The sequence below is a fragment of the Neovison vison genome, chromosome 8 (assembly GCF_020171115.1).
Source record: "Neovison vison isolate M4711 chromosome 8, ASM_NN_V1, whole genome shotgun sequence".
NCBI lineage: Eukaryota > Metazoa > Chordata > Mammalia > Carnivora > Mustelidae > Neogale > Neogale vison.
The window spans coordinates 104,333,046-104,401,268 of record NC_058098.1 but is presented as its reverse complement, the minus strand read 5'-3'; the positions used below and the strand labels follow the sequence as shown (position 1 = coordinate 104,401,268).

At 49.1% G+C, this 68,223-nt stretch overlaps 6 protein-coding genes across 8 annotated transcripts in view; 3 read left to right on the top strand and 3 right to left on the bottom strand.

Moving 5' to 3' along the window:
- Positions 1-2,451: 2,451 nt before the first annotated feature.
- SFTPB (surfactant protein B) lies at positions 2,452-10,374 on the top strand. Of its 2 annotated transcripts, none has more exons than XM_044261553.1 (11): positions 2,452-2,523; positions 2,874-3,001; positions 3,297-3,368; positions 3,737-3,862; positions 4,444-4,572; positions 4,845-4,934; positions 6,350-6,458; positions 6,675-6,835; positions 7,640-7,720; positions 8,219-8,297; positions 9,295-10,374. In XM_044261553.1, the coding sequence occupies exons 1-10, from the start codon at positions 2,454-2,456 to the stop codon at positions 8,279-8,281; spliced, it is 1,029 nt and encodes a 342-aa protein (XP_044117488.1). In that variant the 5' UTR covers positions 2,452-2,453; the 3' UTR covers positions 8,282-8,297; positions 9,295-10,374. The 2 variants fall into 2 exon arrangements, with proteins under 2 accessions (XP_044117488.1, XP_044117487.1); XM_044261552.1 differs by having other exon boundaries at positions 6,281-6,458.
- An 8,154-nt stretch (positions 10,375-18,528) lies between these two features.
- USP39 (ubiquitin specific peptidase 39) lies at positions 18,529-45,425 on the bottom strand. The gene is made up of 13 exons (XM_044261550.1): positions 45,128-45,425; positions 42,926-42,995; positions 40,935-41,029; positions 39,434-39,570; positions 38,086-38,238; positions 34,250-34,475; positions 33,185-33,262; positions 31,951-32,018; positions 31,258-31,446; positions 25,633-25,775; positions 21,596-21,731; positions 20,356-20,442; positions 18,529-19,043 (listed from the first exon to the last, which is right to left on the bottom strand). Exons 1-13 carry the CDS (start codon positions 45,393-45,395, stop codon positions 18,996-18,998), a joined length of 1,698 nt encoding a protein of 565 aa, XP_044117485.1. The 5' UTR covers positions 45,396-45,425; the 3' UTR covers positions 18,529-18,995.
- Positions 45,426-47,316: 1,891 nt separating this feature from the next.
- Positions 47,317-52,749, top strand: C8H2orf68 (chromosome 8 C2orf68 homolog). The gene is made up of 4 exons (XM_044261549.1): positions 47,317-47,484; positions 47,560-47,678; positions 48,583-48,734; positions 49,101-52,749. Exons 1-4 carry the CDS (start codon positions 47,378-47,380, stop codon positions 49,221-49,223), a joined length of 501 nt encoding a protein of 166 aa, XP_044117484.1. The 5' UTR covers positions 47,317-47,377; the 3' UTR covers positions 49,224-52,749.
- Positions 52,750-54,900: 2,151 nt separating this feature from the next.
- Positions 54,901-59,070, top strand: TMEM150A (transmembrane protein 150A). Its single transcript, XM_044261547.1, has 8 exons — positions 54,901-54,939; positions 55,436-55,616; positions 56,072-56,119; positions 56,444-56,530; positions 57,115-57,182; positions 57,504-57,631; positions 57,839-58,016; positions 58,297-59,070. The coding sequence occupies exons 2-8, from the start codon at positions 55,552-55,554 to the stop codon at positions 58,536-58,538; spliced, it is 816 nt and encodes a 271-aa protein (XP_044117482.1). The 5' UTR covers positions 54,901-54,939; positions 55,436-55,551; the 3' UTR covers positions 58,539-59,070.
- A 665-nt stretch (positions 59,071-59,735) lies between these two features.
- Positions 59,736-61,598, bottom strand: RNF181 (ring finger protein 181). Its single transcript, XM_044261548.1, has 5 exons — positions 61,460-61,598; positions 60,695-60,825; positions 60,406-60,515; positions 60,149-60,223; positions 59,736-59,871 (listed from the first exon to the last, which is right to left on the bottom strand). The coding sequence occupies exons 1-5, from the start codon at positions 61,543-61,545 to the stop codon at positions 59,812-59,814; spliced, it is 462 nt and encodes a 153-aa protein (XP_044117483.1). The 5' UTR covers positions 61,546-61,598; the 3' UTR covers positions 59,736-59,811.
- A 2,519-nt stretch (positions 61,599-64,117) lies between these two features.
- VAMP5 (vesicle associated membrane protein 5) overlaps positions 64,118-68,223 on the bottom strand; it is a 7,400-nt gene continuing 3,294 nt past the window's right edge. Inside the window, exons 2-3 of one of the 2 annotated variants that reach the window (XM_044262488.1) lie at positions 65,025-65,249; positions 64,118-64,563 (exon numbers count right to left, since the gene is read on the bottom strand). In XM_044262488.1, coding sequence (XP_044118423.1) covers positions 64,354-64,563; positions 65,025-65,108 — 294 coding nt within the window. In that variant the 5' untranslated portion in view covers positions 65,109-65,249 and the 3' untranslated portion in view covers positions 64,118-64,353. The remainder of the gene's footprint in view (positions 64,564-65,024; positions 65,250-68,223) is intronic. The other variant, XM_044262487.1, reaches the window with a different exon arrangement.

Genomic DNA, 68,223 nt, shown 5'->3' with positions numbered 1-68,223 from the left:
GACAGTGAGAAATAGATGGGCTAAGAAGACAGAGGACGGGTCTGTGCAGGAAAACAGACAGACAGATCTGTCTCCTTATGTCCATGCCCATAAAAAACCAAACTTGATCAGAGATTGTGCTGACAGTGGTGTTGGGACAAGGGGAACCAGAGACCCATTCCAGGGACCTTGAGGTGGGGCACCTCCTTCCCCTCCAGCCATGGTAGTGGCTGGCTTTCTATGTTTCTTTTATTTTATGCTCTTGGACGACAATTCTCAGCAGTGGGGTGAAGCCATAGGCCCGCTATCCAGGAAACCCCACAAAACCCTTCGTTTTGAGCTCACTGGGCTGGATGTGAGACACTGCTTGTGTCTAACTCCATTCCCCGGTGCCCCAGTGCTCAGGCACGTTGCATCCACCAGCCTGCCGCGTGGTTTAGCAGCCACCTGTGCCTGAGTTTGGGACAATGAGCTGAAGGCACAGATGATGGACAGCCTGCCCCGCCCGGTCCAGCCTCAAGCCTCTCTCGTGTCTTCCGGGCTTCTTTTTTGTGGCCTGCCGGCCAGAGGCGAACAATCCAGGGGACAGGGGAGGACTCCCAGCCCTGGGGGATGGTGATCAGGCAGACAGAGGAGTCCGGGCCCCTGAATGACCTTATGAACCAGAACCATCCCCCCACCGCCCTCAGAGACTCTGCCCTGGGATGGGAGTGAGAAACAAGCATGTCCTGGGAAGCCACTGGTCTCAAGGGCTCTGTGTTCCCGCTGTGAGACTAAGCTGACCAGCGCACCTTAGGGACAGCCGTCCCCAAATCCTGCTCTGCTGCTCAATCAGTCCTGACTGCACCCAAACCAGCTGCGTCCAGCTTGACTCATCTGTTCCCCACCTAGTGACCCACTAGAACATTCCGGTCCCACCTTCCAGGCTCGTGCCCAAGTCACCTGCTCCTGATCTGTGGTCCCACATTCTCTTACTGACAAGGGCTTGAGCCAACAAACTGCATGTCACCTCCAGCATGTCACCTGACTATCCTGCGTGCAGTGGCACTAACTCCCCCCCCACAACACTATGAGTATTGGGGTGTCTCCTGGAGCACAATGCTATGAGTATTGGGGTACCTCCTGGAGCACAGAGGCTGGGAGCCTCCGCTGCAGAGGGCACCCCAGTCATCAGATGCACTCTTCGCTAGCTGGTGACAAGGAGCTAAGGCTCTACTCCTTGCACTCACAGAAGTGTCCTCCCCTGGGCAGGTGGTGAGCTTGTTCCCGGTGTGCCCTACCAGTGGGACCTGACCCTGGAGCCCCTGCCAAGGACACTTTCTTTCTCTTGGACCTCCAGCGGTGGCCTGCCACTACCCAGGAGCGGCCCCCAGAGGACAAGTGGGCTGCTCAGGAGCCAGCCTGGAAATTCTGTCCCTGCGTCCTTGTCTAAGGCTCTTGGGGTCACTTGGGGGTTTTGTTTCATATAAATGCTCTTCTGAGGAATGACAATCCTGTGTCCACAGACCCAGACAAGTTTCTGGGGAAAGGGTAAGGAGAGGTTGGGAAGTAGGTGGCCCAGGAAGGTCCCAGGTTTGTCCCTGCAGAGCTTGCCCGGGGTCAAGAGTCAAGCAGAGGGGCACCTGGGTGGCACAGTCAGTTAACTGTCCGACTCTTGTTTCTGCTCAGGTCATGCTCTCAGGGTTGTGAGATCGAGCCCTGCATTGGGTTCCATGCTCAGCACAGAGTCTGTTTGGGTTTCACACCCCCTTTCCCTCTACCCCTCCCCCCTGCATTCTCTCTCTCTTTCTCTCTCTAAGATAAATAAAAAGTCTTAAAAAGAGAGAGAGAGAGCCAGCCAGGAAGCTCTTAAGGGCATTGCTCAAGAGTGGAGGAAGCCTGAGGGGCTGGGAAGTAAAGGGGCTCATTCTGGCTATCCCAGCCCTCTGTTTCCCCCACCATAGCCCAGAGAGATGCACCAGACGTGGGCACTCAAAGGTCCCCAATTGGGGCGCCTGGGTGGCTCAGTGGGTTAAGCCTCTGCCTTTGGCTCGGGTCATGGTCTCAGGGTCCTGGGATCGAGCCCCGCATCGGGCTCTCTGCTTAGCAGGGAGCCTGCTTCCCTTCCTCTCTCTCTCTGCCTGCCTCTCTGCCTGCTTGTGATCTCTGTCCATCAAATAAATAAATAAAATCTTTAAAAAAAGAAAAAAAAGTCCCCAATTGCAGGGACCCAGGAGTCCAGGCCCATGGGACTTAGTGCAGGAAGAGAGGGAATTGGAAACCAGCATGAGGCAGGAAACGGTAGAGGGGGGTGGTGGTAGAGTGTCACTGCACAGAAGAGGCAGGGATCAAAGCACCTGGAGGGCTCTCCAGGACAAAGGCAAACACCAAGGTCCCTGCTGCTCCCCCAGAGCCCTGCCCCCCTCCCCCCCCACCACCCCCGGCCAGGTATAAGGGCCCCCGCCCAAGCAAGGGATCCAGGCTGTGGAGGTGACATGGCCCAGTCACACTTGCTGCTGTGGCTGCTGCTGCTCCCCACGCTGTGTGGCCCCGGTGCCAGTGCCGGTGAGTCTCCCCAGCCTCTCCTCAGCTCCCTCTCGCCTGGGGTCAGGTGTGGAGGAGACTTCCCGGCCATCTCCAGGCTCTGAGCCAGGCATTATCCCCAGTTCGTTCAATATCCTCATTTCAAGATGAGGCAGCTCAGGCTCAGAGAGGTTCCCGGGCTTGTCCGAGGATACACAGCGGCTGGGGGGGTTGGCGGGGGGGGGACACTAGAGCAGGTGGAGCCCTGCTCCTTCCGACTCCAGCATCTCTAAGGCCCCAGTGCTCCTGGTAAAATTAGATTTGGAGGTTGGGTGAAGTCAGAGTGCTAGGCATGGCCTAAATTCCTCGGCTGCTCTGGCCCCAAATTGCAGCTGACTGGACTGCCTCGTCCCTGGCTTGTGCCCGGGGCCCCGAGTTCTGGTGTCAGAGCCTGGAGCACGCGCTGCAGTGCAGAGCCTTGGGGCACTGCCTACAGGAGGTCTGGGGCTACGCAAGAGCCGTGAGTACCTCCCTCGGAGGCGCGGGGACTGGAGGCCTGGCATAGGGGGTGTTGGGTAGCCTCTGCGTGCACCTGAGGGGACTCAAGGTCCCCCAGGGGTAGGACGGGATGGATGATAAGATGGGATTCCATGGGACAGGATGGGACGGGATGGGACGGGATGGGACAGAATGGGACAGGACGGGATGGGGGTGGGTAGTTGCCTGTGCTTTGGAGTACTCTTTCAGCCTCATGCACCTAAGCTGGGAGCATACCCCCCCCCATCAAATGCTCCACCTTGGGGCCCCCTCCCCAGGATGACCTGTGTCAGGAATGTGAGGACATCGTCCAGATCCTCACCAAGATGACGAAGGAGGCCATTTTTCAGGTAATGAAGTCCAGATCCTGGATGAAGCTTGGGGGCCAAGAGATGGGGGACAGAACAAGACATAGAGGTCAGCCCCCTAAAGAGACCATCTCCAGGCCGAGAGTGAGGCATGGATTTGCCTGGGGACTCCAGGAACCTCCCAGCCAGGAAAGGGTCCTGGGAGTGATCTCAGCAGCACAACCAGAGATGGTCTTTCCCGAGGGGGAGGATCATCCTTGTAACCAGCTACTTAACCCCTCGGCACTCTCTCAACTCTGGTGCCCCAGGAGAGGGTGGCCAGCCTGCATCCAGGGACTCTGGCGGGCACAGACCTTGGAGGGGTCAGCCTGATTGTCCCCTCTACAACCTGTCTCCTCACTGCCTCCCAGGACACGGTGCGCAAGTTCCTGGAGCAAGAGTGTGATGTTCTCCCCTTGAAGCTGCTTGTGCCCCAGTGCCGTCACCTGTTGGATACCTACTTCCCAGTGGTCATCGACTACTTCCAGAGCCAGATTGTGAGGGCGCAGCAACCTCGCCTCCATCCTGCCTCCCCAATGGCCCCCATGTCCAGCCACGCCCAGAGTTACCCACATAACACCCCAGCCCACACCCCCCCATGCCCCCTCCCACCGTGACCAGTCCAGGAGACATAGAGGCCCACAGCCAGATGGCCCAGGTCAGCCCTACTGGCTCACCTATGCGGGATGGGCCCATGCAATAGGCTTACCAAACACCTAGCACACCCTCACACCCTTCACACTCACATTTGTTCACACACTCATACCACATGTGTAGCCTCACGCAGAACCCACACGATCACATATTTGCACACACAAACACTCTTACCCTCATGCTTGCACTCATCCATTCTCACAAACATACATGCATGTGCTCGTTCACCCCCATCCCCAGACCCCTGCCGGAAGACCCCACACAGCCCCACCTCTGCCTTTTGGCTCCCCCAACCCTCACCACAGCACGCTAGGCCACAGCCCCCATCCAGCCTGCTGCCCCCCATTCCAGGCCCAAAACCAAGGGTCTTAGTGACCCTAGTGATCCTTAGTGACCCACTCCCTCCCCCTGCACTGTGCCTTAGAACCCAAAGGTCATCTGCAGTCACCTGGGCCTGTGCAAACTTGGGCATCCAGAGCCCGGGCAGGAGCCAGAGCTGTCAGACCTGCTGCCGGAGAAGCTGATCCTCCCGGGGCTGCCGGGAGCCCTCCAGGTGAGGGCTGGGTCTCATACCCTGGTGACAGAGGTCCCCCGCACTGCTGGCCCCTTACACAGATAGGTGGGCTTCCAGACAGCGAGGCCACAGCCAAGGCCCATAAGCACTTGCCCTGGAGAGGGCAGAGCCAGAACGGGGACAAGAAGCTCTAAGCAGGGCCTAAGGCAGGAGGGGGAAAAGGGGAAGAAGAGGCAGGGGAGGCAGAGCCTGGAGGAAGCCTTCTCCCAGTGCCTAGCCTGGCCTCACCTGGGGGTGATTCTCTCCCCCAGGATCTGTCCGAGCGGCGGTTGCCCATCCCCATCCCCTACTGCTGGCTGTGCAGGACTCTGATCAAGCGGATCCAGGTTGTGATTCCCAAGGTGAGACGTCCAGGAATACGAGGAGCTTGGCAGGGCCTTCCATAGCTCTACCGTCCCCTTCCCTTCCTCATACCCTTGTCAGGGACCACACAAAGGAACCCAGAGCTCAGGCCCCCTGGGGGCAAGAACTAGAGTTCATTCAACACTTGTAAAGTCCCCCCACTATATGCCAGGCCTCGTGCCAGGTGTCAAAGAACAAAAGTGAACAAGACCTGGGTCTTGCCCACCAGCAGCTCATCATCGGATGGCAAAGAATCCCAGTGTTTTTTTCTTTTCTTAGAGAGAGCCCATGGTGGGGGTTGGGGGAGGACAAGGAAAGAATCTTAAGCAGGCTCCAGGATCAGCAGGGAGTCCAACGAGGGGCTCCGTCTCACCACCCTGAAATCAAGATCTGAGCCAAAATCAAGAGTTGGACACTCAACCGACTGAGCACCCTCAGGCACCCCAACAAGTGAGGTTTTTAGCGATGGAAGCCATCTTGGCATGCTTGTGTGCCCATGAGACCGGCCAGCAGATGGGAGAAGCAGTGAAGTGGGGAGAGACGACAGGGCCGGTAATGTACTGGAGAAGGTAGGGGTGGGGGTCCAGTGCACGAGCCAACAGGCTAGCCTTGGGCAGAGCAAGAACTGTTCCTCTGTCATCAAAGCAGGGAGGTTAGGCTAGCGTGAGTTCTGACACCAGCACAAGCATTTGGTGAAATGAACCTGTTTGGAAGGTAGCAAAGCCAAGAGACATACAGCTCAGTGTCCTGCGCTGCCCCCACATTCCCACCAACAGGGGACAGCGTGGCCACAAGCAGAGCTAGAGCCAAGGCCATCCAGGTTCTTGACGCATGTTGGTTGAAAGAAGAAAGGAGGGAGGGAATGAGCCAGAGTGTCCATCACCTCGGCCTCTCTCCTTGCCCTTCAGCCAGGAGGTGGAGTTTGGAATCCCGGTGGGCTGGGTAAAATCCTCGCTTCCCCCAGGGGCTCCGGGAGCCACAGATGAAAGCTGATCCCGCTGCAGGGAAATGTGGCAAACTCAGCGTCTGTAGGGAGAAGACGCAGGTCTGATCACCACGTGGCCCGGCTGATGCCTGCCCCTCCGGGCTGGCCATGCTCCTTCCTGCGCTCCCAGAGCCTGTGGACGCCGAGCTGGGATGGTGGCCTGGCTCCTGCACTCACTTGGTGACTCTGGCTGGGCCCCTTGCACGCTCAGAGGCCGAGCGTCCTTATCTGTAAATGGCATAAGCATTCCCCCTCCCAGAAGGGTGCAGGGTCAAACCACAAAGTGCTCGCGGCTGCCGGGCGCAGTGTAGACCTTGCTGGGGCAGGTCCCACCGTGCCCTGTGTCTGCCCCCGCCCCAGGGCGTGCTGGCTGTGGCTGTGGGGAAGGTGTGCCACGTCGTACCCCTGGTGGTGGGTGGCATCTGCCAGTGCCTGGCTGAGCGCTACACTGTCCTGCTGCTCGATGCGCTGCTGGGCCGCGTGCTGCCCCAGCTGGTCTGCGGTCTGGTCCTCCGCTGCTCCAGTGAGGACGGCACCGGTGAGCCTGCCGCCCCGGGCCCCTCCCCAGTGCCCATGCTCCTCTTTCCCAGCCCTGGCCTTACATCGCCCTCCCCCTTCCCCTTCCTCACCCTCTACCTCTTACCCTACCCCCACCACCCCTACCCCTGCCACTGCACCGGTCAGGACTGGAAATGAGCTCCTCTGCAGAGCTCCTCGGCCGAGGGCAGGGCAGTCCTGATGGTTTTCTCTCCAGTCCTCCCAGCTCTGGAGTCCCTGCCTGGAGAATGGTCCCCTGAAGAGCCTGAGTGCCACGTCTGCATGTTCGTGACCACACAGGCTGGGAACAGCAGTGAGCAGGCTGTGCCGCAGGCAATACGCCAGGCCTGCCTCAGCCCCTGGCTGGACAGGCAAAAGGTGAGGGATGGGCACATGGGGGACTTGGGACAACAGGCCTGCTCCCACTGGAGGGGGGAGCCCAGGGAAAGGCTTCCCAGTCAGAGACACACACAGTCTAACCCTGCCCTGAAGGAGATCAAACAGGCAGAACATGGCCCCAAAACCTTGGAACAATAATACAGGGCAAAACCTGCCAAGGTCAGGGGTCACCCCTGGACAAAGGGCATGGGCCCCAGAGGACCTGCAGGCCTCCCTTGTGGACAAAGAGTAAGGACACGAATAACAGCAGGCCCACGGGAGCAGCAGAGGGCCTGGCCTTCTCTCCAGGGTCCCCATCTGTCCTTGCCTTATCTCTTTGCACACTGGGGACACATGCATGCATGAAGAGAGCCAGGCTTGAAGGCCCTAGAGTCCCGGGACTCAGAGTCCCTACAGCAAACTCCCTTCACGAAGTCAGGTCCTGAGGCAAGCCTGCTGACAACCTGCCCAGGAGGCAGCTTTCTACCCCCCCACACCAGGCTGCCAAGACCAAAGGCGCTTTAAGGTTTCTAGAACCGAAATTTGGGGGGATCGGAAGGTGGCGGCTAAGCTGTCGCCCCTGCGTCTGAGTTTCAAGGCCCTCCCTCTCCAGAGTCTCTGGCTTTCCCAACAGAAACCCTCCGTTTGAGCTGGCATCAGCCTGTTCCCAGCCAGAACTGCTCAGTGGGGGCGATGGTGGGACCTCCAGCGGGTCAGGAGGGAGCGCTGGAGTGATGCAGAGAAGGGGAGAGTCCTGAGTGCGCCCGGTTCCCCCCCGACACCTGTTTCTTTCTCCTTCCTCAGTGTGAGCGGTTTGTGGAGCAGCACGCACCTGAGCTGCAGACCCTAGTGTCCGGGGGCCGGGATGCCCACACCACCTGTCAGGTGCTCGCTCCCTCCCAGCTGGTGCCAGGGCCTTGCTAGGCTCCCAGGGCCCCCACCCTCTCTGGCCCCTGATCACCGGCAGAGGCTCGGGTCCTCAGGGTCCAAGGCAACCCCAGGATTGCAGGCCCAGGACACTATTTTAACTGGGGTCCAGGAAAAGCTGCAAGAGAAGGGACAAGGAGACACAGAGGAAAGGATGGGGCAGCTTTAAAAAGCGTGGTTTGATGCACATTGTGGGATGGGGGTTGTTCGGTGAGCAGTAGGAGCAGGGGCTGCAAAGTGGGTGTTCTGGGCCAAGCATCCTACTCCTCAGGCTCCAAACCTAGAAGGCCCATGGCTCAGGAGTGGCTCGAGAGGTCTACAGGGTCACACCAAGAGCACCCACCAGAGGCAGGCGAAGTGAAAACTGCCCCTTCCAGCAGGAGCTTCCCATTCCCCTCAGCTGGGAAATGGGAACAGGGCGCAAGGCCTCTGGACCTAACGCTGTCCCTTTGGCAGGCCCTGGGGGCATGTAGGACCACGTTCAGTCCTCTCGAGTGTATCCACATTCCTCACTTCTGACACAAAGCCATGCCAGGTGAGTCTGGGCTCCCAGCTGAGGGGAGGAAGGGGAGGCAGAGGTAGATGGGTCCTGTACCCATCTGGACAGGGGCCCTGTGTTCCCCAAGTGGGAAGAGCTAGTCACTGCTGCTGGTTGCCCCATCTTCCCCCTCAGAGGCCACAACTCAAGGCTCCTGAGTGCCCCTCACAGCACGATCTCAAGAATGGCCTTCCTCACTCCCTCTCCTCGAATCCCACCACCCCTGGTGCTAGGCCCAGCTCCCACCTCCCTCGTCCTGTCCCAGGCCTCACGGGGAGCTGCACTTCACCTTCTGTCCTCACTGTTCTTCTGTATTTGACATACCAAGGCCAATCTTTCCTGAAGTTCAGGGGAAATCACACTTTGCTGCACAAAGATGTTGTCCCGTTAGAAGCCAGGAACCCCACCATCATTTGACGACCTCCTCCCAAGACATATTTCTCTCTTTCTTTCACTGTCTAAGTCAGAGGTAGAATCTTAGAATGGAGAGGAGTCAGATGCAGCCCCTGTGACCCCGGCCCTCAGGGCAGGGGAATGACTCTAAGAAGGACAGACACAGCAACGTGGGCTATAAGTGTCCCTGAGAAAGAACTTGGCCCACTTCGCCATTCTGCTTGGAGCCAGCCCCTAACATAATGTTCGTGTATTCATCTGTTCACTCATTTTTTTTTTTTTTAATATTGTGGCTGCCTATGGCCAGGCCATGTTTTAGGGGCAAGGTCTACACTGTGAGGAATATGATGAACCCCATGCCCTCTTTGCGCTCAGGCCCCAGGGTCCAACTCTTCCGTCTGAGTGGGGCAGCCCTGGCCTGCTGCTCAATGTCTCTAGAATCACAATCCCCTGTGGGAGGCACTGGGTTAGAAGCGTCTGCCCCAACTCAGAGCTATCCCGCAAGGACCAAATTCATGTTTCCCCTCCACCCTGATGACAGCTGGGGGATCCTGGAGGCCAGGGAGCTGCCCAGGAGATCAGGGTGGTCTATTTTCCCCAGCTCCTAAGGCTTCCAGTACCAGAAGAACCAGGCCTTCCAACCCTGTTGGAACAGGAACAGCAATGGATTGGCCCAGGCGGCCTGGGCGCTGGTCCCGACTCTGCCATCAACCGACTATGGGTTCCCCAGCCAAGATACGTTGCCCCGTCTCTGGCTCACATTCTCCTCAGTGGTAAAGGGGAGATTGAATAAAGTGGTTTCTAGGATTCTTGAGCTCTCCCCTGTGACAAGCCTCCTCCTCCGGCTCCCTGTCCTCTGCCCACACTGAGAAAAAGTCTTTCACCCCCATGGTCACCTTCCCCATCTCCTTTAAGCTGATGGGCCATAAGCCCGCAGCTTGTAACCTCAGTCCTGTCGTCAGGCTTACCTCTCCTGTCTCTAACCACAGCCCAAAGCAGAGCCACTCCCTTCCTCTCTGGGTGTGAGCAGCCGCCTGGGGGCATCTTCCAGAGATCTGTAAGAGGGGGCTTCCGGCCCAGTCCACGAACTTCCGGCCAGACTTCACACCCCACTGGAGCCAGCCAGCTTCCGCAGCACCCCAGGGCTGGGTCCCCCGGAACTTGTCAGCCACCCAGTCCTCCCCTGGTTCCAAGAGGACAGCGGGGTAGAAGCTGGGGCCCACCTCACTTTCATCTCCATGTGCATCAGATACGGGCTTTTACAGTGATTTTGCTAATACTCTCACAAAACTCAGATTCAGAAGAATTTTTAAAATGGGAACATCAAGTACCATAAAAGATAGATACATAAAGTCAAAGTTTTTTTTTTAAAAAGTCAGGAAATCTCTGATTGTCAAGAATGGACATAGCAGGGCTCAAGCAGGGTGGGGAGGTGACTGGACAAGCTTTCATATTTGAAATGTTCTCCTGCTTAACAGCTATCATTTTAGGATATAAAAAGCGGTTTTCTTTTTATCTTTGTGTAAGGTAAGCTTCCAAGTTTTGGTGGAAATTCCAGCGTGATTCCATTTCTGCTATGATTTATCTCCTCAAAGCTCAGTTGGGGCACATGCTAAAAATCAGTTCTATGTAACCCAATGCCTGTAACAATACTAATAAAACCTATTGCTTCACACTAAAAGGAAAAAGACAGTCATTTAAAATGCCCCCGAAGCCACAGCCTCCGGCCTAGGGCAGCTGGACAGGGCAACATCACTCTGATCATTAAGGGAGAGGTAGGCGCCCACGGTGCCTCTCCCTCTGATAACCGCTTCCAGCCCAGCCCCTGCCTCTCACACTCCCTTCTCCCAAAGAATCTACTCACTGCGATAAAAGGAGGTTGTTAGGGCACCCAAAAAATCAAAATATACAACAGCAGCAATAAAATTAAATTAACCTTAAACTTTAAAGACCTAAGTGCCTGGAAGTGTCCCTTTATTTATAAGAACTTTTGTTATTATATGTCCTATTATGAAAGAAATACATGTTTATTTCAGAAAATTCAGAAACCGCAGGTGACAAAGGAGTGGAAATCTCCCCAATCCTACAATCCCAGGAGAGGACGAGAGCAGGATATGTTACTTTGGCACTGAGCTATAGACATTTCCAATCCATTTCCCCCACATCACGACCATTTAAATTGCAGAGAAAAGCTTTCTATACACTTGGGGTAAGGATGTACACAAATCCCTGGCCTCTGAATTTGAACTTCTAAGTGGATTTTTGTAAATCTATAGCAGACTACTGTCTTGCATACCATTATTTTAGTCGTAAGGTCAAGATCTCCAAGAGAAGAATGTTTAAAATTTTTTAAAAGCTCGGCTGGGAAGAGGACAACGAGACAGAGCCTGGACGTGAGGCAAGTGCGGGGATGAGTTCCTAAGGATGGCAGACAGGCTTTCCCGCAACAGGAAGGTCAGGAGAGGACCAGCTTGTGGGAGGAGAGAACTGCAGGAGGCGGCTGCAGCTGAGACTCGGGGGATCCCTGAGACATGCTCAGCATACTGCACCCCCAGAGCAGGGTGGGAAAGGAGAAGCCCCAGGAGGTGTGAGGGCCAAAGAGCAGAGAGGACTTGTTCTTCACTTCCCAGGGTGTGAGGAGAACACAAGTCCCTCGGAGAAGTCGGCCTCCAACATGGCATCAGGAAGAGTGCAAAATATAGCCTTCAAGAGGGGCCTAGCAAATAGGCCTGAAGACAGCCTCAGAGGGTGCCCCCTCCATGGTGCAGAAGAGCAAGCACACCCCCAGTGCCCAAGAGGCCATCAGAATCCACGTGGGACAAATTGGGGGGCCCTCAAGAGCCCACGACTGGGGAAAAAGCACTGACAGATGTAGCGCACCTTGAGAGGAACAGAAGTCAGACATGAGAGCCCATCAGAGCGCAAGGACAGGGGGACCAAGAGGACCAGGACAGTACCATCCCCAGTACCTCCCCTCATCACAGGGCACTTTGTCACTCATTCCCTGAGAAAATGGAATAGGGTCCAGTCGTTAGTAATCCAAGAGGAGCTGAGTATTAAAAGAAGGGGCTGCAAATGTTGATAGCAACATGTCCACAACAGCCAAACTATGGAAAGAGCCTAGATGTTCATCAACAGATGAATGGATAAAGAGGATGTGGTGTATATATACAATGGAATACTATGCAGCCATCAAAAAACCAAAATCTTGGGCGCCTGGGTGGCTCAGTGGGTTAAGCCGCTGCCTTCGGCGCAGGTCATGATCTCAGGGTCCTGGGATCGAGTCCCGCATCGGGCTCTCTGCTCAGCAGGGAGCCTGCTTCCTCCTCTCTCTCTCTGCCTGCCTCTCTGCCTACTTGTGATCTGTCTCTGTCAAATAAATAAATAAAATCTTTAAAAAAAAAAAAAAACCCAAAATCTTGCGATTTGTATGGACGTGAATAGAACTAGAGGGTATTACGCTAAATGAAAAAAGTCAATCAGAGAAAGACAATTATCTCACTGATATGAAAAAATTGAGAAACGAGACAGAGTATCATAGCGGAAGGTAGGGAAAAATGAAACAAGACAAAACCAGAGAGGGAGACAAATCATAAGAGACTCTTAATCTTAGGAAATAAACTGAGGGTTGCTGGAGGGGAGGGGGTTTGGGAGGAATGGGGTGGCTGGATGATGGACACTGGGGAGGGTATGTGCTATGATGAGTGCTATGAATTGTATAAGATTGATGAATCACAGACCTGTACCCCTGCAACAAATAATCATTATATGTTAATTTAAAAAAAGAAAAAAAAGGAGAGGAAAGAATAGAAAAAAAGGAAAAGAAAGGGCTGGGCACATGGGTGGCTCAGTCAGTTAAGCAACAGACTCGATTTCAGCTCAGGTCATGATCTCAGGGTTCCGAGATTAAGCCCTGTGTGGGGCTCTATGCTGGATGTGGGGCCTGCTTGGGATTCTCTGTCTCTCATAAAATAATTTTTTTAATAAATAAAAAAACAAGAAGGGGTTCAGTCACTTTCTAATGGAAATGTTATATTTTGGAGGCTTAAGAGCCCAAATTAGTTCAATTATAAAACAATAAAGATAGTTACTCTCATGTCCCCCTAATTAATGACTAAGATTTAAAATCCACAACATAATCATTGTAACATTTATCACAAATCATTCCAAACTTTTCTCTACACATATACAAAAATAGATGTAACAGATTTTTTTTCTTTAGACTTTATTTATTTAAGAGAGAGAGAGGCAGAGAGGGAGAGAGAAAAGCAGAGTCCCCACTGAGCAGGGAGCCTGACTCTAGGCCAATCCCAGGATATGACCTGAGCCAAAGGCAACTGCTTAACTGACGAAGCCACCCAGGCACCCCTATATATAACAAATCTACAAAAATGGAAACATTCTGCATCTGCTTTGTAAACTGAGTAACTGCTTTGTTCATTTAAAACTAATCTTTCTGGGGGCATCTGGTGGCTTAGTCTGTTGAGTGGCTGCCTCTTAGTTTCAGCTCAGGTGGTGATCTTGGGGGTTTGGGGATAAAGCCCCGCCTCTCTGTGCTCAGCAGGGAGTCTGCATAAGATTTCCTCCCCCTCTCTCTCTGAAATGAATAAATACATCTTTTTTTTAATTAAAATAAAAAATAATAAATAATAGAATATTTCCAGGGACTCCTGGCTGGTTGAGTTGGTGAAGCTCACAACTCTTTTTTTTTTTTTTAAAGATTTTATTTATTTATTTGACACAGAGAGAGCACAAGTAAGCAGAGCAGCAGGCAGAGGGAGAGAGAGAAGCAGGCTCTCTGCTAAGCAGAGAGCGATGCGCCACTCAGGCACCCCGAAGACTGCAACTCTTGATCTCAGGGTCTTGAGCCCCAGGTTGGGTGTAGAGATTATTTAAAAATAAAATCTTAGGGGGACCTGGGTGGCTCAGTGGGTTAAAGCCTCTGCCTTCAGCTCAGGTCATGATCCCGGGGTCCTGGGATCGAGCCCCGCATTGGGCTCTATGCTCAGCGGGGAGCCTGCTTCCCCACCCCCCTGCTCTCTGCCTGCCTCTCTGCCTACTTGTGACTTCTCTCTGCCAAATAAATAAATATTTCTTTAAAAAAATCTTTAAAAATAAAGTTAAATAAAATAAAAAATAATTGACTTTTCCTTCAAGTCAATTGCAAGATGTGAAATTTGGGGGATGCAAACTATGTACATCTTTACTTCTACTAGAGGTTGCATCACACACTACCCCTCTGTGCCAGCCACATAGGCTTCTATCCCAGTAACAAACATGTGCCTCTTCTCCACTCCCACCAACACTCAGTATTAGCAATCTTTCAAATCTTTGCTAATCCAAAATGTAAAAACAACCTCCCTGCTTGTTCTATTTTCCCTTTCTTCGGTTATGAAGTAAACACTTTTTTACATATTTATTGGCCATTTATATTTTATCTTTTGTGAAATGCCTATTGGGGTTTTTGCTCAATTTTCCATAGAAGTATTCTTTTTCTTTCTTTTTTTTTTTTAAAGATTTTATTTATTTAAGATAGAGTATGCATGAGCAGTGGGGAGGGCCAGAAGGAGAGTGGGTAGCAGATTCCCCACTGAGCAGGGAGCCTGACCACAACCACATGGGGCTCCATCCCAGGAGCCTGGGATCATGACCTGAGCCGAAGGCAGATGCTAAACTGAGTCACGCTGCTTGTGAGCCCCAGGAGTATTCTCTTTTTTATCAGTAAAAATATATTAGGTATATTCTTGACTGTTCTGTAAGTTGTAAAACTCAACCTGTCTTATGTCTTTTACCTTTAGGTTATGTGTCCCATGTATCTGTCTTTTCCTTTGTGATTTCTGGCTAAGAAGACACAAATTCCACTTCTTTCTCATGTGCTGGTCAGACCAGACAGAGCCTGAGGTCTCCAAACCAGAAGCCTGTGACCCCAGTTCAGACAGCAGTGGTGGAAGCACATGTCACCCACAAAGGCCCTAAAGCTTCTGCATACAGAGTCAGCTCTGAGCAGTGGTTCTAAACATTTCAGGCAACAGTGTCTATTGTCAATATCTTGGGTGGGTTTAAAGCAACAAAATCTGGCCACCTGGGTGGCTCAGTTAAGTGTCTGTCTTTGGCTCAGGTCATGATCTCAGGGGCCTGGGATCAAGCTCCACATTGGGCTCTGAGCTCAACAGGGAGTTTGCATCTCCCTCTGCCCCTTTCCTCACTCATGTTCTCTCTTCCTCTCAAATAAATAGATGAATAAATAAATAAAATCTTAAAAAAATAGACAAAATCTGATCCTGGAGTTCCAGGATAAAGTCCCGCATTGGGCACCCTGCTCAGCAGGCAGCCTACTTCTCCCTTTGATGCTCCCCACCTCATGCTCCCCCACTCTCTCAAATAATCTTAAAAAAAAAAAAGACAAAACTCATTTGTGCAAAACAAAGCTACAGAACACAGACTTAGCACTATATCACTTGCCCCATGAACATTAAGTTAGCAGCTGAGTTTTAAGCGCCAAGCATTTATGTAGGGCTGGGCACAAAAAAACAGTTCCTGTCTGCCCTTTGGGAACTTAGAGCCTAGTTGGGAAGACAGACATTAATCACAGAATCACAGCAGGAAAGAAAGGAACACCTCAGGTATGATATGTGTTACCACTCAGAGACACGCATGGTACTGAGGAGGTGTGAGAGGTCAGAGAGGCAAAGGAAGAGCAAGTTAAAAGGGAGAGAGCATCCCTAGCAAAGGAAGCAGATGGCAGAAAGGCCTGCATCTTATGGCCCATCTGAGCAATGGAAGGAAAGACAGGGAGCCTGGGACTGACGACCAGGAGAAACTTCCCAAGTCCTGAGGCTGAGAGGCTAAGGATTTCCATCTAAGAGCCAATAAAGTGTCTTCAGTGGGAAATCAGGGTATACGGGAGAAATAACTTGGTTAGGCGTGCGATTTAAAGGATTGGTCTGGCCAAAGTGTGAATGAATAGGGCGAAGCGGACACAAGAAGGGGTGGAGACCTGTTAGACCATTGTAAACGGAAGTTAGTGATAGCTTAAACTAGGATGAGAGTGGCAGAGGGCCTGTGCCGAAGTCACATGGATCCTGGAGAATAGCGTCAGATACGGTAAACGTAACCAGATGGTGACTCCAGCTGAAGCTGTTGTCCCAGTTGTAGCGTCTTTACTGATGGAACAGCACAGCCCTCGGTCCTTGGCCTGCAGCTTTAGCTCTTTTTTCTCCATATTAATTTATAAAGATGACAAGAAATAGTTAGCTTTTACCTGGCAGGACACCTTCACAGTGTTGTCTCAGGACAATGTCAATTCTCCCCCTATCATCATACTGTTCTGGTATCTTGGTCATCCCGACATTCCACAAAACATCACTTATCCACTACGCTGATGACAGTATGATGATGCTAGCCAATGAGCAGGAAGTGACAAGTTGGTTTTTTTTTTTAAGATTTTATTTGAGAGAGAGAGAGAGAGAGAGAGAGAGGAGAGCTAGCATGAGTGAGGGGGAAGAGCACAGTGGAAGGGAGAGGGACAACAGACTCCTTGCTGAGTGTGGACCCCGATGTGGGACTTGATTCCGGAACCCAAACCAAGAGTCAGATAGTCAACAGCCACCCAGGCACCCCGTGACAAGTACTTAAGCAAACAAGAGGGTGGGGTTTAACCCTGAAACAATTCAGGGGCCTGCCACCTTTTAAGTTTCTGGGGATCTACAGTGTGGTCTAGAGTACGTCAAAGTATCCTCTCCTTTGTGAAAGTCAAGCTGCTATACCTCTTAACACTTACCACCTGCCCCACCTGCTTGGGCAGGTCCAAAGAAAAACGGCACAATGCATGGTAGCCTTTTTTGGCTTTGGGAGAGAACATATACTACGTTAGGGTGTGCTACTTTAACTCAGTTAGAGACCGCAGTAGAGCTACTAGTTTCAAAGGGAGGCCAGGACAAGAAGTTTCCAAAGCTCAAGCCATAAGATAGACTGCTCTACTCCTTGCACCTAAGGATCCAGGCTGGCCGAAATTTTGAAGTGTCCTTGGCAAATGGGAATGCTGAATGGAGCCTCTGGCAAGAACCACCAGGAGAATCACAGTGCAGAATTTCAGGATTTGGGGACAAGTCTATGCCCTCATCTTCTGCAGATACCTATTCTCCTTCTGAGAAACAGCTGTTGGCTAGCTAGTGGGCCATAACAGACTGTGCACCTAAACACAGGCTAACAGGTGACCATGCAAACTGCATCTCCTACACTCATGAACCTGCTGTGGTCTGACTCAACGAGCCCCAATGTTGGCCAAGTGCGGCTGCAAGCTACCATTAAATGGGTAGTCTATTAAACCAACCTCAGGCAGGGCCAAAAGGCACAAGTTACATGAGCAGGTGGCCCACATTCCTTTAAGACCAACTCCTGTTGCATTGCCTCCCCGGGCGTTCCTTAAGACCAGCTGACCAAGGAAGACGGAACGCAAGCCTGGTGTACGGACGGATTCGTACAAAATACTGGTCCAGGCTGCAAGTGGACAGCTGCAGTACTTCGTCCCTATTCAGGGTGACAGTGAAGGACAGTGGTGAAGGGAAATCCTCCAGCGGGCTTAACTGCAAACAGTATACTGGGTTGCTTACTGTGTTTGGAGCGTGAGACAGCCAGAAATACAAACCTCAACTAATTCATGAGCAGTTGTCAACGGCTGAGTAGGATGGTCAGGGATTCAGAATGAGCAGGATCATAAAACTGGTGAAAAGGAAGTCTGGGGAAGAGGTCTAAGGACAGACTCCTTGAATATACTATATAGATCTATTACACTACACTATATATACTATAGACCGTATATATGATACATGTATTACTACAGTAACATAATAAACATACTTTGCAAGTACTTGTTTTGCATCTGAATGGCTCCCAAAGGCATCTGCTGCAGAGGAGACCCTTAATAATGAGGTTTATACGAGTGACATGACCTGTGGAATGCCAGCCAACAGTCTTTCTCCGGTGCTTGCCCAGTGAGCTCGTGAGCCACCACGGCTGCAACAGAGGCTCCACATGAGCTCAACAACCTGGACTTCCCCATACCCTGACCTGAGTAGTACTTCTGCTGAACAGCTGATCTGCCAACAGCAGGAATGAACAGTGAGTGCCCAGTATGGCACTATTCCTTGTGAGCATCAGCTAGCCATGTGGTGCAGGCAGATGACATCATCTATTCTGGAGGCAGAGATCTGACCTCAGAGGACACGGGCCTAGCACTGAGTCCTGAGGAATCTCAACTTTTAACAGCCAGAGAGAGGAAGAGGAGTCAGCAAGGGACATCCTGAAGTTGTCAAAGAGCTAACAGCAAACAGCGACAGCACTGACTTCCAGAAGTCCAGGTTGGCAGCCACAGACATGCAGGGCTCCTACCTCCCTATAAGAGACCTCGCTGTGGGTGATTGACTGCCACCAGCAGCTGTGTCTTTACATCGCCCACATTTTCAGCCCTGCCACAGTGCTTGGGCTGAGGCCACACTTTCTCCAGGCTGGTCCTCCTCAACAGCTGAGCTTGAAGAAAGCCTTTTCCGCTTGATTCTTCTCATCAGCAAGCTTTGCTCTGCGCCCCCCACTGGCCTGGCTGAGTCTCTCAGAACTGTGCTGCAGTCCGAGATCCCTCCTACCTTCCCTCCTCCTTCCCCCACACGGCCTTGCATGCACTCAGCCTGAAGCCGCCCACCTCCACACTTCTAGTTAAGCACAGGAATTAATTGCTTTAGTCAGATATTTTGTTACCTGGAGACAAAATGCATCCCAAATGACACACCACCCACAAGCTGACAACAGCCTAAGGGAAGGATATAAAACAAGAGGCTGGTTTAAAAACAGGAAAACATTTAATCCATTCCAATACACATCAGGAAATGAACTGAACCACAGGAAAAGCACCTATGATGGAAGAAGGACATTACTGGCTTCATGCTCTTATTCCTAGAACCCTGAGGCTCTGATACGGAGAAGACATTATCTTGTCCTTCAGATACTCCCAGAAGCCCAGAAAGAAATTACACACATCTGTTACAGAGTTCTGGCCTGCTGAAGCTAGAGGGGAGCTAGACAGGAAGGAGAAAGGATCATTAATCTATAATCAACTGATCAGAGAATAGCTGGGTGACGGTGCAGAGCCATCCCAGGTGTGTGGGCCCCTCTGATGCCCTGGGGTGACCTGAACCCTCAAAACAGGTTAGCTCAAGGAATGTGCCAGTCGGCCCATGGTCAGCTACAGTTTTGGTATTATTACACCTTCAGCCAAAGCCCTGGGGAGCAAAACCCAAAACTCCTCCTTCAAGCCCCTTGCTGGTTGGTTTCATCATTATCTCGCCTCTTCCAAATCTGTAAGAAATGAATACAACAGACATGTAGGAGGTGGCAGTCAATCCACACGCATTTACCACGTACCTATTCTACCCTCGGTGAGGGACAGCCCCTCGCTCCAGATCCATATTTTGGCTGTCCCCTGAAACGAACCCCATCCTCCTTCAGAAATTACCCCTTTTTTGATTTTTATCTTTCTACCCATCCCCCTCTCCTTACCTTCTATGCCAAACTAGCTTTCTAAAAAAGAACTTCTAGTTAAGACTAGACATAGACAAATAGACAAAGTCGTAGGCCACAGACAAAGTCACTAAAGAGTTATCTCTAGAATGGGAAGTGTCTCCATTCGTTTTTACAAAGCTATAGCTTTTTGACACCCGGGAACAAGGTCGTGAAAAGAGCAGGATGCGGTGTGGCGCTGCCTTTTCTACCGTCTTGGATCTCTGCGCTTTTTGCAGAACCTCCAACAGCCCTTGGTTGGGACAGAGCAGCCCAAGGTGCGCGAGCTCTGTGCCCCGGAGGAACCCCTGTGAAGAGGATCCAGGGATACAACTGCTATTTTCATTGGAACAAGGGGCAGTTACTAATTATGATGACTGTACTTTGGATTTGCTGCACCTTTTTTTATAGTAAGATACCAAATGCTGAATAAGGATGTTTTATTTAACCCACTAAGCAGATATCAAAGGGAGCATTTTAAAGAGAATTCCACCTCTTTGAAAAATGGATCAAATTCTTGAATTCAATATACTCAGTGTGTTTGTAAGCTTATGGTGTGACAAGACAAAACAAAGCTATAGGTTTTTCTTAGTCTCTGTCTTCCTTCTATGCCAGGTACCAGGGCAGTTACAAAGAGAAACAGAGATACTCTGCTCCACAAGCTCTCAATCCAATAGAGAGAACATTAAAATACTTATACTAAGGTTGGTACTCTGGTATAGGCATGCAGAAAGCACTCTGAGGTCACAAAGAGCGCTAACTTGGCCTGGGATGCTGGGAAAAGCTTCAGAGCCAACTCCTAGTTAGGGTCCTGATGATTCTGGGCTCTCCCTCCTTGAAACCTCTGCAAAACTAACCTGGCCACACATATAACCTCCTTGCTCATCCATAAACCTTCCACGCTTCCCAGCCCTTCTCTTTTCTAGCAATCACCCCTGGGCTCTCAGGGCCATATAATCTGGCCCCATCTCACTCCTCCGAGCATCCCAAGAAGTACCCAGCCTAACCAAGGCTTTAACTCCATCCCACTTCCTGCCTTCACCCACATCATTCCTCTCACTGGCCCCATACTCTCTCTGTTCAGCACACACCAAGTCCGTGGCTAACCCACCTGAATGTAAGCCTCTGAAAGCGTGATCATCTGGGGGAGGATGTCAGTCACCTGCAGGTCTTGTAATTCATACCATTTGCCCGTCCCCTGCAAAAAGTATGAAGGGATGGGTTAGTGTGCTCCCTAAAACCAAAAGGTGTAGGACAGGACTGCAGCAAAAAGTGAGAAAAATCAGAATAGCCATTAGACCACCACTCGCCAAGAGTCATAATTAAGAGGGTACATGGCTTCTGCTTAGCATTATTTGATTTAAAGAGCTTTTGGGGTGCTGGCTCTTGGTTTCTGCTCAGGTCATGATCTCCTGATGATGAGATCAAGCCCTGTGTTGGGCTCTGCACTTAGCACATAGTCTGTTTAGGATTCTCTCTGCACCCCTCCCATCTCTCAAATAAATACAGTTTCTTAAAGGATACAAGTGAGCTGAACACACATTAAGCAGTTGGCATACTTTCTAGCACACAGTGAAACGCTGGATAAACAGAGCTACTTATTACACAGTCCCAGAAGACTAGTCAAATTAAAACAATCTGTGCTAATAATCTGTGTGATACCAAATATATCTTAAGTTCATGTTTCATCCGTTTTTAGCTTGAGACAAATTCAGAAGTGTTTTTAGCTAAAGAAACCTTTAGAGCAGTGCTTCATAAACTTTAATTACATACCAGAGGGTCTTGTTTAAAATGTGGATTCTGATTCAGGAGGTTTGGGTGGGGCCTAGGATTCTGCATTCCTAGCAAGTTCTCCTGTATGTCAATGCTGCTAGCTGGAGAACGCCACTTTAGGTGGTAAGGCTCTAGTCTGGGACAGAGGTGCTCAACCTTAGCTGCACAGTGGACTCTCCTGGATAATTTAACACCATGCTGCCTGCTTCCCACCTCCAGATAATCTAATGCAATCTCTCAAGTCTGACTTGAGCCAGATAATTCTTCACTATGGGGCTGCCTGGGCACTACAGGATATTTAGCAGCAGCCCCAGCCTCTATTCCAGGTGAAACCCAACAGGCACAAATTACACTGTTCTAACCTAACTGGCCTGGAATGGCCCAGGTGTCAGGATTTTAAAATCTCCCCAGGTGAGTACAACGTGCGGCCAAAATTGAGAACCACTGCCTGAAACTAACCACTGATGACTGACAGCTCTATTACTTGAAGAACAGCAAGGTCAAGGCCAAGACTGGGCAAACTGAAGAGAGCTGCCCACTGAAATGCCAAAGGCAAAAGCACCATTTCTGCCACTCACATGATGAAGCACATGGATCCGGTAGGAGCCCTCCGAGGGCTTGCCATCATGGACAATGTTGGCAATGAGGTCGTACGTGGTATTCTTGTGCACTGCTTGTACTTCCTCAGACAGGTACTCTCTCAGATCCACATTTCTAGTGATGATGACAATAAAACCACAAGATCAGACAAAGGCTATGGAGGTCAGGGAAACAGTCCTACATCAATGGACCACATAGCTACTGAATCCTATTTTAGGAGCCCAGATCTAGGTAGGCCTGCAGAGCCTTAGAAGCCCAGGCTGGTGGAAATTCACATCATTTACCACAAGCATGAGACAAACTAGAAAGACTGGCTCTACGGGGAAAGCACACTAAAAAAGGAGGTCTGGCCATCAAAGATGCGGGGCCTTACAACATTCAGATTAGAACGGGAATGAGGGCTTCTGCCGCTTCAGAGATACATGGGAATCTGAGCAGGTTACAAAGCCCAAGGCTATCTGAGGATATGAAAAGAGTGTCACCATCTCCTCTAAGATAGTGAGGATTAAGGGAGACATGACTAACACGCTGCCCTCTCTCCGAATACCATCGCCACAGTGTTCATTCGATGCTGGGTCCCTAGCCTCTAGCTATGGAAGGTCTGACCGCATGATTCTGTGAGTTGCCACTGTATACAATCATTTTCACAATTTCAACATGGCAAAATGGGCAAACGAGTAGCTTCAGCACGGAAGGGGAATTTACTCAAGGTAAAGAAGAAAAGCAGCTAGAACCAGGCCCTGGAGAAGCAGCAAGATCCAAGAGACCGGCATGACCTCTTTTCTGTTTCTGACACTGATTTTGCTTTTCCCCCTCTTTTGGCAGCCCCACTTTCTCTTCTTTAGGTGACCCACCCTGGATACTCTATAGCTTCCCAATTTTTCACTTCTGGTTGCCAAAAGAAACTACTGACTACGTTCCTGCAACTGGGACTGCAAAATATTTTATTGTGAATACCTTAACATTCCCTTTCAAATACAGAGAAGCACTCTTGAATCTGGAATAAATCTCCTTTCGTTTTATGTGTTGGATTCTAACCATCAGTTGAAGCATAAATGTATATACCAGTTACTGCAAAACCAAGTGCTATAGTAAATGTCAACTATGAAAATGGGAAAAAGACAATTGCGATGAAATTTCCTATAGTTAAAACTATACAACAGAAACAGAGTGATCGTGAACATGCATAAGAGAATGTATCATATTTCTAATCTCTCTAGAACTGACATGCCGTCTCATGTACTACCACTCAAGATATGAACTCCAATAATGTCATCCACGAAGGATTCACAGGAAATGCTAACCGCAGTCATGGCCATGGTCACTTCCAGATGGATATCTCCCTCTGAATTATAGACTGTGAATACATTGCCTGTCCAAAAATACAAAAACTCTTCTATGTAAACACTGTAGTAATAAACGAACATGTAACTTTGTTCCAATTACATCAGGGAGATTTCTATGTGTTAGAGATAGCTATTTATTTCTGCAGCTTAACAGAGTACCATATAGACTGCAAGGCAACATTTACTGTTAAAGATAATCTGGATAGTAGTTGAAGGAAATCCATGTGAGTTCCAGAGAGCCAGAAGACCTGCTGGCTGCTAAGAGTGGTCTTCTCCAGCTGCCTCTCCTCGACTTTTAACAAGACCTGTCCAGACTTGTTTATCCGAACAAGTCCTAGAGAATCTTCAGGAGTATAAATACTCATGTTTTCATGACTAAACCAAAACCGTTTAGTGATAAAAGGGAATGAATACATGTTAAATCATTTTGTTTTAGAAAACAGCCAAAGGCTCCCACTACACTCTTCTCCCAATCAGAACAGTCCAATTCAGAGAACAGCTAACTAGCTGGGAGTGCAGCTCTAATCCTGTGCTCCAGAAACCCTACCCCCAGATGAGCAAAGGGCACCTAATCACCGCAAGTGTGATCAGTCTCTAGTAAAACGATGTATTATGAGTAAAACACAGAAAAAAAATTAGGTAGGAAAAGGTTCCTTTTGGAAAAGTGGAGACTTCAGGGGCGCCTGGGTGGCTCAGTCAGTGGAGCATCTGACTCTTGGTTTTGGCTCAAGTCATGATCTCATGGGTCATGAGATCGAGCCCTGCATCAGGCTCCTTGCTCAATGTGGAGTCTGCTTGGAATTCTTTCCCTCTTCCTCTCCCTCCCCCCCCCCCTCCCCCTGCCTGCACGCGTGCTTGCTCAATCACTCTTTCTTTCTCGCCTATATACTCTCTCTAAAACAAATAAATCTTTTAAAAAAAAAAAAAAGAGTGGAGACTTTAGCTAATCTAGAACCGTATTACTCCAAAAGTAATTATAGTGCACAATGCATTTAAAATGCAGGTTTCCGAAATTAATCTCTAAAAAGATGACTAGCTAAGAATTAATCTTTTTCTCAACTTCTCCAAAGTCAGCTTTCCAAAGAACAAACTAATGAAGTCAGTAACCAAAACCTAAAAGCAACAAGTAGCCAAATAAACATACTCCAGGTGCAACATAAAAGAAACCAATGAGAGAGGCCATATCTGTGGTGACTAAGCAGGAACTATCATCAATGCATAGTCCCCCTTCCTCCGGAACTGCCCTCTAGTCAAGAGCACTCCCTCCTCCGAGGAACACACTGGTGACTGTGGCAATTAACAAGAGTCCAGTTCTGAAAAAGAACCCACTAGATGGACTTCCAAAGAAAGGTTCTCTATGGTCTCAAGGTAGCACAGAGCCGGCTTTCATGTCCCCTAATTTCACTCTGTTCCACAGACAAGATGCTAGTGAAAAACAGGAAGGAAAGTGTGGGAAAAGCAGGTAAGAGATTCTCCTGTAATGCTAACTACAAAGGTGTCCTCTCCTCACCCCCTCAACTATTCTCAGATTCCTGGTGATCATGGAAACAGGAAAAATAAAATGTTAATCTTGGAAGGACCCCGAAGGTTCACTAGTCCAAGCCTCTCATTTTATCTATGTCAGAGTAACTCCAAAAGATATGCCAACAACCTGCCAAAGTCACACAGCTAGAGTAACACAGCACTCAGGCCTCTTCACTTTCAGATACTACCCTCTTAAACACTACCCAGAATTAAGAATTGGAACCATTCAAAGGAGAAAACTGGTAGTGCTGGTGTGGTTTGGGCAACTGAGAAATGGAGAGGGATGGAGAGAGAGGGGAAGGAAGGGATGAGCATTTACACATTACAGCTCCCAAACTACTCTGTGAGGGTTTGGGGGCAAGAAACAAAAAATCTTACTGAGCTAAACATCAGGTTAATCCCATCATAGATCCACCCAAATCCTTCTCGACAAGAAGCTGCCTTAGGGCTCCTCTCTCACCTAAATGCCAGCAAAGAGACCATCACTCCTCCTGCCAGTCCTACCATGTTCTCAGAGACATCTTCTTCAGAACGTGAAAAACCATGTCTCCTAAGAACTGAAAACCAACTGTCTACCCCCAAAAACAGGAGCTGAGTTAGAAAGTAGTAAAATGAAAGCATCTGGTACAACTCCTCCAAATTCACATTAAAATACTCATAGAAGTTCATCAAAAGACAATTGCATGATAAACTAAAAATAAGGCCATGTATCAAAATTTATCTTTCTCACCAACAGGCAAGACAAAGATGGCAAGACAAATGTGGAACCTCCCCATTGTCTGTGCCTAACTACTGATACAAAGACTGGCAAACAGACGAAAAGACCCTAACTGCTCGGGATCACCTTTGAAGCCAGGCAGAATCCTACCTATCCTACCCTACTTCCATCAACTGTTTTTCCTACAGTGAAAGACTACATTGCCCAGCAAGCAACAGGAGAGAAGGTAAAAGGACTGCCTCGAGGTAAACATCTAACTTTGAAGTCCCTGAAATATTTGTATCCTTCCAGCAATCCTTAACTTACATAGTGTAGGTAGGCTCTGCTCCCAGCAACATCTAAGTCCCAAATGATTAACAACACAAAAATATGAAAAGAGATTCAGGCTCACTCCCCCAAAGAATTAGTGAAGCAGGTTAATACTCACGTAATGGGGAAATTGACAATAGTTGGATTCTTCTCCACAAAGAAATTGTTTTTAGTGAATCTCTTAATACAAAAGATGAGATATGGAGGCAACTTGGTAAGCTGGAAGCGTTTTAGAAAGTTCTCCTTGTAGGTCTTATATTCCTAGACAAAGTGAGAAGGAAATTATCAAATTAGTGCTGGAGTATTGAGGTAGGGGTGTGAGTTTTGCTTTGGTTGGATTTTTAAATATAATTCTGCCTTGCACTTAAGAATTCAGAGGACGGGGCGCCTGGGTGGCTCAGATGGTTAAGCGTCTGCCTTCAGCTTGGGTCATGGTCCCGGGATCCCGTGACTGATCCCCTCTTGGGCTTCCAGCTCAGCAGGGCATCTGCTTCCCCCTCTGCCATTCCCTGCTGCTCCTGTACTCTCTCCTGCTCTCACTCTCCCCCTCTCAAATAAATAAATAACATTAAAAAAGAAAAAAAAGAATTCAGAAGACACCTGATCCCAGAAGCCATGTGAAGGCTTAGGGACAGCCATTAACACTGCCAAAAAGACAACCTGCAGGCTGTGTTTATGCCAGCACGTGAGCACACTGCTGAACTCCACCTACAGCAATGTGGGTATCCGTTTCTATAGGGAAAACAAAAATGTCAGATGAAAAAGAGGTTTGTTAAAAACTGCAGAATTAAAACCACGAGTCTTGGGGTGCCTGGGTGGCCCAGTTGGCTAAGTGTCTGCCTTCAGCTCAGGTCATGCTCCCCAACATCGGGCTCCCTGCTCTGGGTGACTCTGCTTCTCCCTCCCCTTCTGTCCCTTCCCCAACGCATGCTCTCTGTCATTCTCTCTCTCTCAAATATATAAAGAAAATGTTTTCAAAAAATTAAATTAAAATAAAATAAAACCACAAAAGTTTCACTGAATTCAAAGTAGGGAAGGCCCTCCTGACCACGAGAGGTACACACCCACAAAACAAGTAATTTTTTTTTTTAAGATTTTATTTATTTATTTGACAGAGAGAGATCACAAGTAGGCAGAGAGACGGGCAGAGAGAGCGGGAAGCAGGCTCCCTGCTGAGCAGAGAGCCCGATGCGGGGCTCGATCCCAGGGCCCTGAGACCATGACCTGAGCCAGAAGCAGAGGCTTAACCCACTGAGCCACCCAGGCGCCCCAGAATGAGTACTTCTGAAGCAGTGAGGGACCCTGCACTACTGAGGGTATCCCAGCAGATGTAAGAGATAAAACTAAAGAAGTCTTAGAAGAAAACATAAGGGTAAATTTTCACAACCTGGGATTTAACAACGGATTCTTACATATGAAAACAAAAGCACACACTTCAAAAGAACACCTAGACAGTAATTCACCAAACTTAAAACTTCTGTGCTTCAAACGATACCATCAAGAGAGTGAAGACGCAATCTACAGAAGAGGAGAAAATGTTTGCAAAATCAGATATCTGATAAAGGTCTGGAATCCAGATTATATAAAGCACTCCTACAACTGAATAATAAAAAGATAACCCAGTTAAAATATATCCAAAGGACCTGAACAATTCTCCAAAGTTCCAACAAGCACATGAAAAGATAACTTAACAGCATTAATCACCAGGGAAATACAGCTCAAAACCACACTATGCTACTACGGCACACAGATTAGGACGCCTCTCACCCAGAACACAAACAGTACTGAGTGTCGGTGAAGACGCAAAGTGGAACACACATACACTGCTGATGGAGACACAACATGGAACAGCCGCCTCGGAAAACAGCCCGGCAGCTCCTCACTTGGCTAAACGGAAGAGTGACAACAGTACCGCTTCATAATTACCACCCAAGAGAAATGAAAACGCGTTCAAAGAACAGCCTGTAGACTACTACCTATGGCAGCATGATTCACAGAAGCCAAAGGGCAGCAACAATCCCAAATGTCCATCAACTGATGACTGGATAAACAAAATATGTTGTGATCACACAATGGGGTATTATTCGGCCACAAAAAGGAATGAAGGAGTGACACAGGCTATCACACGGATGAACACTGGAAACATTACACTAAGTGAAAGAAGAAAATCACAGAAGACCACACATTACAGGCTTCCACTTAGATGAAACGTCCAGAATAGGCAAATCCTGAAAGACAGAAAGTAAATCAGAAGCTGCCTACAGCTGAGGGAGATGGGGCTGAGAAGGTAACTAAAGGGCAATGAAAACACAAATGATGAAAGTGTTCTAAAACTGACTCTGTGGACAGAGTAAAAACCATCCAGTTATAAACTTTAAATGGGCTCACTGTATGGTATGTGAGTTTTATCACAATAAAGTGGTTATTATCTTTCCTTAAATCAAGTCCCCCTGTCACATGATGAGAAACCTGAGAACGCTGGAGAAATACGCTTTCCATCTCTACTGCACACATCATAGGCACACCTTTCTGGTAAATTTTTGATCATCTACAGGTATAAGCACTACTGGAAGAAGTATCTTCTTGTTCGATCAAGTATCTTCTGCGTGGCTGAAATAACATACTGTACTGAAAGCAAAAAAAAAAATTTCCTTAAGGTTTTAATTTTTTTTTTTAATTTATTCATTTGAGAGAGAGCATGAAAGAGTGAGCAAGAGCATGAGCGGGGCGGGGGTTGTCAGAGAGAAAAGCGGACTCCGCACTGAGCAGGGAGACCAACTCAGGGCTCAATCCCAGGACCCTGAGATCACAACCTGAGCAGAAAGCAGAAGCTTAACCAACTGAGCCACACAGATACCCCTAACAGTTTTTAAGTAAGCTCTACACCAAACATGGGGCTCACACTCCCAACCCCGAGATCAAGAGTTGCATGTTCCCCTGACTAAACCAGCCAGGCACCCTCCCTTCACCTCGGCCTCCCCCTGCAAATGTTTTTAATCAGGTAAACACTAAGAAATTTCACTGCCTACATCTGAATCTGTAGACAAGGGGACACAAGAAGTATTCATTTTAATCATCTCAGACTACGGAAGGATTTAATGAATACATGATATTACAGCCTAGCATACAAAGTTTCCTCAGAAGCTCCAGAAAATGTAGGGGAAGAATTTCACCATGGACAGCAGTACCACAATCAGACAGCAAGGAACAATTCAACTACACATCACATTGTAACAGCACTGCTGATCAACTTCACTGGTTTTAAAGTTTTGCTTGCACAACTTAGAAATGTGTTATAATTTCATACTTGCTTAAAAGCTATAGGTATGGGGTGCCTGGGTGGCTCAGTGGGTTGAGGCCTCCGCCTTCGGCTCAGGTCATGATCCCAGGGTCCTGGGATAGAGTCCCGCATCGGGTTCTCTGCTCAGCAGGGAGCCTGCTTCCTCCCCTCTCTGCCTGCCTCTCTGCCTACTTGCGATCTCTGTCTGTCAAATAAATAAAATCTTTAAAAAAAAAGCTATAGGTATAATGAGTTTATACCAAAGTTTACATTTATACTAATTCAAGTATTATTACAGTAAAAATAAATGCAAATCAATACTGACAACTCAAGGGAATCTTGGTATTACTTAAGTTTGAACAAATAGAGATAACAGGGACCAAAAATGGCATGACTGAAAGAGCCAGATGAAAAATCAGAGATTAGATTCTCAGCTCTGTCACTTTAAACCATAAAATAAAGAAACTGAGCTACACGAACCCTAAGGTCTCTCTTTCACCTCCCTAAAATGAAACAAGTCTAAATAGATTAGACATCTTAGGTATCACTGTTACCAATCTCTGTGCATGTGTGTGCACACACGTGTGTGTGTGTGTGTGTGAGTGAGAGAGAGAGAGAGAGAGACAGGCAGCTGCCACTGTCCATGGATATCCAAGGCTTGTGCATAAGCTTGCTTACAGTACCTGACAATGGACTTGGACATTGGACGGAAACAGTGATGGAGGTCAGGGAAGGCATGTTTTAGAGTGCTGAAGTAGCTGCCTAGTTCACAATTCAGCCTTTTCAAGGAAAAGACCCTGTTCACTAGGTCCCCGAACAGAAAGGAAACCTGATTCAAGAGGGCCTTTCAACTCCCTTCAGGGAACCTAGAGCAGTGTGGCAGATGTTGGGCCTTGAGATAAGGTAACAGCAGTCTGTACAAGAGATAATCAACAGGCCGCCACTTCTGACAAGCCCCTCGCTCTCATTCTGTCCTTCTCAAGTCCTGCTGAGTTCAAGTCTCCCTAAGATCCTAAGGAGATGCCAACCAATACAGTTTCTCTTTTAATGAGCTTTTCGTTGGTATTTAGTATCTGAAAACAAAAGACTCTTAGCTAATGAAGAGAAAAGGCAGAAAGGTTTTGGAAGGAGACATTAAATTTTAAAAAATTCTCCCAGTAAAAAACCAAAAGGATTAAAATTTGTCAGCATGAAGAAAGGAATTAAACCAAGTGAACAGTTAATTCAGTAGATAAAAAGACACTTTTAACTTCTTAAGAAGTAATATTACAGGGGTGCCTGGGTGGTCAGTCATTTAAGTGACCGGGTCTTGATATTGGCTCAGGTCATGATCTCAGGGTCCTAGGATTGAGCCCTGCACTGGGTCCATGCTCAGCGAGCAGTCTGCTTCTCCCTCTCCCTCTCCCTCTGCCACTCCCCTAACCTGCTCATGCTCTAATAAATAAATCTAATGTTCAAAAAAAAAGAGTCATGTACAGTTCTCAATAAGACTTACTGTCTCCAGGAACCACTGTTCCCTCTGCTCCTCCCCACCCCTCACCCAGCTTGCAGGTCCACACATACATGTGCGCATGTTCGCGCACTCTCTCTCTCTCTCTCAAATAAATAAGTCAATCTTAAAAAAGAAAAGTAATATGAGGGGCGCCTGGGTGGCTCAGCAGGTTAAAGCCTCTGCCTTCAGCTCAGGTCATGATCCCAGGGTCCTAGGATCAAGCCCCACATCAGGTTCTCTGCTTGGAAGGGAGCCTGCTTCCCCACCCCCGCCCCACTGTCTCTCTGCCTGCCCCTCTGCCTACTTGTGATCTCTGTCAAATAAATAAAATCTTTTTAAAATAATTAATTGAAAATTAAAAACAAAAAATAAAAAACGTAATGGGACAGTAAAAACAAATGATTTCGTTTTATTTATATTTTAGCTCTATTTTTTCCACTTTAATACTGACACTACATTTTTTTTTAAAGATTTTATTTATCTGACAGAGAGAGAGATCAAAAGTAGGCACAGAGGAGGCAGAGGGAAAGGGTGAAGCAGGCTTCCTACTGAGCAGAGAGCCCAATGTGGGGCTCGATCCCAGTACCCTGAGATCATGGTTTGAGCTGAAGGCAGAGGCTTAACCCACTGAGCCACCCAGACACCCCATGACGCTACGTTTTTTAAAAGATGGGAGTTTTTCCTACTTTTCTGAGTTTCTACTGTCCTAAATAGCCCCTCCTTTCTCCAACCTACCCAGAGGCAGATGGCTTAAAGGAACATAAGAGAAGAACAAGAGAAGGCAGAGCAAATCAAGTTAAGAGTTGGGGTGACCAGCTAGAAGCAACAATAGAGTCTGGGAGGCTCATGACAGACAATATGGTCTATGGTAAATGCATTCCACACATGTGATGACTTCAAAGTATAAAAAGAAAACTGAGAAAGTCAAGAGAGAAAGAAGCATCAGCAGGGGAGCTGTGCAAATGGGCTACCTTCTCCGTGATGCCGTTGAACTTGGCCAGGATATTGAAGAGCGGCACCTGAGGGATGATGAGCTGCTCCTTCTCGTCCTTATAGAGGGGAGCAGTAGGGAGATCCAGCGTCAGGTACATGAAGGTGGACTCCACCATTGTCTCCTGGTACTCGTCATTATGCAGCAGCTGCTCTTTTTCTTCTGCTGGCTAGAGATGAGAGAGAGGAAAAAGGAGGAAAAGACTGTGAGCAGTACAGAGACTACCACACACACACTCGCACGCACGCACGCGAGGAAAGAAACCATGTTTTTGTTATATTTACTTCATTTTGTTTTGAACTGAATGAAGAGGGAGCCCAAGAGAATGGGCATTTCATGGGCAGCAGCATCACCTGGTCAGGGTAATGCAAAAACAGATGGGCTTCCATCTTCAGAGAGATTTTATTTAAATACCAGACTATTTAAAAGATTTTCAGATGACCTAGAAAGCTCACCTGAGCTTTCTGAAAAATCAGGCCAGCACCACCCAGTGGCCAGGCCACATAACCAGCGGACTACACCCTCCCAAAACTCCCACACTTCGCACACTGGCATGACAGGAGCCTAAGGAACTGTCCCTTGGCCAGTGCTTCATAGCACCTCATCCTGGGGCAGAGGCCTTGATAGATCTCTAAGCCTCTCTTTGTCTAAGAGTTGGGTTCGACCCACTCACCAGATCAGGATGAGGAAGCTTTTTAGTGAAGATCCTCATGGACCCCTGGAAAACATCAGTCACAATAGCTGTACAAACAGAGATCAAAATGTAAATTCTGTCAGGTTGGAAAAGTGTTTCCAAAATACAGTCCTAACTTCTAAATTTCTGAAATAAACCAGCATCTTCCAGCATTAAGACCCAAAGGTCTCACTAAACACAGAAGTACCTTTATAACATATACTGCCATAGTACCTTCATTATTACTTGTGTAAATAATTATTTTATGTCTCTCTTCTCCAGAAGATGCCCTTTGACCCTCCAGCACAGGGCCTAGCCCATAAGAGAAAAATTAAGTGTGCCTGAAATGAATGAATGATTTATAAAGCCTAGAGACTTATGAATCACAAAGAATTCACAAACAAGACAAGTCCAAAGAATTTCCCATAACCATATGCTGTGTGCAAAGGAAGAGAAAGTCCACCTTGCATTAGACATGAAAGAAAAAAGCAGATTAAGGGACAGAGCCAAAGAGAACCAAAGGAAAGAGAGAAAGCACAACAGGGTTCTAGAATCCTGAGAGGACATGAGTTACAGAACTCAGAGGCTGTGCACAGGCTGAAGACATCTGGTGGAGGGCAGCACCAGCCCACAATTCCACAGGATTAAACACAAACACCAGCAGAACGGAGAAAAAGGACATGAAAAAAACTGCATTCGGTCTCCAAAATCATTCATCTAGCTCAGCAGTCTCTAACCTGAGAGTTTTTTCTGGCATTCGAGGAAACCAACTACTGACATGCAGACATGGCTGTTAAGGGACACAGGACTTGAACCTGAGAACCTATATGGACCCAGTCTCAATTCCCCAAGCATAGGCCCAGGGGAACAAACTAGCTTTCACTCTGCTCCACCAGTTTACTGAGAAGCGAGGCGAACACTCAGTGAGCTCCTGCACTACCAGACCAGCAGCAGATAACATGGTACCCAGTCCCTCAGTGTGGAACTGGGTCAGGGTTTGCAGAGCACAATTCCATCCATTTCCACGTATTAAGCATGTCACTGGTTTAACCATATCCTTATTTTTTTTTTTTAAACGGGGAAGAATCTATTCAGGAATAGAATCTAGTTCATGTGTACATAAACACTACCCTAACACACAAAAAATCAACAGTTAAGGATGGGAAGTTGCAGAATGCCTGTAAAAGGAAACAAACAAAAAAAGAGCTCTCTTTTATAGAAGAATATGACATACTTTTCTTTTTCTTCTTTGTGCCCCCCAGCGCTGAGTGTAGAGCATTCAGAAACCAGGACAGAAAGTCAACTCCATCCCCTGGAAAAGAAGGAAGGGTGGAGCATGTCAAAGCTGTAAATCAGTTTAACCCAAACCGTGCCCTGGTTGGTATGACGCCACACTCCTGGTTTTCCTCCTTCCTTTCAGGCCACACCATCTGGTCCCCCGGGCATCCTCCTCTATTTAGCCTGTAAATGCTGGCACTCCTCATGGTCAAGCTCTTAATCTTCCAATCTTTACTCTCTCACTGGTCTCTCTGACCCAACCAGGAACTTGATTATCAGCTCACTTCAAGCCTCTCACCATCCACCAAAAGCCACTATTGAATGTCCTCTCTAAATCACTCCTCAGCTAGAATCATGTGTTCAAAACTTGAGTCTGATGTCACATCTTGGCTTAAAAGCCTTCACTGACTCCCCACTGCTGTCAGGATAGAACCCAGGCTCCTTGTTCCATGCTCCCTCCCAGAGCATACTTCACTTCCTCTACCATAGCACTCACACCCTGCAGTCACCTTTTTACACAATGATCTTCCCCACTAGAATGGGAGCTCCTGGAAGAAAACACCTGGCTGCTTATCCCGGTAGCTCTAAAACCTACTAGAGCAGCAGGAAACCGTGGTGAATACTACACGGACAGGAGGCAAGAGTACGCTGCCTGAGATCCAGGTGCTAAGAGCTCCAGGGTGCCCACTCTACTCACACGGCAGTAACCAGTGAGTGGGACTTAGAGGGATGAAAAGAGTCAGAATAAGTCATCAGAATATCTGGTCTGCAACATGACAAAATGAGAAGCAAAGGTGACAAGCCCTTCAGGATTCGTGCCTTCCCAGCCTCCTAGCTTTCCCTGGAACCATACGGTTTAGTTTACCAAATAAGATTGCCTTTCTATCCAGCTGAGGTCTCAGAACTCTGAGCAAGGGAGGCTGATGAAAGAGGAGTGAGGAACTCAATCCCACTATCAACTAAACACTCATCCAGTTAGTATAAGGTTCACTGCAAAAAGGATAAATGACTCATTCCTTACCCTGCTTGGTGATCTGGAAGGTCTTCTTGCTGCAAAGGACAACAGCCTGCAGCATCTCATGGGGAGAGACATGTGCCTTAAAATTTCGAGGGTTCCAGAGCTTTCTCATCAGTTCTCCAAAACGCTGGACCAACAGGAACATGATATCCCCTGGAGGACGCTTTATGTTCTTATAATTGTCTTCTTCTAGGAAGTAGTTCCGGAGAGGAGGAACATTAGACAAAGCCTGGAAGTCAAACACTCCAATTAATCCAGAGCCCCTGGGCCTAACCCTGGAGACAAGTTCTTCTACTAGAACTGGGACTGTAATGGCCTTCAGGAGACAGAAAGAAATGCTCAGGATTAAAGTTCATGTCATAGGAATATCCTCTGTACTAAGTTTCACATAAAGTCCAGTTCTGCAGACACTGTACTGACGCAGACATGACGAACTTTTACGTTTTTTTTTTTAATCTGACCTTTTATTTTTTAAGATTTTATTTTTTATTTGTCAGAAAGGTGGGGGAGCACACAAGCAGCAGGAGTGGCAGGCAGAGGGAGAAGCAGACTCCCCAGTGAGCAAGAAGCCTGGTGCAGGAGTAGATCCCAGAACCCTGGGATCAAGACCTGAGCCAAAGGCAGATACCCAACTGACTGAGACACCCACAAATCTCAAGATTTTACTTTTTTTTAAGCAATCTCAACCCCCAACATGGAGCTCAAACTCACAATCCCAAGATCCAGGATCACATGCTCCACCAATTAAGCCAGCCAGGTGCCCCAAGGAAGTTTTAAAAAAAAAAAAAGAGTTACTATCTAAAGGAAAGGAGTATGGATGAAGTTCTTCCTGGTTCTCAGTCATCCAACTGTGGAAGGCAGCTGCTCTCAGGCCTCAGGAACAATACAAAAAGTATGAGAGAGAAATTAGTCTCCAGATTGAGTACTTCATTCATTCAATCCCATTCTAGTGGAAATAATATCACAGAGGGTTTGTTCATCTACTTATTTTAATAAAATAAAAACTTCTTATGGGAACTAACTAGAAGAAAATATTTGCATCATAACAAGAAAAGGCTAGTATGTATCTCTTAGAGCTCAGTGAAATAAAGCACCAATAGAAAAATGAGCACATACAGCCCAACACTGCATGAAAAAAAACTAAGTAATCAACTTTAGAAGTGAATAAAAAAGATACATCAAACATATCAAAATGGGGGGAAAATAACAGTGTAACAGTGACAGTGCAAAGTGAAGAACCCTCTTTTGTTTTGTTGATGGATTTGTGAGTTGCTACACCCTTCAGCCTAGAATCTAGGGCCTAGATACATTAATACAAGAGGTAATGATTAAACTGTAATTCATCCACAGAATAGATTAACATGTAATCATTAATGATGCTACACAAGAACAGGTACAGGCCTATTTCAGAGGTATTATGGGTTCAGATTCAAACCACCACAATAAAACTAATGCAGCGAAGAAGAGAGTCAAATGAATTTTTTGGGTTTCCCAACGCATTCATAAAGGTTATTAATACACTAAACTGCAGTCTACTAAGTATGCAATAGCTTATGTCTAAAAAAAATAATGTACAGACCTTAATTTAAAAATACTTTATTGCTAAAAAATGCTAAACATTATCCGAGCTTTCAATGAGACTATCTTTTTGCTGGTGGAGGGTCTTGTCTCTGTGCTGATGGTTACTGACAGATCAGCTGTTGAAGGCTGCAGTGCCTGTGGCAGTTTATTAAAATAAGACAACAATGAAGTTTGCTGTATCAATTGATTCTTCCTTTTATGAACAATTTCTCTGTGGCATGTGATGCTGTTTGACAGCATTTTACCCACAGCACAACTTTCAAAATTGGAGTCAACCCTCTACAACCTTGCTAATTCTTCATCAACTAAGTTTATGTAATATACCAAATCCTTTGTTGTCATTTCTACGGTCCTCACAGCATCTTTTTTTTTTTTTTTTTTAAGATTTTATTTATTTGACAGAGGGAGCAAGCACAAGCAGGGAGAGTGGCAGGCAGAGGGAGAGGGAGAAGCAGGCTCCCTGCCGGGAAAGGAGCCAGAGTGGGGCACCATCCCAGGAGCCTGGCATCATGCCCTGAGCCAAGGGCAGATGCTTAACCAACTGAGCCACCCAGGCGCCCCATATCCTCACAGCGTCTTCACCCTCCCATCTCAAGAAACCACTTTCTTGGCTCATCCGTAAGAAGCAACTCCTCATTCACTAACATTTTAGATTGAAGCTATTCAAATATAATAATAAATTGGGAGAATTATCAAAATGTGACAACCATGAAGTGATCGGAAATTGGTGCTGAAGGACTTCTTCAACACAGGGTTGCCACAAACCTTCAATCTGTAAAAAGCACAGTACCTGGGAGATACAATAAAGTAGAGCACAATAAAATGAAGTATGCCTATACTGATTTCATAAAATACTTTTTTTTTTTTTAAAGATTTTATTTATTTGACAGAGAGAAATCACAAGTAGATGGAGAGGCAGGCAGAGAGAGAGAGAGAGGGAAGCAGGCTCCCTGCCGAGCAGAGAGCCCGATGCGGGGCTCGATCCCAGGACCCTGAGATCATGACCCAAAAAAAAAATACTTTTGTAAGATTTTAGAGGGAGAAAAAGAGAGCATGAAGAGAGCATGTGAGTGGGGGGGGGTGCAGAGGGAGAGAGAGAATCCCAAGCAGACTCCGCACGGAACAGCCAGCCTGAGGCGTGGCTCAATCTCATAACCTTAAGATCATGACCTGATCCAAAATCGAGACGTGGATGCTCAACCAACCAAGCTGAGCTCTCCAGGTGCCCCGTTCATAATATGCTTTAAAGCCAGCCCAGGACAGAGGACTAGAGAAAGGAGAAAATGAAGCCTTCTCTTTATACTTTCTACAACTCCCAACTACCCCATAAGAATTTATGTTTATAAGTCTTTTTAATTTTGGGGGGCAATAAAGCAAGATTATTAATTTTCTTAATTGTGTTTACCAAAATTTTCTACTTTTTCTACAATGTGTATGTATTACTAACGTTTAAAAAAAAAAACTTAATTGCAAATAGGACAACTCTGGCTTTCTGCATTCCCCACTTTGGGGCTTACACACAAGAGCAGGATCAAGAAATGAGAAAACCAGCACAAAGAACATCTGCACTATTTAAAAAAAAAAAAAAAGGAGGCCCCTGGGTGGCTCAGCTGGTTAAGCAACTACTTTCAGCTCAGGTCATGATCCCGGGGTCCTGGGACTGAGCCCCACACTGGGCTCCTTGCTCAGCAGGGAGCCTGCTTCTCTCTTACCCTCTCCCTACTACTCCGCCTGCTTGTGCATACACATTCTCTGTCAAGTAAATAAATAAGCATCATCTAACACATGTGTTTCTTATTTGGTACTACCAGGCCACACACACATTTTATCCTTCATTCCCTAAAAACTCCAGAGGCCATGAGCCCAGAGGCTAGGAAAGGCCTCACTATTTGGCAGCAGTCCTTGAGCAGATACAGGAATGTCATCTGGTGAACAGTCAAGTACAAAGGTGCCTGGGTGGCTGAGTTGGTTAGGCATCTGCCTTCAGCTCAGCTCAGGATCTCAGGGCCCTGGAATAGATCCCCATGTCAGGCTCCCTGCTCAGCGGGGAGTCTGCTTCTCCCTCTCTCTCTGCCCCACTAAATAAATCCCCTCTAATACATAAAACCTTAAAAAAAAAAAAGGAGTCAAATATAGTTCTCAGCAAGACTTGGTGTTTCCAAGAACCACTGACTATACCAGAAGGGAGTTATTTCTTAGCTCACCTTCGTAGTGTTCCCAGATTACCTCTTCCCCGGCTGTTCCCATCCTAATCCTACCTGAAGGACAGCGTTGGCATAGTCGTTGGCCTTTATGTTATTCAGGCCCACGATGCCTGGCAGGTAAGTGGTACCATCATACGCCCGGGACAACTTGGCCTGCTTGTCCAAGTTTGCAATCTGCTGCTTTGTGAAAGTGGGTTTCAACACATACTGTAAAAAAAAAAAGAAAATTCCAAATTGTTGTAGATCTGTCTACAGAGTTCACAAGATATATCTAAAATAGCAATTTCTGCCAAAAACAGAAAACACTTCACTCATGAATGTCTCACCACACACCTAAAGGGCTCCCAACAATAGGTATAAATGCTGAAGTAACAAATAGGCCCAGTTCACGTTACTAATCCAGAAGAGGATCTCTGTGTTTAACCCAAAATCACTGAATCCCAGGTCTTTCCTCAGACCTTAGGTCTGGCCAACTCCATGATAAAGGATTGTCAGAAACTGGAAGACACTCAAGTCTCTGCAGGCAGCAGGAGTCTGAATCTCAGGTGGGACCTTACACAGAGCCAGCACAGACCCAGCGCGGGCGCAGCAACATCTCCCTGGCTCTGCAAACCTGAGATCTCACAAACTCCCTGTGGCTGGAGGGGCAGGAACAGAATTTTCCCCAGTCCTAGACCTGCAAGGGTCATCACATAAACGGTTGAACAGAGGTCTCTAACAACTCGCTTTGAAACCTTGCATTTACTACAGTTTCTCTCTCTCCAAATACTATAACTACTTTAACCTCAACTATCCATAGGTCTATAAAACTTAAAAAAGCAACATAAATGTTTCAAACACTTGGAACACCAAATTTTCCTTAAGAACGAACAGAGCATTCAGCATGAATATATAAACACTTGCTAAGAAGGAAAATAATAATCAACAGTTCCAACCTTAATGAAACCCAAGACTTTTCATGCTCTCCACTGAAGTACCGTGACTCTGGGCATAGATCATACACCAGAGAACACAGCTGGGATGCACAGGCCACATCATAGCAAATGTAGCCAGGAGCTAGTATGCAGCCTGGCATCCACGGTCCTACACCAGGCCCAATTCACATCCCTACTTCAGAGTGTGCAAGAGAATATATTTCACAAAAATGCTTTCACCCCTGTTTCTTTAGTTCTAACTCTCAACATTAAAAGCAGAAAATAACAGCTAGGCTGCAGAACACAGACCACAATTACGAATCCTGACCTTCTTACTCACGTCTCCCTGGTTCCTCCCAAAGGAGAGGCAGCCTCTCCAAGCCTAAAGGACTGAAATTCTTCCCTAACCTTGTATGAGGCAGGTCCCCAGGAGACCCGGGATGGCTCCCAAAAGAACTAGTTCCAAACCAGCCCTCCTGGACACATACTGTGATATCCTCCAGTGAGGAATCGATGATCTCGTAGTTGTCTGGAAGGCAGTAGAACTTGAGGGTGTGGAGGTTGAGGAAGACATGGTGGCTAAACTGGACGCTATGAATATAGGCATGAGACTTCAAACCCCGGCCTGTAGGGAAGGATGAAAGGCTGTAAGAGTAGATGCCAGAGAGGTACATATCAGATTTGATTTTCCTGTCAAAATTTTGTACTGGGACATGTCAATACCAGCAAAAACAAAGTGCTATGCCATCTGTGCAATGAGTCTCTTACATGGACTCTTCTTATCACAAAAATAAGCAAGGAAGAATAGCACATTAGTATTTTATTCACTGGACAGCATAAAACATTGGTTAGGGAAAAAAATCTCATACACATAAATATGAAATGTGCATGTGCATGGGGTGTATGAGTTAGTTCCACGTTGTCTAAAATTATCTATGCACACACCATATATAACACCTGCACAGACATACACAGATATGCACATATACACATATGAATATCTTATGAAAGTCCACCACCAGTCCCGAATTTCCAAACACCCACATTCAAGACAATCCTGCACCTACACATCTTTGTTCACATTGCCACTCCTTTCTAGAATCTCTCTCCCTTAACTAGTTCAAACCCTCTATGTCCTGCCAGTTCAAGTCCCACCTGACCTCCTCTGTGAATGGAACGCAAACACTCCAGCTAACATTGATCTTCACATATTTCAATTCCCATAGTCTTTATCCATACTCAGTGTCACATAATCCAGCAGTAATCCCTACAATCTTCTAGCTTCTGCTGTTTTATGTGTTAATCTTGACTATGAGCTCTTTATAAGTGCAATGAATGTAGTTTACATTTCTTTTCAATCCTCTAGTACACTGTGTACACAGCATTTGCTTGGTCTGAATGAATTAATAAATTTCCAGAGGAGAACAAAATGAAAAAGCCCTCAGAGCAAAAGGATTTTCAAAAAAAAGACATGAGGGATGCCTGGGTGGCTCCATTATTAAGTGTCTGCCTTTGGCTCAGGTCATGATCCCAAGGTCCTGGGATCAAACCCCGCATCAGGTTCCCTGCTTGGTGGGAAGCCTGCTTCTCTCTCTTCCACCTCCCCTGCTTGTGTTCCCTCTCTCGCTGTCTCTCTCTGTGTCAAAAAATAAAAAAAATCTTAAAAAAAAAAATAAAAACATGAATACAGAAAACATCAGATTCAAAAACCAGACTTTGAGGTCTCCTACATAGCCTCAACTAGTTCTTTCTCCCTTTCATATGTATACAGGCTCTAACCAGAAAATCTCCTATTGATTTCGTAAGAGTATCCCAATTTCCTGGGAACAGAGAGAGGGATTCTCAGATGTGACTCCTGACAGCAGCTTACTTTCTTTAAAAGAGAAAAAAAGAAAAGAAAAAAAACACACACACAAAAAAAACCTTCTGGAGCAGACATATAGCTGGCACTGAAACTTAGCAAGTTTATAATACACAACATTTACTTACCCTGAAAGTATTTGCCACACACAAGACAGGCATATGCATTGATATGTGAGAGGGAGATGGAACACAGTTTCTCAAAGTCAAAGTCCAGCACACTCCTAAAAGAACCAAACAAAAGAAAAAATAATTAATAGGGAGAGATGCCTCGGAAAATAATTAATAGGGAGAGATGCCTCGGAAAGCACCCAAGTGAAGCAGTACTGGCTCTACATCCCACAACATCACACAGATGAACTATCCTTCAGAGATAGTTCAACGATCATACATATATAAACTGTGTGGGACATTAACTATTCCTCCCCTAGACATTTAATATAGCACCCTTACCCACCAAGCCCTAAAGCAGTGTCTCTACCAAACAATGCGATGTCCCTCTCTTTTTAAAATTTACAACCAGGGGCACCTGGGTGGCTCAGTGGGTTAAGCCTCTGCCTTAACCCACTCAGGTCATGATCTCAGGGTCCTGGGATCGAGCCCCGCACCGGGCTCTCTGCTCAGCAGGGAGCCTGCTTCCCTTCCTCTCTCTCTGCCTGCCTCTCTGCCTACTTGTGATCTCTCTCTGTCAAATAAATAAATAAAAATCTTTAAAAAAAATAAAATAAAATAGGGGCGCCTGGGTGGCTCAGTGGGTTAAGCCGCTGCCTTCGGCTCAGGTCATGATCTCAGGGTCCTGGGATCGAGTCCCGCATCAGGCTCTCTGCTCGGCGGGGAGCCTGCTTCCTCCTCTCTCTCTCTCTGCCTGCCTCTTGTGATCTCTCTCTGTCAAATAAATAAATAAAATCTTTAAAAATAAAATAAAATAAAATTTACAACCAACAGAAAACCTCTCGCTGCAGTTGCTTTCTCTGGAGGAAAAGCTAAAAGCAGAACTAATGTAACAGGACCCAAATGGCATTCCAGATTAAAAAACTAGGGATGAGGGCACCCGGTTGGCTCAGTCAGTTAAGTGTCCAACTCTTGATTTTAGCTCAGGTCATGATCTCAGGGTTGTGAGATCTAACCCCTTGTCAGGCTCTGTGCTGGGTGTGGAACCTGCTCAAGACTCTCCCCCTCTCTAGGAAAAACAACACAGGTAATGGAAGGAAATCAAAAGAGTGAACAAACCCTCTTATAAGAGAAAAATCTGTTTTTGTCCATAAAAATAAATGGAAAGTCTGAATACTAGAAGAATACCTACAAATAGATTATTCACTGCAAAGTAATGTTATTTGAGTAGCGGGCAGGTTATAAGACAAAAAACTTTACTTCCACTGAATCCACAAGTGACAAAGAGATTTCTCCTCAAATATTAACTATAATTAATTCGTAATGGTCCCAATAAAAATGCATTGTCCACTAAAGGACACAATAGCTACAAGTGGATACTGACATTTAAATTTAAAATAATTAAAATCTGAAACTGGGTTCCTCAAGCCATGTTTCAAGTCCTCTCTAGCCATAGAGAGGCTTGAGCCTATCACAATGGATAGCCTATATAAAGAGTAATTCCACTTCTGAAAGAAGTTCTGTATCTAATCTATATATTGGACAGTACTATCTTAGAGTGTAAGCTGAAAAGCATCCAAACATGCCAACGGGAACCATGGAAAAGAAACAAAGATGAGGTAGCTACCTCTGCTTTAGGACATATGTTTATCTGTTTCTCCTTTCTCTGTTGAATTCTGGCCACATTAAGTAGTATCTAGCACATGATGAATACTCAAAAGATATTTAAATTTGCTACTGTCATTTAAGAACACCATGTGCCCTGTTATACCATCAAGGAAATTCAAGATAAACTAAAAGCTCTTTATGCACATGCCCACCCTAGGGAAAAATGCCCTCTGACACTTTATATTAAAAAGCAAAGATTAATAAATATGGCAAGAAATACAATTTTCTTGCAGAAAGCTTTAAAAGGGATAAAGTTTGTGAACCTGTCAATGTACAGTTCAAAGAATTTTCTGCATAGATTCCATTGTGTTTTCTGCCCTCAGCACCCCTGTTCTACTAACCTGTTAATGGTATCCAGGTAGGGGCAGTGGCGACTCCTCCGGTCCTCGGAATCCACACGGCCATTCTTTGCTGAAAGGAAAATCATCACAGGCTATGAAAATGGGAAACATACTCAGGGTCAACTACTAGTACAAACAAACAAATGAGAAAAGCCCAACAGGATGGGCCCCTTCACTGGTGGCCAGAAATACACCAAACTGGGAGAACATATTTGAAACACATATAACCAACAAACGATTCATTTGCAGATTACATAAATCTGGTGAAGTGATAAGAAAAAGACAAACAACCCAACAGAAAATGAGGACTATAACCCTCATCAACATTCAAGAAAATGCCGATTTCCTTGTACAACAATATACCATTTCACACCTACCACAGGAAAAAAATAAAACCAGAAAATTCCAAGTGTTGACAAATACAGAGAGCAATGGAAATGCTCATGTACTGATGGTGAGAGTGTAAACAGTTACAACCTTCTGAAAAAGAGTACAGCAAGATCAAAGCTGAAAATATGCAGACCTCTAACCCAGCAATCTACTTATAAACCAGAGAGAAACTTCTGCACAGGTACACTGGGAGTGCTTTACTAAAGATATTTATAGCTGTGATATTTAAAAGGGCCAACATGGAAACAAACAACATAGAAACAAATATCCACCACAAATAAATGGATAAACAACATTGGGGTATATTATCAATACAACACTACACAGCCATAAACATCTATTTGGATGAACCTCAAAAATACGGCTAGCAAAAAAAACAAAACAAAACAAAAAAAACCCAACAGACAAATCAGAAGATTATATATAGTATGGTTCCATTTATATCAAACACAAAGTAAAACAGTACTACTTAGAAATACATATACGTGGGGTGCCTGGGTGGCTCAGTGGGTTAAGCCGCTGCCTTCGACTCAGGTCATGATCTCAGGGTCCTGGGATCGAGTCCCGCATCGGGCTCTCTGCTCAGCAAGGAGCCTGCTTCCCTCTCTCTCTCTGCCTGCTTCTCCATCTACTTGTGATTTCTCTCTGTCAAATAAATAAATAAAATCTTTAAAAAAAAAAAAAGAAAAGAAATACATATATGAGGTAAAACTAAAAATAAAAATAGACCAGGTTAGAAAAAAAATTCAAAATAGTGAATTCTTAAGCAAGGAAGGAAAGTAGATACAACTGGGAGGGGTTTATGGGAGCTTCTAAGATACTGGTTATGTGCCACTTCTAATGCTGAAGCATTAGGAGACAATCCTCCGTGGGTGTCTCATGTCTCTGCCCATATTGTGACCAGAGGCACTGTCTGCCTCCAGACTACCTTGACAAGGATATATGTGTAGTAAACAGCAACGGGGTTGGGGGGTGGGGGGTCGTCTCCCTACAGAGCAAAAGGGAGTCAAGTTCACAGACCACAAAAAAGATCCACATTCTTTAAGCCCAGAGTTCCTCTCCTGGAAGGCCACCCACTGTGAGTATAAGTTCTCTTCAAACGGCACTGTGGAAAATGATGCTACAGGAACTTGTCCTGTCTTCATCAGCATCCAGAAAACTGGCAGGCTAACTAGGCAACTTGCAAATAAAATCTTAAACCCTTCACAATTCTTAACAAGTTGTGTATTTCCACTCTTCTTTAAACTATACTTGTGCGTTATATTCAGTCCATCTTAGTTCCTGTGATCTATTTCATCATAAAAATGAAAGGGAAAAAACAAACAAACAAACAAAAAACAAGCCAGAACAGAAAGTGGGATCTTAGTGTGTCTCAGAGGGAAAACCTCATCACAATTATGCAAGATATCTAAGAAACAACTTCTTTTCCAAAGAAGGGGAAACCTGAACCTGACAAGGTACTTAAGAAAAACAAAGAATACCTTGAAATCATCAATTATTCAAAGAATATTTATCAAACACTTTCTATGACCAAAGTGCTATCCTGGACTGTAATACAAAAATATGTCAGAGGACCCTAAGCAAGAAAATCTAATATTAAAGTAAAATCATACACAGATAACCAGGACCAGAAAAAAAATTATAAAGCCTCAGAGAATTAGTACTGTCCTCACTACAATGCAGTCGAGTCTGGTCGCGGACACTAGGAGTGTGAATCCCCTAACCCCACGCCCACCTCCACTCCCAGGGAAAGTTGAAAAGAGAAAAAGGAGAACGTGAGAGTGGAGCTCGAGCCCGGCCAGCCCCGCGCACCTCGCACCTCCCGCTCAGGCTCAGAGTCCTCGTCAGCCTCGCGCTCCCGCTTCACCCGCACAGCCGGGACTATGGGCGCCGGGGCCTCCCGCGCGCTCACCGGCTCGACCTCCCGCTTCACACGCACTGGGCTGCCCCGGGAGCTGGGCGCCTCGGCCTCCCGCTCCCGGTCTCGCTCCCGCTTAACGCGACCCGAGCTGCCCCGCGACTCGGACTCGCGCTTCCCGCGGGCAGAACCACGAGATTCACGCTTGGACCGGCCGGACATCGCCACTACGGGCCGAGTCGCTCTGCGCAGGCTCCAGGCACGCAGGAGCGCGCGGCAGATAGCCAATTAGGAGCGGAGCTGTTATGGAAAGCTGGGCTCTCTACGGGTCGCCGTAGAGGACATATCACGCCGCGAGAAATTTCTGGGAAGTACTGCGCCGCCTGTGGCCTTTTTGCGTCTGCGTGCACACCTGGGAAAAGACTGGGGGCCTACTGCCACCTTACCCATAATTTTTTGGATTAAAAGAAAATTGTCTTTGGGCCCCGGATTTCTTCGACATACTTTGTGCCCGGGAAACAGAATCGGGAGGTCGTCTCCACAGTCCCTGGGCACCAGAGAACTAGGCTACATCCCCAAACCATCCCCCCATGGAGCGACCTGGCTACTCCATTCCACATTTACAGAATTGTTCTTGGCATCACAGGAAAATGCAAACGTCAGGCAGAGACAACCTTGACGCTAATAAAGCTCAGACTTCGGGGCCTGTGACCTTCACGACCCTGTCCACGGCCCTGAACTAGCTTGTTTGTATAGTTTTACCTAGATGAAACTGACATGCAATCAGATGTATGCTTAAAGTGTACAATTTGGGACGCCTGGGTGGCTCAGTGGGTTGCCTCTGCCTTCGGCTCAGGTCATGATCTCAGGGTGCTGGATCCAGCCCTGCATCAGGCTCTGCTCAGCATGGAGCCTGCTTCCCCCCACCCCCGCCTACTTGTGCTCTCTGTCCCTCAAATAAATAAATAAAAATCTTTAAAAAAAAATAAAATGTGCAATTTGCAAAATACTGACGGATGGGCGTATACCCTCTGAAGCCATCACCACAATCAAGATAAGAAACCTACCCGCCAGCCTCAAAATTGTCCTTCCCCAAATATCTGCCTTCTCTCACTACAAAGCAGTTTTTTGGGGCACCTGGGTGGTTCAGTGGGTTAAAGCTTCTGCCTTTGGCTCAGGTCATGATCCCAGGGTCCTGGGATCGAACCCCGCATCAAGCCCCGCATCGGGCTCTCTGCTCAGCGGGGAACCTGCTTCCCTCCTCTCTCTGCCTGCCTCTCTGCCTACTTGTGATTTCTCTCTCTATCAAATAAATAAATAAAATCTTTAAAAAAAAAATCCGTTTTATTTAAATGGAAGCCCACGGCGTGTCCTCTTTTTTGCCTGGTGCCTTTGGCTAGGAGAATTTATTTTGAGATTCATCCACGCGCTTGCGTCTATCAACATGTTCCTTTTTATTGCTCAGCGGTATTCCATCGTGTGGATATACCAGTATGTCGCTGTACTAACTACAAATTTCTAATTTTGTCATTTTTTAAAAGAGGACTCCCAAACCAAACACTCAGATTCTGAAAAGCGCTGGGACCTCCCGAGGGGACAGTTGAGATGTGGATCGTGTGGGTTCGGGCTCTGGACCGGCTAGAAGGGGCGCCCCAGTCGCCAGCAGCCTTCGCAGGGCTGTGCGGCCAGGGTGCCTCTGTGTGCCCTGTCCTAGCACTCGCCTCCTCACAACCTCTTTTGAGGTAAATGCGCTCAGTGGCCTCGGCCTCGTTTACCGATGAGGACACTGAGGCTCCGCGGGCTTCAATGGTCAGCGGAGGTCACACAACCGGGGATGGGAGTTCTACAGCATTTTCTCACCGCAGAAAGGAAAGGAAGACTCCACACCGACCACTGAGTGGTGTAATGGGTGCTTTGTGTTTTTCTGAATTTTCTGATGTATCAGCAGTAAGCCTAAGTCCTGTTTCCTAGTGCTAACGTGACAAAGAAAAGCCCCGACGGGCAGTGAAAGCCGCGCATGCCCCATCACAGCACAGGCGTCGGGAACTCCGGGCGCCGCGACGCTCGGCCCGGCAGGCTCTTTCGGGGCGGGACGTCAGGGCGCGGGGCCGGAAGTCGGACGAGGGGCGGTGCGGTACTCGCCCGGCGGGAAGGCGGCAGTTGGGGCCGCTCAGTTGGCGGAGGCTCCCAGCGCAAGGCTCCAGATGGAAGCGGCGCCAGATCCCGGGCCGGGGCTCTGCTGCAAGCCTGGCGGGCGGCTGGACATGAGCCACGGCTTTGTGCACCACATCCGACGGAACCAGCTCGCCCGGTACCGCCCCTCCCCGCCGCCGCCCCCAGCCTAGCTTGGCCCGGCGGTCCCTGACTCCCGCTCGGCTCCCCGCAGGGACGACTATGACAAGAAGGTGAAGCAGGCGGCCAAGGAGAAGGCGAGGAGGCGGCACACGCCCGCGCCGACGCGGCCCCGCAAGCCCGACCTGCAGGTGTACCTGCCGCGACACCGAGGTGAGGCCGCCCACCCCGCCTGCCTCCTCCATCCCTCGCGCTCTTTCAGCCCCCAGCTCTCTCGCTACGCGCTCCTTTCTCTACGTGGAAAAAGCCACTTATTAACCCCCAAGGCTCAGTTCATGTCGTTCCTTCCCGGAACCCCTACCTCGACGCTCCTCATTCGCTCACTGATTCTCTCTGAGAACAGAGAAGGCTCGTGGCCCCCAGTTAAGCATCACTATTAATAGGAAATACCTGGGAGCCGGCAAGTAGTGGTTTGTCTACTGGTTTGCCCACCATCCTGTGCTTTAGGGTTCTCACTAGCTGACGCAGGGCAGAGCTAGCTTGGCACAGCTATAGCTGACCAGGACATAGGTGTAGAATGAAACTCAAACTCAGTATTTAAAATGGCCTTTTCTCCAGCTTTCCAGGGACCTAGAGATCACAATAGCTAGGCTGGCACTAAACTTGTTTGGTGTTACTTAAAAGTATTTTTAGATCTTGGGTATGTTAATTCATTTAATTTTCTTTGGATCCCATAAGACGGAAACTCCTGTCACTTGTTTCATAGAAAACAGGAGCAGAGAGGCTAACTTGCCCAAGGTCTCTCATAGCTAATAAGTGACAGAGCCTGGATTTGAACCCAGGTAGGACTCTGGCCACCTCTCCACTACCTTGCAAGCTTATTCACTAGATGAAGATGTAGGTGTATCTATCACATGATAGGATTGTGCTGCCCCAGAGCAGGGAACAAAGGTAAATGAAACTATTGATTGGGTGCGCACTTAACACATAACACACACGCACAGAGCCCGTGAGAAGATCGGGACTTTCTTTATGGTATGTTTTCGTGTGTCCTCCGTGTGGGCAGGGGCTCCAGCAGCCTTCCCCTCTTCCCTCTCACTGTGATTCATCCTTCCAGATGGCTCGACCCACCTAAGCAACCCAGACTGTGGGGAGTCCAGTGAAAGCAGCAGTAGTGGCAGCTCCGAGCCAGAACCTTCTGGCCATCAGCTCTTCTGTTTAGAATATGAGGCAGACAGCGGAGAGGTCACCTCAGTTATCGTGTATCAGGTATGCCTCGTGGAAATAGCTGCAGCCTGAAGGTCCTGGGCCGTGCTAGAAATCACTGCCAGAGCCTGAGCCACTGTTTCCCTCAGGGCCATTGGGAAGTGTCGGCTCCACATAGGAGCGTAGACTGCTGGGCAATGGTTTTGAGCACAACTCACCCCTGTCACACAGTGATCCCCAGCAGGCCCCTGGGAGGGCATGTGGCCCCCAGCTGAAAATCACTATCACGGGGGACACCTGGGAAATGGCAGGCACTGGCAAGAAGCCGTGAATCAAAGGGAGTTCTGTGAGAGTGTTGTCTAGGGACAGGGCAGGTCCCCTTTCCAGAAGATGCCCAGCCCTGAGCTTCTTGACTCTTCCTCCACATAGGACGATGATCCAGGAAGGGTGATTGAGGAGGTGTCCGCACACACGCCTCTGGATCCACCAATGCGAGAGGCCCTCAAGTTGCGCGTCCAGGAGGAGATCACAAAGCGCCAGAGCCGACACTGACCAGGCTGAAGGCATTCTCACCAGGCTGGATGCACTGCCCAGGGATTGGGGGTGTCAGGACCAGTCTGAGCTGATCTTCACACACACACACACACACACACCCCTACACACCAAGCTCAACATCCATAGGAACTGCGTGTTACAGGGACAAACCTGCTTTGCAGGCCATTCTTTCTTGTATGTTGGCCCATTTGACCAGCTTAGTATTCTGGAATTTGAGAATTTTGTTTGGCTAACTTGGTGTTCTAGAAGCAGAGATTCCAGGGAGAGCTGAGGTTTTTGAAACCTTGTGCCAGCATGCTGCTTTCTTACTGAGGTCATATGCCGTGGGACACCTACCTGCTGCTGTTCCATCCAACTTAATGAACCGTGTTTGTAGTTTTACAGTTCCTTTTTTCCTTGCTTCTGCTCACTTCCATCCATGTTTTCCTAGACCTTTTTTTCAGCTGTTTCTTTGTTCTTTCCATTCTCTCATCTTTGTCTCAGAACCCGTCAGTTCCATCCCACCTCCCAAGGTGACTGTGGACCTCCCAACTGCTCAGGACTTTGGAGGTGGGGAGTTCTGGGGGGTTTACCTTTCTGACAAGCTCTCCCAGTAATTCTGATACCAGTAACATGGGAGATTTTCATTTTTGAGACTGTCTTGCAAGCATGTCTCCCTGTCCTTCCATGGCTTTTGCAAGTTTCTCTCACATTGCTCTGCTTTGCACTGTCTAGATAAAGAGACCTAGGAAGATGATACCAGAACTCAACTGTAAGGATTTCTTGCAGCAAAACCTCCCTTGGTTAGGGCTACAGGATTCCAGTTTTCAACCTCATTCCTAGCTCTGAACAGACCATCCTTTGCTCAGGTTAAAGGGGAATTATCAAAACAAGCTTGAAACTGACTCTCCAAATGTGATTTAACAGTCTCAAATGTACATACAAAGGGAAATTCAACGTGAGCAATAATTGCCTATTTGGAGCCCTATTTGGGGGAAAAAAAAAAAGAAAGAAAAAGGCCCATATAATGGGCTGTGAAATGAGCCTCTCTCATCTGCCCTGCCCCTGCCCCATTCTTTCTCCTTTCCTATCTCCCAAGAGTATATAGATCCTAGGAATATCACTGTCTTCAACTCAGTGACCTGTTTCCCTGATGCAGGGCCAGCTAAGGTCTGAGACATCCACAAGACATCCTATGCAACGCAGTTTCAACCCCCTGCAGATTTCCAACAATTGACCTAATCTCAGTGACTTTGGGGTTTAAATGAGCCCATGAACACTAAGACTTCTTGAAACCAAAGTCCCTCTGCCCCAGGGGTTTTTCTACATCAGGGTCTCAAGATCAGTCTGACTGTTCCATCTCAGCGACTTTTCTCTTAAAGGACACCTGAGGGCACTGTTGGTTTGTGCCTACACCCCTGAAAATCTACCACCTCAGAAATGGGGCAAGGCAGCTACTTCAACTACATCATTAGAATCCATTAAGCCACAGCTTGCAGTGCCAGGAATTCTGGGAAAGTGAGTGAGGTAGATAAGTGAGATGGGCCTGATGGTGAAGGGAGCCAGGGACCAGAGTGTTCCTGACCCACAGAGCTGGCCCAAGGTTAAATGCCTTAAATTTGCCAGTCCCGGGCTCATTTCTACTTTCAGAAGAGAAAGTGTGCCCTCCACTTACTCAGCCAGGCTAGAAGTGCCTTTTGACTTACAATGTTAACTACCCTCCAGAGTCTCCAGGTCAAGGAGGCTGTGCCATACTCTCTCCCCAATCTTCCAGCAGCTCAGAGGACTGGGGATTTTAGTTTTCCAGCTCTTCAACCGCTCTTCTGACTTGGACATAGGATCTCACTGGAACTCTTAGGCTTCCTAGTCTGGAAATACTTTTTTGGGTCTGTCTTCTCACAACTGGATGGCCTGTTTCGTGGACTTACTACAGGATTAGAAACAAGACCAGAAGAGGAGGTTGGGGGCATGGCACCTGAAATCTTAGCCTCCATTCCTTTTTGTGAGAAGGAAAATGTGTACCTAATACAGCCTTTTCTGTCTGTCATAACCCTCACACTCTCAGGTAAGAGACTGATAGAAACTTCTTATTGGTGAACTTTTTTTCTTGAGGCATTTTGCTTACCAAGCACATATAAAATATTTTCCACCCAGGAAAGCATCCTCATTCTTAGCTCATTTAAGCAGTAGGACTATAGAAAGCACTAGGCCTCGTACTTAAATGAGAGGTTGTCCTTCTGGGGAGGCCTGTTGGTGGTTTTGCCGCCACTACTCCAGATGTGCCTGAAATGCTTCTCTGGCGGTGGCCCTTGGCCAGCTGACAGCCTAAGAGCTCAGGCTCACTGCTCATGGCCACCACTCCTCTGGGGTCCACGATGGTACTGGTACTGTCCGGTTTATTCACCAGACTTGCCTCCAGACATCTTCCAGCTGTTTTCAAAACTCCATGCTTTGCCATCAAGGAGCATGTTACAGAGCATTACCCACAGGCTCTGGACATGTCACAGAGGACTGCCCCATGCTGTTGGGTACCGTGGAGCCTTCAGGCAGGCTGCTTCAGAACCAACACTCAGTTGACTACATCTATTCTTGGTGGTCAAAAAAAAAGAAAAAAAAAATTCTCATAGTGTCGTAGACCTATCTCATTCCCATGAATGTTCTTCGCTTACTGAGAGAATGCCTTGGATTTTTAGACTTTCAGTTGCCTGGTCCTCCATGGATGATACTATAAATAGAAGGAATCTGGGGTTTTTAGTGGCTTTGGGCTATGTAAACACTGAAGCTTGAACTCTAGCAGTTCACAAGCCTAGAAATCTTTGAAGAATGTAATGCAAGGAGAAGGAAGAATGTAAAGCTTTTTCTACTGAGGGTAGGAGTCTGTGGTGCATGGCCAGCCAGTAGGGCCAATGTGGGCAGTAACAAATGCTTTGCCCTGTGGATGAGGCTCTGAAAGGGGCACTTCACCTCCACCATCCACTCTGAGGGGTGTTGCCAACTAGAGATTAGCCCATGGGGCTGGAAGAAAACCCTCTGTGGTGGTGAGTCTCCAGCCTGCTGTGCATTTGCCAGGATGCTTGGATAGTAGGATAGTGGATCCCCAGCTGGTTCACAAGCGTAAATGAGACCTTTGCATATAGAAAGAGGGATGAGGACAGATTTTTTTCCTACCTTCAAGCCTTTGGGGAGTATCAGCATGGAATGTTAACAATTACTTGGAAAATTTTCAGCTCCCTCATTGAATTTCCTATTCTATCCCTGAGGACTCAGATGGTCAAGAAGCCGTAGGCACCCACCCCAGATATCTCCAGTAGTTACAACCTTGAGTATATGGCTCCTTTGCCTTCCCAGAGCCTCCAGGATGAGAGGTTGGTTGCACTGGTTAAGTTGTGTTAAATGTATAACAAGCCATATATTCTTACTGTTTTTTCATTTCCAATGTTTCTGCTGTGTGAATGAATGAACTGTGCAAATTATTTGAAAATATTGGAAGGGGGTACTTTTTGAAAACAGTATTCTTTTTAAGCAATAAACTATTTTTACAGCACTGTTTTTGCCAAGGGTTTTGAAATCACTTGTGTACATAAGAAAAGTGAAGATTAAATGCCTGCCCTAAAGTCATTCAGCACCACAGAATCAGCACTTGAAATCTCATCTCTTGCTTTGCCTTGACTATTTTAAGAACCGTCCTGGTTGGAGCATAACAACTAGACCCACATAGCATTAGAGCTGGAAGGGACTATTAAAGATGTCTGCTCCTACTCATCTGATAAGTGACTCCACCCTACCAAGTACCATGAAGAGTCCTTCCCTATTAGGGAGTTTTATCCTGGGGTAATTCTACTTTAGGGACTGCTGAGATTATTCTACTAAGCCAAATTTGCCTCTTAACTCTAGAGTGCCCATCTTACCCTCACTTTATGTTAGAATAGCTGGTTTCGGACCTAAGTAGCTTCTCAGGTCTTCCTCATGATAACACTGGGACAGGAACCCAAACCTAGTTCAGCAGGATATACTAAGTGCTGACTAAGACTTAAAAAGCTTCCAATGAGAGAGGAAATGCTGAGGGTTCACAGCACCATTGGGCAGGTGAGGAAAAGGTGCCTGCTCCAAATGGGAACACCTGGGCAGAAAGATGGTGCTTCTCTGTGAATTGGAAAGCGACACCTCTGTGTCCTGGGACACAGAGCATGGCTGGCAAAAAGTGGACTGGATCTTATACCCCACTGATGCTTCAGCCAGGTATTGTACAGTGATCACTCTGCACAACCATCGTTTTTTGTTGTTGTTGTTTTTTTAAAGATTTTATTTGACAGAAATTGAGGGCACAAGTTGGGGGGGGTGGTCAAGGAGAGAGAGAAGCAGGCGCCCCACTGAACAAGGAGCCTTACACAGGGCTCAATCCCAGGACCCTGGGATCATTACCTGGGCTGAAGGCAGACACTTATTTAACCAACTGAGGCCCCCAGGAGCCCCTGCTCAACCATATTTCTTGGCCCTGCTTTATCTATTTGTCCTGAAGTGACTGAGGAAAGTGCTCTCCAACAGATTTTTGGTTTCCATTTTTACTTTCCATTGGGTCCAAAAAAGGTTGCTCCTTCAAGCCCTTGTGCAGTTTATCTGCTCCATTTTTTCTTCACAATATATGGCCCCCTTTTTCTGCACATTACCTCTGACTCTCCAATGCTGCCAGACCAAAGCTTCCCCTGCTCCTAGCTGTCTGTGTCCATGTTCCCTTCAGATAACCATCTGTCAGCCCAGGTGTTGTCTGACGGGTGCCAGCACCTGCTGGGCTTCTTATAGTGCCAGACACACTTTTAGTATGTGAAAACTATTCCCACCCCTTTCATCAATGCCCAAGGAGGTACCCGTGGTGAAGTCGGTGGTAATTTATTCCCACACTATTGTGTTTCCTCTTCTCAAATTGCTTAGGGTCTCCAATCTGCCTCTCCTCTCTTGCTTACCAATACCTGGCCATGTGTGACCATGGGTATCCATTGGTCTCTGTGGCTTTGAAGTAAGTGTTCATCAGCCAGGAAACATGTTTTGGACACTGACTTCTGGACAGTATTCTGTGTCCTTGGACACTTGAAAATAAGTATCTGATGAATTGCCGAGCCTAGGGAAACATAAGCCAAATCCAGGGCGCTTGAATTTAACAGCCAAGGCTTTGTCCTCTCTTTCTTCGCGGACCCGCCTCGCCTAGAACAGGCAGACACGGGGAGCCGCGTTGAGCGAGGTTCCCCCAAGTCCCACTGTCGGCCAGTCCGGGCTGCAAAAATGTGCCCAGCGGAGAAGGGAGGATTCCTCCAGGCTTATGCGCGATGCCAATCACAGCGGCGCAGCCCCAGAGCTTCCCGCTCCCCCGAAGCTCCCACCTCAGAAACAAGGTAGGGGGACTCTGGGCACCTCGGAGTCGGAGCCTCCGCCCGAGTCCCACCCCACAGCGCCCAGGACCCCCGAGGTCCGGGCGCCGCCCACGTTTCCACCGCCCTCGGGCGCGGGGGCTCGGGAGTTGTAGTCTCCTGCCGAGCGCGGGCGCGGGGGCCGGGGCAGCGCGGACTCCACGTCCCGGCGGGCGGCGCGGCGCGGCTGGGGCGCTAGGGGCGGGGCGCTCGGCCCTTTAAACCTTCCAGGGCCGCTCCGAGGGCTGCAGCCAGAGACGGCGCCACGAGGGGCCGAGCAGGGCGCGGCGGCGGCGGCGACGACGGCGGCGACTGCGGGGTGCTCCGGGGAGGTGCGTACTGGGCCCCTTCGTGTACCCGGCCCTTGGGGGTCCGCTGGGGAGGCTCCCGTCCCCAGCTCTCGGGGGGCCCCATGCGCCCCGCCGGGCTGGGGTTCCTGCGCTAACCCGCCTCTCCCCCCGGCCGCCGGCAGTCAGGTGGTTGCCTGCGCGCGGCCGCCGCTCCGCCGGGGCCCGCACCCGCCCGCAGGCTCTCCCTGGCGCGGTCCGCCGGGACTGCCCTGACTGCAGCCCCTCCCCCGGCCCGGTTCCTCCGGCTTGGAAACGGGACACCCTCCCCAGACGTTACGGCCGGGCATGAGAGTCTGGGCGCACCGATGGCATGCGGGTGGAACGTGGACACCCACGGCGGAGGCCACAAGGTGTCCACGTTCTGGCGCGGGCTCAGACCCAAATGTGGACGCTGTGAATCCGGTGCTGGCCACCTTCTCCCCACACTGGCCGCAGCCAGACACTGGACCCTGGACTTTGACCTCTCTCTCTCCACCAGGCCTGGGCCGCTGATGGTTTTGGTGAAGTATCTTAAGGCAGCTGGGCCGGCCCCCTCTTTCCCACCTACCTCTTGTCCTTCCCCCCACACCACCACCACCCTGGCTCCCCTCCCTCATGACCGCCTGGATCCTCCTTCCTGTCAGCTTGTCAGCATTCTCCATCACGGGCCTATGGACTGTGTGAGTAAAGAGGGGGAGGGGAAGGGAGAGAACAACTAAGGGACAAAATGGGCCGAGGCCGAGGGGGGCTGGGGTCGAGCCAGGACTCAACAGGAGCTCCGCTGGCACACACAGAGTACCTTCTCCTGCTGTGTGCTCCGGGTGGTCTCCAGGATCACTCTAGCTGTCTCCAGAGCCTGGCCTGGTGCCTGGGCACACAGCCCCTCTGGACAAGCTGGCACCACTGCTGTCCAGTAGTGTGACCCTGACAGACCTTCTAGCCAGGGCCACTTCGAGGTCCTTGAGTTTGGGCCATGCCGTGGGTTCTCGAGTGGTATCAAGCTTCAGGGCCGCCTCAACTTGAGTCCCCAGCCAGGACAAAGGCTGAATGGGGCCAGAATGGGGAGAAGAAAGCCTGTGGCGGAAAGCTGGGCTGGGAGGGCCATGGGTGTGAGGTGACAGCTCTGCTCCTGCAGGTATGCCATGGCCGTGATGAACCGCCACGCGTGCCCTGTGGAGAACTGGTATGGCGCACTCTGCAGACAGCCTCCCTCTAAAGCTCCCTTCATCTCTGTTCCCTCTCGGGTCAGGGCAGCTACAAGTCAGACGGAGACCCTGGGCCTCACTGCTCTTAACTGACACTGGCAACGCCTGCCGCTCCCCAGGCATGGCTCCACGCTTGTCTCCCTGTTTCCCACTGTCCCTTCACCCCTTTGGCTTCTGCCTCAGGCCAGTTCTGGGGGGTGGGCTCTTCTGTCCCTGCCAGCAGAAGTCTGGGAGGGCGGTCCCCAAGAGGGCCCAAGGCTGCGGGCCAGGAACCCCAGGCTACTCTCTGTCCTGCCTGCCAGGTCCTACAACGAGTCCTGCTCTCCTGACCCCGCCGAACACGGGGGCCCCAAGACCTGCTGCACCTTGGACGACATCCCGCTCATCAGGTAGAGCCGGAAACCGGCAGGTCAGGGGGACCCAGGCCCTTGGGCAAGACCTGTACCGCAGTCTCAGCAATAAGGAGAGGATTGAGATTACTTGTAACAGCCCTCCGTGCGGTCACTGTGTGCCAGGTGTGATGCGGAACGCACTTCGTGCGCAGTGCCATTCAGTCCTGCCCGCATCGGGGCAGCTGCCGTTCCTCCGTCTTGTAGGCAAGAGAACAGACTGAGGCATGTCCCCATCCTGGTCACACAGCTGGGAAGTGGAGGCACCTGGACTGAAGCTCAAGCCCTCCAATTACGCAGCCGCAGTTCTGGCTCAAGGGAAGCCAGACTGGCTGCAGGCTTTGATAATCTCAGGGAGTCCGAGGAGTCTCAGGCATTCTCTCACCCATTGCACAAATGAGCTCTGCTTGGGGGGAGGGCCTAGCCTGGGGGCAGCTGTGCGTGATACACAACCGGCCCATCTCATAAATCAGTGGCTTGCCTGCTAAGGAACAGGCACAGATAAAGCAAGAGACAGATGGGCCAGAATAGGGGTGCTAGTGCTCCTGCCCCTCTCTCACTCTGTCCTTGCCCCCCACCCCCAGCAAGTGTGGCACATATCCCCCAGAGAGCTGCCTCTTCAGCCTCATTGGCAACATGGGTGCTTTCATGGGTGAGTTGTGCCCTCAGCCCCCAAGCCAGCCCAGTCCAACCCACTTTCCCACCCCCACCCCGGAAAGGCCCATGAAACTCTTGTTTAGTGTAGCCCACCCCACCAAGGGCTAAAACAAGAGAGACCATTTGTCTCCCTTTCCTTTAACAAGGGCCAAAGGCTCCCACACAGCCACCCTGCTGGCCAAAACCTGAGAAAACCCAGTTCACTACCTGCCCTTTATTCCCTTTCAGCCCTCAAGAGTGTCTGGGGGGCGGGGGTGGGGGTGGTTGGTGGGAGGAGGGCACCAATGCTGGCCCCACCTGTGCTCTCTTCCCCCAGTGGTCCTGATCTGTCTGCTGCTGTATGGGCAGCTCCTGGAGCAGAGTCGTCATTCCTGGGTCAACACCACGACACTCATCACTGGCTGCACCAATGCTGCGGGCCTCGTGGTGGTTGGCAACTTCCAGGTGTGCCCACCTGCCTGCCTCTTGAACTTTCACTAGCCGGGCCTGGCTGTCTGCAGCTGCCCTCAGTCCCCTGAAGACTGACACCCGTGGCAGAGCTAGCCCTTCGAAGCTGAGGGTGGGGAGAGAGGGGCTGGAGGGCGGAAGGGGGGTCAGAGGGGTGCTGGAGGTGGGGCTGCTTCACAGACCAGCCCCTCTTTCTGGGTCCAGGTGGATCATGCAAAGTCTCTGCACTACATCGGAACTGGTGTGGCCTTCCCCGCCGGGCTGCTCTTCGTCTGCCTGCACTGTGCCCTCTCCTACCATGGGGCCACTGCCCCCCAGGACCTGGCTATGGCCTACCTGCGGATTGTGCTGGCAGCCATCGCCTTTGTCACCCTAATCCTCAGTATCCTTCCAGGACAGCCGGGAACTCCTCCTCTAACCCAGCCTCCCCCCCCCACACACACACACACACAAGCCCCAGGGGGTGGGGGTGGAGGGAGGGGTGAGGGGTGGGGGAAGAGGTTGGCATACATATAGCCAGAAAATACTGCCCAGTGCGGTTTCTTTCTTCCCCTCCCAGGTCATGAGAGGTGGCTTTTTGCCCCAGCTTAGCTCGCTGGGAAGATTAGGAATGTCACCAGCTCCCACGTGTCCTACCGCACACTTCCTTAGCCCCATTTCAGGCGGTGTCTTCTTTATGCATGAGAGCTCTCAGCTGCAACATGGGGCAGCCCTGTGCGAGTGGGTATTTGTGATTGACATCCTGATTTTCTACGGCACCTTCAGCTATGAGTTCGGGGCAGTGTCCTCAGAGACGCTGGTGGCGGCCCTACAGCCTGCCCCTGGCCGGGCCTGCAAGTCCTCTGGGAGCAGCAGCACCTCCACTCGCCTCAACTGTGCTCCTGAAAGCATCGCCATGATCTAAGGTCTGGGGAGGGTGGCTGGCCCAGCCTCAGCAGCTCCCCACCTCATGAACTTTGCATTTATTTTGTACCAAAAATGATGTTGAAAAAGTATTCTGCTGGGATATAGGGTTCCTTGCTGCTGAAGGAACCGCCATCCCACACCCACCTGTGCCACCGCGGAGCGGGCCAGGCAGCTGCGTGGGCTGCACACAAGCTACTCCCTGACTCTGCAGTGTTGTTTTTATGAAAGGTCACATATCCTCACTCACCCAGCCAGCCCTTCAGGTGCCTTCTACTCCCCAGTGCTGAGGCCACACCACTGGGGTTTCCTGCTGCAGGAATTGGGGGCTGGTAACAGCAAGAGGGATATAAGTCAGGGAGTGGAGGGGGGGAGTACTACTTAGTCTGTGGGAAGGCCCTCTTTTGGGCCCACTGAGCTGCACTGGGATTCTTCACTCTGCCCTTTACTTTCTTTTGGGCAAATAATACAGCAGAACCACATGGGTATTTTAGTACTTTTTTTTTTATCTATTAAAAGAATTCTAATTTGCATGTTTGTAGTCTGTTCAATAGAATCAAGCAAGGGCCTAAGCTAGGACAGCTTTCCCTAGGCAAAGGATAGGAGGAAACCCCTGTCCTCAGGGAGAGTCCTGGGTGCCCACTGCTCTTTTGAGAGCTGGGCTGCCAAGAACAAAGGATGCCTAGTGCCATCCAAATACCCTTCAAGGGCTTGAAACCCTTTCCAGATCTTTAAACAGTGAAGAACTGACGTGATCCTTCCCCCACTCAAAGTGTGGTTTGAAGTTTGCTTCCTTAGTAAGGGATATGGGGGGTGGGGGAGGATGTGGGTCACCCATAGAGCAACTTTAAAATGGTAGGAGCAATTTTCACAATGAAGCTAAAGAAAGCCTGTGGGATTCCAAGGTTGACTAAAAATTGCAGGGGAAAGAGAGGTAAGCTAATTTTTCTTTACCATCTGTAAGTAGCCAGTGGATGCCAGACCCTGACATGATTTCTTTCCAACAATGAGCTCATAGGCCCAAGCATTGGCTGGTCCAGTGACCAGGTTCTTAACCCAGGCTCCACTGCTCTCAGGCCAGTGGGCTGGCAGGAAGGGACACATGGCCTAGAGCTTTCTGTGATTCAGGCCCAACTTCTCCAACAGCATTTAGGGGTACAGAGCCCCCACCCAGGCCTCTGAGCAATGCAGTGCAGGGTGGGTAAAGAAATCTTTAATGAGGATTCAAGGTACAAGAGGAAGATGTGAAGGATGGGTGGTCAGTCCCAGGCAGCTCATGTGTACATGGCTCCATGAAGGTTCTCAAGTCGGTGCTTTTGCTGCTGCTTGCGAGCCTGAAGGAAAGAGGGCACACTGGGCATGGGCCATACCTGAAGGCCTGTGGGCGGCACGATGGAACAACTATCATGGGGCTGCCTATCACTGTTTTCAGGCCCCTAGCAGGTACATTGCCAAGGCTCTTGTCCCTTGCCAAAGTCACCAGGAAGGCGACCAGAGCCAGCGGCCCTGAGGCTTACCCAGGCCTGCTAAGGTAGGGAATGAAGACATTAAGGACAGGGCCTGAGGGGTTCCCATTACCACCCAACCTCTCCACTTACCACCAACCCCTACCTTATCTCGTCTGTGCTCCTCATAAGTGTCATCATCAGTGGGCAGCTCGTGGCGGCACAGGGGGCAGGAATTTGTCTGAGAAAAGGAGGGCAGTGTTTCAGCCCAGGTATGGTCTTCATAAGCTAACACCTGTCCCCCGCTCCCAGTTCCCATCCCTACCCCTGTCCCTTCCCTGATCCCCTAAAAGTCCATAAACAGGAAGAGGCTTGAGAACTGGGCTCAGGGCAGGGTGAGGGGTGAGAGAAAGGAAGCAGTACCTTGCTTAGCCATGGTAGAATGCAGTTGGAATGGAAGATGTGATGGCAAGGCATCTCAATGGCAGTCTCCTCCTCCTCAAATTCCAAAAGACACACGGGGCACTTGACCTCTTTAGGAGGGAGTGCTGATCAGGAGAGCTGCTACAGGCCTTACCTCCCGGCTCCCACTCCTGAAGGACATTCTTGCCCCAACCTGACCTGGAAAACTGAAGGGCTAGACCAGTCTAGCTTGGGAGAGGGTGGGTCTGGAAAGCCTGCCCCAAACACTAGCAAGAATTAATGTTCTTACCAGCCTGAGAGCCCCTGATGACTGTCCTGGGAAGGTTCTCAACCACGGTCTTGGCAGCAGGTGGAGGCAGGTGGTGATCCCAATCTACTACCAACCCCAAGTCTTCAAAGTCCATCCTATTGAAAAGTGACCTGGGAAGAACAATGCATGTTCAGAACCAAAGAAAACCATACTTTCTCTGTGCCCCCACAATCCACTAAGCATTAACAGATAAATATACCTTGAACAGCTACTAATAACAGCTACCCCGCAAATTGCTCGGTAGATAAAAAGCACAGTGAGAAATGGCTTCCAGTTGCTATAGTACAACCCCAAGCATGAAAGCTGCTTAGTCCCATTTTTACACATGAGGCAACAGGCTCAGAGAAGTTACTCGGGCCATGCAGAAATCACCTGGTAAAGCCAGATTCCAAGTGGCAGCGTTGACTTCCCTGCCTGCTCCTAACGAACGCACCTACTCACACCCACAAGGCCCCTCCCCTGGCCCCATGACCCGTCTTCTGCAGTACCTACTAGAACCGGCTGCCCTCCCGCTCCTGAGTCGCCCCTGTTCACCAGGTCTAGTCTTTCCTACAGTCCCCTTGCCCGGCCCAACCACGGATGACCCAAATAATCGACCTTCGTCGAATCTCATCCCCGGACTAACTCTCCAGATTATTCATCCGTCCTCCCCAGACTCTCTGCCCCATGTAATCCACCTTCTCCAGCCAGTCCCAGCCCAGAAACCTGCCACCTGGGCCCCCACTCCTAGAACCGCGCACCCACCTTGCGAGCTCCAGCAGCATATTGGTTCGGGCCTCCTGCTCGGAATCCAACGGCTCGCAGTCGTGTTCATCAAAATAGGACGCCATGGCAGCCGGGGTGTCTGACACAGCCCTCGCACCCTGATGGACTGCGGCCCCGCGGCGCTGGCCAATAAGCTGAAGGCTTGAGAGAGGAAGACCAATCAGAACATCCGAAAGGCGGGCACAGAGATTCGATAGGGGCCGAAAGCGGAAGTATTATTTCTGCTGCCTCTCGTTCGCTCAAATGAGTCAGGTGACCAAACGCTAAAGCCAATGGCAGGGGACGAGGCTAGTCAGAAAACATCTGTTTTGGTCGCCGAACCTAGGATAAGTGAGTTGGGAGTGACGTGCGATTCTCGTCCACAGCGTCCTAGAAAGCCAAGTGTCGGGGCTTTAGGAGTCGTCAGTCCGTTCTGCGGCTCAGAGGGCCTAGGACGTGCAGGTGCTAGAGGCCCTCCAGAGAGCGAGGCGCTGGCTCAGGGGCTCGGGGTACTAAGAACCCGGAATCACAGCCTTTCTCGCTGCTCTGCCTGATGCCCGCCGAGTACTTCTGCACCTGCTGCGTTCTGGGTGGTTCAGGAGTCCGCTCTTGATTCCCCTCTGACCCACAAAACAAAAATGTCCTTATCTCTTCTGTGTTAGGAACAATAAAGAGTGGGGCAAAACCCTCCCACCGAGAGAGGGAAGATCCCTGCTGGGGAATCTGGGGCCTTACCCGCACAGGGAACTGTGTGTGACCTTCAGCCCATTGCCCAGCCTCTTCCTCTAGCTTCCGTGAAATTAGTGGCTTGAATTCAATAAGTAAATTAGTGGCTTGAATTCAAAAAGCTTGCATCCCTGACCACCCATGACTATCCTGGAGAGAGAACGAGAGGTTGCAGCAGGGAGAAATAACCCTGCATCAGATACGTACCCTCAGAGAGTCTGATTTAACTGATGTAGGCCCCATAAGGCAGTTGTGTAGGCTTATGTAGGTTAATGTGTGGTGCCCAGGCATCCTGCAGAATTGGATTTAAATCTTAGCTTTGGTACTCACTGATCTAGGCCTGTGGCTGGTATTTTTAGAAGTTCTACTGGTAATTCTAATGTAAGGCAGGGTTGAGAACTACTGCAGTAAATGATTTGGGTGATAGCTACCATTTATTTGGCATCTAGAACCTTTACATCCATGGATGTTTTACACACAATATAAATAATCCTTACAGTTGTTCTGGGAGTTAAGTATGTCTCTTTTTACATATTTGAAACCCAAGCCTCAGAAGCGGCTTGCCCAAATTCGCATGGTCTCTAAATGATGTTGCTGACTAAGTAGGGCGCCAAATGTTTTTCTCCATCTTTCCAAAATGAAGATGGTCATAAGCCCACTGGAAGTAACAAGCTCTGTGAGAGGTAAAGCTCCACACAACTCTTGGTTTCTTTCTTGTTTCTCTGTCAGTAGCCCTCACTTTACCTAACAATGAGCTGCTTCTGTTACACACTTGACTCTGAATTCCTCTCCACCCACACTTGAGTTTGAGGTGCAGTCAAGTAGCCCAGGAAGAGACTACCCAGATCCTGCAGTCCTGGTAGGGCTTTCTTTCCTTCTTCCATGGCCTTTACCCAGTCATCTTTCCTGTGACCCTGAAGCCCTGCCAGCTTAGCCCTGTGTGGCCCTGGAGCTTTGAAAAGGCCAAATTCTTTCCTACAGGGCAAGCTCTAGGCTATCCTTTGTTATGGTGCTTTACAGGACCAGAGAAGCCTTTCCCATTTTCACTGCTATCTGCCAGGTGTAAAGCTTGAGGAAGAACGTAGGAGAGAAATTGAGGACGGAGTATACAGAGAGGGAAAAGTCTATTCAAAAATGAGATCCTTTTAAAAAAAATGAAAATCTTGGGACACCTGAGTGGCTCAATCATAGTTATGCATCTGCCTTCAGCTCAGGTCATGATCCCAGGGTCCTGGGATAGAGCCCTCACTGGGCTCCCTGCTTCTCCCTCTCTCTTTGCCCCTCCCCCCTGCTTGTGCTTGCTCTCTCTCTCTCTTTTGCTCTCCCTCAAATAAATAAAATCTTTAAAAAGAAAAAAAAAAGTAAGAGCCTTATGAGATTAAAAACCTTTGAGGTGCTTTCCTCTTCTGGAGTCCTATCCTGAGCATTCTCAAGACATCAGAAAAAGAACAGATTTCATTTTGAGAGAAACAGGCTCAGAAGGCCCTGGTTGAAGGGTCTGGTTTGGGAGCCACTTTGTCTTTGCACCTGCACCCCAGAAGGATTGGTCTAGGTAGGTTTGGATCAAGTACAGAAGGAAGAAGAGTGATGCCTGGGTGGCTCAGTCGGTTAAGCGTCTGCCTTTGGCTTAGGTCATGGTCCCAGACTCCTGGGATTAAGCCTCATGTCAGGCCCCCTGCTCAGTGGGGAGCCTGCTTCTCCTTCTACCTGCCAATTCCCCTGCTTGTTCTCTCTCTCTCTCTCTAATAAATAAATAAGTAAAATCTTTAAAAAAAAAAAAAAAAGGAGGAGGAGGGGGAGGAAGAGGAGGAGAAGAGGAAAGGGGCCACCTTCCAGGGCTGAAGTCCTTCCACTGACTCTTTAAACAACCCCAGGAGTGGAGGCAGAGAAGGATGAACCAACTTGAAGAACTTTGTGGACACACACACTAGGTTTTAACCAAACAGCAGCTTTTACTGAGCTCCAGATGGGGCTGGCCTGTCGTGGCCAGTGCAGCAGGCTGCCCTCAAAGGCCCGTCTGTGGGGTGATAGGAGATACAAAGGTGCACATGTCAAGGTTGCTCTTCGGCGCTCAGTTGGGTGGCTCAGATGTGAGCAAACGCTGGGGTTTTCTGGAGACCAGGACCAACCAGTGTGGCCACTTGGCCTCTCCTCCAGGCCCAGCTGGGTCAGTCCCCAGGCCCCGAGGCGGCACCTGTGTCCTGGGCCTGTGCGGCACTGCTGCCCCCACTGCTCTGTGGGAGAAAGATGACCAGCAGCACGATCAGGAGGATGAGCAGGCAACCGCCCAACACCAGCCCCAAGTAGATCCGGCAACGCATGTTCTCCCAGCGCTTCTGCTGGGCCAGGGTCTTGGTTGTCTTGCTGAAGGCGGAGCTCTGTAGACATCCCCAGACACAGGGTGGGAGTTAGTGGTTTCCCTGGAGCCCCAGGGCCAGATTCCCCCAATCCTCCTTCCCTCCCTGCCCCTCAGCAAGACCTAATCTCCTGCATCTTCCCAGCCTGTCTGCTCCCCTTCTCTACACAGTCTGCCCTGGGACCCTCCCAGCTGGATTCCTGGTCACAGACGCTGGTGTAGCCTTTGATTCACACCCCTATGGGCTCATGCCCAGCTAACAATACCAACCCTCAGCTTTTAGGAAGGTCCGCAGCTTCAAACCAAGGACTTCTTGCTTCATGAGGCCTGCCTGGAGCTTATCTAGGCTATAAACCTATAGGCCCCACACTGGCCCTCAGGCCCCAGGAAAGGCCTGGAGACCCTGAGCACAGCCTGAGGACTCTCTCTGAGGACGCCCCGTAGCCTCTCCCACCCCCACCCCTGCTTCCCCAGACCTCACACCATGTCCAGGAGTTGATCCGAACGCTGTTCCAGCTCCGCCAGCTTCCCATCGCGCTCCAGGACCTTGTCGAAGTTGTTGAGCATGATCTCTGTCACCTCATCCGCCTGCCGCTGGCACCGTTCCAACTCTGTCCCTGCCTGGGCACCAAGCCCAAGGTCAGAACTGCATGAGACCCCCAGCTGGCCTTCCTCTGATCCTGAGAACTAGTGGCCTCCTTGCCCGCACTGTGGGTGGGGGGGCGTGGGTGGGTGGGGGGAATAGCAGCTTTCAGGTAAGGCTATGACATGTATAGAGTGAAGGACTGGTCTCCTGAGTGTGTCTGGCTTGCCTCGGATCTCACAGGCTCCTCTCCATGCCCATCAATGTAGGTCCAAGGTCAGCCTTGGCTACAGCATCTCAGCTTCCTCTGAGATGCCCCAGGATGGAAACTTCCCAGGACCTCACCCTCCCACAAAGTAGACACTCTGCTCACCTGCTCTCGGATGGCCTCTACCCAATATGCACACAGTGGACATGGACCCTGGGGCTTCCTACTGGCCTAAAGAAGCAGCGAAGAGCAGGGAACCGAGCTACATGTCTAGAAGGCAGACAGGGAGGAGATCCACCCCGTAGAACTGGAAATATAATTTTGGACCACCGCACATCATAACCTCTACCTAACCCCACAGACACACACACACAGAAACAAACTAAAAAGATCAGACCTCTCTCTGACTGACTAGGCCAGTTCTGCTTCCTGGCATGATCTACTCCCGCATCAGTGCTCAGAACTGATTCCCTGTCTGCCTGGAAACCTCAGCCTCCTTGGCCTCTGGTCTCAGCCTTCCAGCTACCCGGGATCTTCACTGGGGTACAACTCACAGACACAAAACCAACTCTTAGACCTCTCAGTTTAAGCAGCAACCACACCTGACAAAAGAACCCAGCTCATTTCAGAGGACTAAGCAGGGAGGTGCAGGACCCAAACGTGGGTCCTGAGAGAACAGGGGAGAGAAGAGAGAATGCGTCACAAGCAAGAAAGGGGCTGGGCTTTGGACACATGCAACCAAGAGAGACCCAGGGTAGGAGGCCCCAGTAAGACCCAGGAAGAGCAGGTCCAGGGATGTGTCAGGGAGCTGAATCCCAGCAGATTCACAAACCACAGCAGCTCCCTCCTGCCAGTCTAGTCCCCGACAGCCCATCCCTGTTCTCATCTCCTCTCCACAGAGCACTGGCCAAGCTCCCTTTCCTGCCAGACCACATTGCCCATTGTCTGCAACTGACATTTTGGCACTTGACTGAATTCCACTTAAAACCAAAGAAAGGAGAAGTATCTGGTGGTCACAGAGGGCCACTCCTACTCAGGCAAGAATTCACATTCAGGATCCTTGCAGCTGCCTTGCACATGGCCTCCAAGCATTCCCAGTATATGAGTCCTATCTTCCCAACTGGACCACGAGCCGCAGAAGAAGGGACTACCTTTGTCTGCTCCCATCCCAATAGCCCAGGAGGCCAGCACAGCGCTGACCATTACGAAGACTCAGAGTGATCACATTATAGCCTCTCCAAAAGCAACTCTTATTTTTTAAAGGATGTTATCCTAGTGTGTTTATCCAGCCCGGCTGGAGTTTAGAGGGGCAGGCATCTGAAACCCAAGTAGGTCAATATTTACCCATGAGCTAGAAAAGCAGCCTGCTTGGAGAGGGGGCAGGCAAATCATGCCAGAGGTGTGCACTCACAGGCACGGGGAGCCGTGACTGGGGAACAAGGAGCAATAATGCAGACAGCAGGGTGACTGCCCACATCTATACCTCTTTCTCAGTCAGCCATCATCGCCACTATTCTTCCTACCATGGTAGTCAACAAGCTCACACAGCCGTGTTCACTCAGTCCCAGGCATCCCCACCTTCCTAACAGTCCAAGGCCAAAACCTGAGAATGGGCAAAGATTCAAAATGACAGTCACAGCTAGAGGTTGGTGGCCTGCTGCATATTATGTTTTCCGCTATGGAAACTGCAGCTGTTGTTCTCTGATGTTCCACCACAGGATGACACTGGGTCACATTCTCCAGGAGAGTGGGCTGTGCTTCCCACTGCAAAGCCAAGTCTGTCCGGGCCAAGGTGGGACCAGGCCGAAATGAACACATTTGCTCCAGGGAACACAGAGGCCTCCAGCTTAACTTCCTGGCCCTCCTTGGCCCTCCCCGAACCAGAGGAAAAAGGACACTGTATGCACAGGTCTCCCCTGCTGGAATGGGGAGAAATAAGTAACTACAGGATGTGGAAGGAGGTAAGGAACTAGGGGACAGGCCCACGCTCCCTCCAGCGGTGGTGAACTCAGCATAGTGCCAGGAACACACACAGCGGACACAGGGAAAAAACATTTCCGAATGAATTGTGCCTGTTCTTATGAAGCTCACTATGGGGAAAGAGGCATATGTGACCCTCTTAGGGAAGAGGGGAGGGTTGTGCTGTGAGGTACAAACACTGAGTGTTGGAGCCCCCCCTCAGAGAGTGGACTCCTACGTACTGAGACAGCCCAGGTGGACGAGCCCTTGCAGGATGGGGTGGAGCTGGGGATTCGGGCAGACACAGACCAGGCAGAGGGTAATGATGAGGGGCAGGGTGGGCCAGAGAAGACACAGAGTGAAAGTCCAGAAGAGGGCACTCACTTAGAGGGAAGACTGGAACCAGACCTAGTGTAGACTTCTGAGCCAAGGGGGAGGGAGGCTTCAGAGTAATTTCTCTAGGGGCTCCTCGGTGCCTCAGTCGGTTAGGCATCTGCCTTTGACTCAGGTCATGATCCCAGGGTCCTGGGATCAAGCCCGCGTCCAGCTTCCTGCTCAGTGGGGGGGGGGGGTCTGCTTCTCTCTCCCTCTGCTTCTCCCCCTGCCTATGCTTCCTCTCTCTCTCTCTGTCAAACAAATAAATAAATAAACAAAGAAGAAGAAGGAGGAGGAGGAAGAGGAGGAGGAGAAGAAAGAAGAGGAAGAAAGAGGGGAAGGAGGAGAAGAAGGAGGAGAGGAAGAGGAAAAAAGAAGAGGAAGAAGCAGAAGAGGAGGAGGAGGAGGAAGAATAAGAATAAGAATAAGAGGGGCGCCTGGGTGGCTCAGTGGGTTAAGCAGCTGCCTTCGGCTCAGGTCATGATCTCAGGGTCCTGGGATCGAGTCCCACATCGGGCTCTCTGCTCGGCAGGGAGCCTGCTTCCTCCTGTCTCTCT

Excerpts from the sequence above, each read along its gene's own strand:
- SFTPB (XM_044261552.1), top strand. The coding sequence starts at position 2,454 with ATGGCCCAGTCACACTTGCTGCTGTGGCTGCTGCTGCTCCCCACGCTG. Across the intron at positions 2,524-2,873 it reads TGGCCCCGGTGCCAGTGCCG|CTGACTGGACTGCCTCGTCC; the intron begins GTGAGTCTCCCC and ends CCCAAATTGCAG. Across the intron at positions 7,721-8,218 it reads ATGCCCACACCACCTGTCAG|GCCCTGGGGGCATGTAGGAC; the intron begins GTGCTCGCTCCC and ends TCCCTTTGGCAG.
- USP39 (XM_044261550.1), bottom strand. The coding sequence starts at position 45,395 with ATGTCCGGCCGGTCCAAGCGTGAATCTCGTGGTTCTGCCCGCGGGAAG. Across the intron at positions 41,030-42,925 it reads TACCTGGATACCATTAACAG|GAGTGTGCTGGACTTTGACT; the intron begins GTTAGTAGAACA and ends TGGTTCTTTTAG. Across the intron at positions 34,476-38,085 it reads ATGCCAACGCTGTCCTTCAG|GCTTTGTCTAATGTTCCTCC; the intron begins GTAGGATTAGGA and ends TTTGACTTCCAG.
- C8H2orf68 (XM_044261549.1), top strand. The coding sequence starts at position 47,378 with ATGGAAGCGGCGCCAGATCCCGGGCCGGGGCTCTGCTGCAAGCCTGGC. Across the intron at positions 47,679-48,582 it reads GTACCTGCCGCGACACCGAG|ATGGCTCGACCCACCTAAGC; the intron begins GTGAGGCCGCCC and ends TCATCCTTCCAG. Across the intron at positions 48,735-49,100 it reads CCTCAGTTATCGTGTATCAG|GACGATGATCCAGGAAGGGT; the intron begins GTATGCCTCGTG and ends TCCTCCACATAG.
- TMEM150A (XM_044261547.1), top strand. The coding sequence starts at position 55,552 with ATGACCGCCTGGATCCTCCTTCCTGTCAGCTTGTCAGCATTCTCCATC. Across the intron at positions 56,120-56,443 it reads GCGTGCCCTGTGGAGAACTG|GTCCTACAACGAGTCCTGCT; the intron begins GTATGGCGCACT and ends CCTGCCTGCCAG. Across the intron at positions 57,632-57,838 it reads TGGTGGTTGGCAACTTCCAG|GTGGATCATGCAAAGTCTCT; the intron begins GTGTGCCCACCT and ends TTCTGGGTCCAG.
- RNF181 (XM_044261548.1), bottom strand. The coding sequence starts at position 61,545 with ATGGCGTCCTATTTTGATGAACACGACTGCGAGCCGTTGGATTCCGAG. Across the intron at positions 60,224-60,405 it reads TTCTACCATGGCTAAGCAAG|ACAAATTCCTGCCCCCTGTG; the intron begins GTACTGCTTCCT and ends TCCTTTTCTCAG. Across the intron at positions 59,872-60,148 it reads AGGAGCACAGACGAGATAAG|GCTCGCAAGCAGCAGCAAAA; the intron begins GTAGGGGTTGGT and ends TCTTTCCTTCAG.